The sequence below is a fragment of the Lolium perenne genome, chromosome 6 (assembly GCF_019359855.2).
Source record: "Lolium perenne isolate Kyuss_39 chromosome 6, Kyuss_2.0, whole genome shotgun sequence".
In the NCBI taxonomy this organism is placed as follows: Eukaryota; Viridiplantae; Streptophyta; class Magnoliopsida; order Poales; family Poaceae; genus Lolium; species Lolium perenne.
In genome coordinates this window covers 197,968,632-198,040,720 of record NC_067249.2, presented here as the reverse complement: position 1 = coordinate 198,040,720, position 72,089 = coordinate 197,968,632, and the positions used below count along the sequence as shown (strand labels likewise).

At 44.8% G+C, this 72,089-nt stretch overlaps 1 protein-coding gene and 1 long non-coding RNA gene across 2 annotated transcripts; both read right to left on the bottom strand.

The window, feature by feature from the left end:
• Positions 1–37,159: 37,159 nt before the first annotated feature.
• LOC127306458 (uncharacterized) lies at positions 37,160–39,283 on the bottom strand. Its single transcript, XR_011747546.1, has 3 exons — positions 38,530–39,283; positions 38,365–38,439; positions 37,160–37,929 (listed from the first exon to the last, which is right to left on the bottom strand). It is a non-coding gene; the product is annotated as an uncharacterized lncRNA (long non-coding RNA).
• A 15,714-nt stretch (positions 39,284–54,997) lies between these two features.
• Positions 54,998–57,649, bottom strand: LOC127306461 (cysteine-rich receptor-like protein kinase 44). The gene is made up of 7 exons (XM_051337096.2): positions 57,334–57,649; positions 57,122–57,232; positions 56,873–57,018; positions 56,580–56,790; positions 55,901–56,138; positions 55,671–55,821; positions 54,998–55,579 (listed from the first exon to the last, which is right to left on the bottom strand). The coding sequence occupies exons 1-7, from the start codon at positions 57,410–57,412 to the stop codon at positions 55,250–55,252; spliced, it is 1,266 nt and encodes a 421-aa protein (XP_051193056.1). The 5' UTR covers positions 57,413–57,649; the 3' UTR covers positions 54,998–55,249.
• Positions 57,650–72,089: the final 14,440 nt, after the last annotated feature.

Here is a 72,089-nt window from a genome sequence, read left to right as displayed (position 1 = left end):
CTTTATAGTACTTAAAACAATCCTCAAGCATGGTGGGCCAATAAATCCCCGATCGCCTGATCAACCATTTCATCTTATGAGCCGATTGGTGAGTTCCACAGGCGCCTTCGTGTACCTCGTGTAAGAGCCGATTTGACTCGGCTGGTCCCAGACATCTGAGAAGTAACCCTTCCAAAGTCTTATAGAACATGTCATCCCCAATAAGGACATACTTCATGGCCTTGTACCTTATCCATTTAGGTGCCCCCCGAGCCGAATCTTTCAAGTAATTGAAGATATCGGCTCTCCAGTCATCCGATTCCAGGAACTGTACCTGAACATCGGCTCCACCTGCTACGTCCTTGTAGCCTGACGCCATCTGTGCGAGATCGTTCGCCTCGGTATTTTGCGACCTCGGGATCCAGTTGAAGTTTATGTACCTAAATTGTGCCATCAGCTCAAGGCATTGCATCCATAATGGGAAGAGCGACTCGCTCTCACATTTGTATTCCTCCGTGAGTTGGGAAATCACCAATTTTGAGTCTCCAAAAAGTTCCACTGCTTCTGCTCCGGCTTCCATAAGCAACTCCATTCCCTTGCGTATTGCTTCATACTCAGCGACATTGTTGGTGCAAGGGGTATGTAGCCTGATGGAGAAGGAATATGTTGCTCCCCGGGGCGACACGAGTAGAATGCCGATGCCGCAACCATCATCACAAGCCGATCCATCAAAAAACATGGCCCATGCACGCACAGACAGTGCTGCTATATCAGTGTTGATTCGTTCAGCAATAAGATCGGCCAACGCCTGTCCCTTGACTGCTTTCGCAGGCTGATACCGGATATCAAATTCCGATAATGCAAACATCCACTTACCGAGTCGACCTTTCAACACAGGAGCCGACAGCATATGTTTGATGACATCTGATTTACATATGATGACAATTTCCGCTAACAGCAAGATGTGACGAAGCTTGGTGCAGGTAAAAAATAGGCAGAGGCACAACTTCTCGATCTCAGGGTACCTAGTCTCTGCATCCAACATCCTTCTGCTGATGTAGAAAGTGACTCTCTCTAGACCATCATAAACTTGCACCACCTCCTAGGCGATGGACGTGTTAGCTACTGACAAGTAAATATAGAATGGTCTGTCTTGCTGGGGCGGAACCAACACAGGTGGCTTCGTTAGATACTCTTTAATCTCGTCAAACGCTCGCTGTTGCTCTGCCCCCCAGCGAAACTCCTCATTAGATTTAATTTTTACCAATCCCATGAACGGCTCGATTCGCCCTGACAGATTGGAGATGAACCTTCTGACGAAGTTGATTTTGCCGATGAGACACTGGAGTTCCTTCTTCGTGGTAGGTGGCTTCATTGTTCGCACTGCCTCCTGGCTTTTCAGGCCGATCTCAATTCCGCGTTCATGAACCAAGAAACCCAAGAATTGACCGGCCGTTACACCAAAAGCACACTTCTTTGGATTCATTCTTAGCCCAAATTTTCTAGTTCGGTCCAGGATGCGTCGCAAATCCTCCAAGTGTCCTTCTACTGAAACAGACTTGACTACCATGTCATCAATGTAAATCTCCACCAACTTGCCGATCAGATCATGAAAGATGTAATTCATGGCTCTTTGGTATGTTGCGCCGGCATTTTTCAGTCCAAATGTCATGACTACACATTCAAACAAACCCACCGAACCTGGTACTCTGAATGCAGTCTTGTGTATATCTTCTGGAGCCATAAAAATTTGGTTGTAGCCGGCATTGCCATCCATGAAACTTAAAACCTTATGACCAGCAGCTTCATTGATCAATGTCTCTGCTACCGGCATTGGATACTCATCCTTTGGAGTGGCTCTATTGAGATCCCGAAAATCTATGGCGACGCGCCATCGGCCGTCCTTTTTCTGTACAGGTACGATACTAGAAATCCACTCAGCATACCTGCATGGCCTGATGAACCCGGCGTTCAACATTTTCTCGATCTCTTTCTTGACTTCTTCTAAAATTTCGGCCTTCATCTGTCGTGCTCGCTGCTGGAACGGCCGAAATCCTTTCTTAAGAGGGAGCCGATGCTCAATGATGCTCCTGTCTAACCCGGGCATCTCTGTGTAATCCCAGGCAAAGCAATCTGGGTATTCTTTCAACAAAGCTATCATCAGGCCCCTCAGATGCGGATCTAACTTTTTGCTGATAAATGTTGGTCGTGGCTTATCCCCAGGACCAATGTCAATCTCTTCTAGCTCATCAGCCGATGTAAATCCATATCCTAGCTTTCCGTCGCCTGCTAAATCGATGCTGAACAAAGGCAAAACGTATGGTGAGGATAATTTGGGCCGATTGCTGGAATCGGCCCCCTTTTTGTTTGCATTGCTCAATGAAGGTTTACAACTTATTTGTGCTCTACTACGGGAGGGAGTCTCCCTACTATGACTACGTGACATGCTTGAGGTGAGATCATTGCTTTTTATTTTTTGGGGCCGATCGCAGGGATCGGCCTTGCCACGTACGTCTATTGACTTTGCTCTTGCTACTCTGTCAGGCCGGTGGATAAGACCAGCCTCACCCCCGTTTTTTGTAGCTTCGATGCGCTCACAGCCGTCCAAACTGACTCCAGAGATCGGCTCTTGGTCTTCTGCGTCCCAAATATTCATGCCAGCTATTGAGATCTCGATCGAGTCATCTGCATGAACGACCTCCACTTCATCTCCATCCCACTGTATCAGGCATTGGTGCATTGTGGATGGAATGCACCAGTTGGCGTGAATCCAATCCCTCCCTAGCAGGACAGCATAGGTGCTTTTGCTGTCGACGATGAAGAATGATGTAGGGATGGTTTTTCGGCCCACGAGATCCACGTTCAGAACGCCTTGCGTTTCTGATGCTTGGTCGTGGAAGTCGCTTAGTGTGACGTTGGTTTTGATCAGATCTGCGTTAGAGCGTCCCAAACGCCGCAGCATGGAGTATGACATTATATTGACTGCCACTCCCGTGTCAACCAACATCTTGCTGACAGGCTGCCCGTTGATATAACCTCTTAGGTACAGGGCCTTCAAATGTTTGTAGCTCTTCTCTCGTGGCTTTTCAAAGATAACTGGCCGTGGGCCGCAGTCAAACTGTGCTACCGGCACTTCTTCGGTTCTTGGAGCACAAAACTCCGACGGAAGTATGAACACCATATTTGTGCCAGCCGATGCCTTCGCATCGGCTTTTATTTGTTTGGGGCGCCATTCTTTCTTTGGTGGACGAATCTCCGTCTCCAAAGTTTGCTGAATTTTCACGGCCAGATCGGGCCGCGCTTTCCTCAATGTGTGCAGGTATTGTGCCTCGGCTTCCTCCAAGCTACGTAGCCGCTGAACCCTACGCTTTTGGGAGTGACTGAGTCCATCAGGGCACCACCTTGGCCGGTGGTATCTATCTTCTTCTTCATCTTCTGACTCCTCGAAATCTTCCACTCGAGATGACTCAGCTCGTCTGTTCTGAGATGGGAGAGGCCCTAGACGCTTGAACACTGAAACCTCACCTGTGTCCTCCTTCTGCTGTCTACATTCCGGGCAGTTGCCGATTGTAGGCAATCGGCTCATTCCTGAATCCCAGCAGTGCTTAAAGAAAGGACAATCCCAGTGTCTGTCCATGTCTTCTTGCTCTCTTGACTTCCCCTTAGCGCGGTGCTCATATCCTTCGTCGTCTCTATCATACCGATGATATTTTCCGTTGTCTACATCAGACCGACGATATCTTTCATCATCCATGTCGTACCGTCGGCGTCGGTCGTACTGACGCTCATATTTGTTAAGGAGATGCGCGGAGAGCGGTCGTTGATACCGCACGTTTCTCACTTGTTCCTCGGTGATGTACCGTCTGTCATCCTATCGGGGCCGGTCGCGTGGGCCGGCCTCCTCCTTTTCCTTGCCACGGGAGTGACCGATTTCTTCTTTATCCCTGCCATGGTGGTATACAGGCCCTGCCATGTTAACATCGAATGAGAAATCTAGCTGACGCCTCGTGGAGTGATTATATTCCACCATGTTGACGCCAGGAAACGGTTGCGTGTCCACTTTCATGGCAAACTGACCAAGAATCAAACGGCCTTGTTCTATCGCTGTTTGGATCTGCCGACGCAACTCTTTGCAGTCATTGGTGATATGGGTGAACGAGTGATGCCACTTGCAGTACGGTCTCCCGTTCATTTCTTGCGCCGTAGGAATTTTATGGCCTTCGGGTAACTTCAGCTGTTTTTCCTTAAGCAATAAATCGAATATCTGCTTAGCTTTGTTTACATCGAAGTCAAACCCTTTCGCAGGCCCTTGTTGTTTCACCCATTTGCAGGACACGGGATCTGCCCCCCGAGCCCATTCAGCCACGGCTACTTCCTGGTCTTCTGGAGAGTCCTCAACTTCTTCTGTCTCGACCAGGCCTATCGGGCGTTTGAACTTTTCTTGGTACAATTCTGGGTGGCGCTGCTCATACAATGTTAATTTGTGGACCATGTGCGCCAGTGAATTGTATTCCACTTGGAAAGCCAGATCCTTGATCGGCGCTGCGAGGCCCAATACTGCCAGATCGACTACTTCTGTCTTAGTTAAACGAGCCGAATAACATCGGTTCTTGACAGTCCTGAAACGCTGAATGTATTCTGACACCGTTTCTCCCTGCTTCTGCCGCACCTGCGCCAGATCGGCAATGCCAGCCTCGGTAGCTTCTGAGTGATATTGAACATGAAACTGCTCTTCCAGTTGCTTCCACGTCCGGACTGAATCTGGTGGCAACGAGGTGTACCACCCAAAAGCTGGTCCTGTGAGAGATTGCGCAAAAAACCTTACACGTAACGGGTCTGATGCTGAAATCATGCCCAACTGTGCCAAATATCGGCTCACATGCTCAATTGAGCTAGACCCTTCTGATCCATTGAACTTTGAGAACTCAGGGAGCCGATACTTGGGCGGCAGCGGAATCAAATCAAATTCGTTGGGGTACGGCTTGGAATAGCCGACTGTTCTCCTCTTTGGCAGGATGCCGAACTGGTCTCTCAAGATTGTACTGATTTGTTCCACGGTATGAGCTGCAGGGGCTGAGCTTTCATGACTCGTTCCGGTGGCATATTTAGCTAGCCACGCCTGTTTATCGGCGTCCGCTCCAGAAATCCCTCCTGCTGCAATCTAGTTCGTGCGCGCCAAGTTATTGCAGTCCGGCACGTATGTGCACACGTATCCATGTGGGATTTCTTTAGGCGGCTCATGCAGGAATTGGTAATCGCCAGGATCGCCTCCAATCTTGTAGACGACGTATGCCGGTGAACCCTGTGGCTCTGGAGCTGCAAGCGTGAATGGCAGTTGTGGTCTGGTCTGGAACGGTATTTCTCCCTGGTGAGTCCCTAGGGCAGGCCCTGACGGAGAGTACTGATGCTTCATGATTTCCTGAACCACGCGAACCGCAATGCGCTCGAAAGCGTTCACCAGGCTCTCAGAATGACGGTGTAGAGAATGAGCCACCATGTAATTAACTTCCTGGCGCAGAGCTCTGGTGCGTTCCTCTGAAAGGACAGACAGATCTACTTCATCGAGAATGCCTTCGGGTGAGAACCCTTTCCACCTAATGCCATGTTTACGGGTCCTCTCGAAAGAGCCGATGAGATCGGCTTCGAAGACAGCTTTAATATCATCATATTTCTTCTTATGGTCCTCAGGCAGATCTTCGTACGTGATTGGCCCATCCGCCATCTCAGCTGCAGATGTTGACGCAGTTGCTGTAGAAGGTCCCACCGGGCGTGCTAGAATGTGTTGCCTGCCAAAACCCACCGGCGAGCAGCGACGAGCAACACGAAGAGCCGGGAGGCTCCCAGAGCTGCTGGTGGGCCCTGGTCCCTCGGGCGACGGCCCGCAAAATCCGGCACACGTCCTGGCTATTGCGAGGGCGTGCCACCTGACCTATACCTGGTCAGGAAGGTGATGGATTGCTTCAATTATTTTCCTGCATGGCAGACACGTAAACATTAAATCTGAGCCTCGATCGGCTCTCAGGTTACCCTGTGAATCGGCTCAAGAGAGCCGATTGACCCATGGTTCATATTGGATCTACGATAACATGGGGATCCTGCTTTATCAATACCAAGTTAAATCGATCTACGACAGTCTAGGGCTTTCACCGCATAATTGGAAAGTCCTACGCGTAGTTGAGCCTGGCAGATACGAAAGATAACAGAACACTAGTCCTAGAAGAGGCCTAAAAACCAACACAGAGTCGATTCCCGGAACAACCCCTCTTGGATCGGCAAACCATACCTTACACACTACTGGATCGTTCAACCCGTTTGCAAGGCCTAACCATGCGGATATCAAACTAATCCTTGGAGAACAAGGAACAACCATAACAGATCAGATCTACTAAATAAAGACCAAGCAAGATGCTGCCCTTACACCTAAGATAGGTGCAAAGGTAGCTAGATATTTAGGGGCAGCATAACTAAGCAAACATATCAGAAAAATATCGATGTTAGCCCCAAAACATCTATGATAACGGTATTACTCGCCATCAACAAGGCTTCAGTATGAGCAACACAAAACAACGAATAAACTGATACTGCCCAGATCGCAAGATGCGATCTGGGCAGCATGACGCTTACCCGGAAGAAACCCTCGAAACAAGGGGTGGCGATGCGCCTAGATTGTGTTTGTTGTGAACGTGATCGTCCTCCTTTCTCAATAACCCTAGGTACATATTTATAGTCCGTAGACTTTCTATCTTTGGAATAAACCTAACTGTGTTCGAACCAAACTCTATCTCTTAATTCTAAACTGAAATGTAATCTACCATAATGTACAGATATACGGGCAATCTAGCCCAAACTCTCGTACGAGGCCGATTCAGAAACACTTTATGTGCATATCCTCTAAGCCCATCTCAATCACGGCCCATCTCCTAATTTGGCTAAAATCCGGCGATAACACCGCCGTGCGCTGTTCGTCGTGTTCTTAAGTTCAGCGAGCCACCGCAGCTAAACCTCACCACCGGCGACTCCGACCACCGCGGAAGCCATTCCGGTAAGCCCTCAAGCTTCGTCTTTGCACCGTAGTTAGTAGGGATGAATTAGGGTTTCGACGTTGGATCCGACTAAATTAGTTTATCCGCCACTGTTTTCTCTTCAGATGTCTTCTTCGACTCCGCCCCTGCTTCCGAGCCGATCATGGCAACACCCATCTCCTCCGCCCCTCCCCCCTTCGCCCCAGTTCAACTGGAACCCTCCAAGGATTCCGGCAAGAACATCGAGGGAGCGTCTGCTAACCCGGAGGAAACCACCGGAGCAGAACAAACAGAAAAGAAGGCGGAAGAAGCGGCTGCCAAAAAAATCTAAGGCTCGCCCGCGAGACAGCGAAGCCAAGGGGAAGTGGTGGCCCTGCACCACCACAGAAATTGAGCTCAACAACCTCGAGGCGGAGGGCTTTCTAAGACCCGGGTCCTGGCGGACACTTCCGGGTGCTCTGGCTCCAGCTCCCGAAGCCGGAGAAATGGTGGTGACCAAGGCGTTTGTGGAGCGTGGCTTCTCCTTTCCGCCAAGCGATTTCTTCTTGGAAATTTTGAAGGCGTATGGACTCCAGCCTCACAACATATCTCCAAATAGCGTCCTGGCCATCAGCAACCATTTCACTCTATGTGAAGGCCACCTCCGGGTACCCCCAGAACTTTCTCTTTTTCAGTATTTCTTCTCCGTCAAAAAGGAGAAGATTCCTCAAACTTCCGAGTTGGCCACCTGCGGGTCAATCACATTCATGCTCCGCCCCGGCCGCGTCTATCCTCCCACCGACCGCCATGAATCCGCGCGATACTGGTCCGGAGGCTTCTTCTATTTGAAGGATGTTTCCGACCCGGCGAGCGAGAGGGTGTTGCCGCCCTTCAAGAATAGCCCCGCTAGTGAGACTCCAGCCTAGACACAATGTCCTCATCTCTCCAGGTCACCTCTACTGACTCGCGCAGTTAGGCGGATCTGCAAACTGACGGAAGATGGTTTGTCTGGGAAGGACCGAACAATGTCCTGGTTCACAAAGCAGATCCAACCACTTCAGCATCGGGACCGCCTGATGTTCCAGTACACAAGGCGCGACGATCCTATGCGCGCCTCCAAGGACAACCTTTCCGCCGACGCCATCGATAAGCGGATCCGACTTCTGATCAAGATTTCGCGTGATCTTCAGATTCACGTGTGTAACAAGGACATCCACACCAACGGCTCCGGGACCGCGGTATGTTTTCTTGACTCAACTGGTGACATAGGCATCCCAAATGGGCCTGCCGAAGATAGTACCCGGGGTTTACTGAAGGCCCATTACCCGAAGAATAAGAAGATTCGGAAGCCCAAGATGTTATTAAGGAAAGTTAGAGTTGTAATAGAAAGTCTTATTTGTAATCTTACGGGATGAGTTAGAAACCTTCCCGGACTCTGTAACTTGTACAGCACGAATCCCTCGGCTCCGCCTCCTATATAAGGGGGAGTCGAGGGATGCAGAGATAATCGAATCATTGTTTACAAACCCTAGTTTTCATAATCGTCGAGTACTTTTCGGCTGAAACCTTCGAGATCTACTTGCCCTCTACTTCCAACTAAACCCTAGCCTACAATCCATAGGCATTGACAAGTTGATACCTTGTCAATTGGCGCCGACCGTGGGGACTAGATGCGTAAGGATCTGATCTCGATGGCACGTTTAAGATCTTCGACATCATCAACCGCAAGCAACGCAATGGATCGAGGTAAACAGATCGCTGCTGGTTCTGTCGATTTTGTTCCTCACCCACCCTCCCGTTTGGATGCATATGCGTATCTGGCGGAGCCTATGGAGATGACGTTTGGAAGGTTTCACTTTCGCGTCGAGAAAGAAGGATCGTATCGTGTCGAAATTCCGATTTCGTCGGGATCATCGGCGGTCGATTCCGATTTTTCAAGCTATACATCGTCAACCGAATCAGGAGAAGAAGAAACTTCGTCGTCACGCTACATCAGCATCAGGGCAAGAGAGAAACTCGCCAAGATCTTCAGCGACATGTCGTTTGAGTCATCTGCGGACTCATATATAAGCGATGGCTCAAGCAGTGTCGACAGTTACGACTTCATCGATAAATCTACTATAGTGGGCAAGGTCTTCACAAATCTCAACGATGGTGTCACCAAACCCAACATAGATCTGAATACAAAATATCATCAGATTTATGTCATTGGAGAGTCAGGCAATGACCAAGAGGAAACATCCGAGGCTTTCGACGATCTGGGAAATCCATACGTCGATCCCTCCGATCTGCGATGAGGTTTGGGCAATAAATACGTCGGGCCACAGCCGCGACATAGAGTTCAGCTCCCGCAAGCAGCATGGGATAGAGCCGCGAGAGCTATGGATGGCTCAGAACCAATGGCCACCACAGCCACGCCAGAGGAATTACAAGCATATCAATATAGGCTCGCACGAGCTGCAAGAGAATTGGAAAAACAGGCAGCTGAGTTATATAGAAGAAAGGAGGCAGCTTCTGCGTCCAGCAGGAGGAGGGCAGAGTTGAGTCGACAATCTAGAACTTTGGGTGATAGCCACAGGGAAGCTCGGAACAGAGCAAGATCAAGGTTACAACATATACCCGAAGCAGAAAGAGAGCACCTGGTCCAAAACCTCGACATGTCCTTTATGTCGATAGATACAAGAGGAAACATCATCCCTAAGACACCAGAGGCTGGGTATATGGCGACACATGCTTTTATTCTCGCATCTAAACCACCTCCAGGAGATCCAAGGGAAACACTTTACAACATGGCGATAGCAGGAGTTGGTGCCATGGGGACGGCGTTTGTATCAACGCCTCCAGAAGGAACAGCAAGGCAAAATAGTCCACGACCTGCGGCAGCAGCAGCAGCTCCTGAAGGACCAAGTGGAGCAAGAGATACGGCAGCACAAGCAAGGGTTGACAGAGCGCGACAAAGTAGAAGAGAACATCGACAGTCCCCGGAGTTAAACGACGAGGATATGTGCGGTTTGCCGTGCTTCACAAGGAGAGTGCGAAAAACTCGAGTACCTTCGGGATTCAAGTTGCCTGATAATTTCAAAAAATTCGACGGCCTTCAAGATCCAGAAGATTGGCTAGTTGATTATCTCGAGACGGTGAAACTCACAGGAGGAACCAGAGCAACAGCTATGCAAAGCATCCAGGTACATTTGAGTGGAGCCGCACGGTCTTGGATAAAGAAACTTCCTCCAGGATCTATCGACAGTTGGGAAAGCTTCGAGGACGTGTTCGTCAAGAACTTCAGGTCCACGTGCAAAAAACCTGCGTCGTTAGAGGAATTGAGAGCATGTCGACAAAAGCCAGACGAGCCAATGAGAAAATATATCCAAAGGTGGAACATCATCAAAAACTCGGCAGAAAATATATCTGACGAAAAAGCGATAGATGCGTTTGTCGCAGGAATCAGGCGTGGAGATTTTGTCGAGGACTTGGGAAGGACCAACCCAAAGACAGTATCCGCGTTAATGGAAATAGCAAACAGATGGGCAGATGGAGAAGATGCTGTCCACAACAAACGACACAGGTCGCCAGAGGAGGATCGTGGTCGAAATTATCAACCGAGGCGACGATTTCCTCGGCAGTACCCGAACTATGATGCTCCAGGACAGATTTCGGCAGGTTTTCGGGCAAACACAGGAGGAAACAACAGAGATGATTATCAAAGAAGCAATGAGCAGTGAGGCGATAATAGAGACGATTCTCGAAACAACAGGCAAAATAGCGGGCCTAGGTTCCCGAGGCCTTTCGTGTCTCCTGAAGAGATGATGAATGGGCCGTGTCAGATGCACTTTTTCCTCGACAGCAACGGAAAAAGACAGTCAGGACATCTGCAGAAAGATTGTCGCAATTTCCAGGCAATGTTAAGGTGGGCAGAACACGCTAACGCTCGGGCAGCACAGAGAAATCCTCGAGAACCCAGGAGCGAAATTCACTTGCCACCTCCTCCCGCGATTACAGAAGATAATCGACATCAGCTCAGAATAGCGGCAGCACCTCCACCACCACCTTACGTTGATCCTAACTCTAATGGAGCGGTGTCGATGATTCAGAAGGGAAGGCCATCCAATAGAGCTCAGAAAGTAATCTCACGACAGGTGTTCATGGCAGAAAAAATGCCTCCACCAACGGTCGAGTACCTTAATTGGTCAGGGCAAGATATTGGTTTCACCATAGCAGATCATCCGCAGCAAGTTCCTTGACCAGGGCAGTCAGCACTTATCTTACCAGCAGTTATTGCGGGATTTGATGTCTCTCGAGTGTTCATAGATGGCGGCAGCAGCTTAAACGTTATGTATGCAGATACATTGAGGAAAATGAACATATCCCTAGCAAACTTGAAGCCAACAGACACGAGGTTCCATGGTATCACACCGGAAAAACCAAGTTATCCATTGGGGAAGATCAATCTCGATGTTCAGTTTGGAACCCGAGAAAGTTATAGAATCGAGAAGCTGGAGTTTGAAGTTGTGGATTTTCCGTCGCAGTACCACGCTCTGTTGGGACGACCAGCATATGCTAGATTTATGGCGGTACCACACTATACATACCTATTGTGGAGGATGCCTGGACCGAAGGGACCAATCACAGTCAAAGGAAGCTTCGCCTTAGCCGATAAGTGCGATAAGGATTTTCATCGGATATCCGAAACTTTCGGGATGCAAGCTGAGTATTTGGCGTCAAGGAGTATGACTGATTACGACGTGCTGCCAGACATTGGAAGGCCAAATAAAGAATCAACTTTCAATACCGAGAAAAATTCTAAGGAGGTGCAGATTCACCCGACAGACCCGAAAAAGACGACGTCCATCGCAAACGACATGGACCTCGCATAGGAAAGCGCGCTCGTCGAGTTCCTCCGTGAGAACTGGAAAATCTTCGCATGGTGTCCAGCTGACATGCCAGGAGTACCCAGGGAACTTGCCGAGCACCACCTAAAATTGGATCCACTAGCGAGACCAATCAAACAACCCTTGCGGCGTTTTTCAGAACCAAACCGCAAGGCCATGCTGTCAGAAATCGATCGACTACGAGAAGCTGGTTTTATCAAGGAGTTGCACACAGAAGCCACATGGGTAGCAAATCCTGTGTTGGTGCTGAAGAAAAACACTAAGGTCCTTCGCATGTGCGTCGACTTTACGTGTCTCAATAAACATTGTCCAAAGGATCACTTTCCCCTCCCAAGGATCGATCAAATTATCGACTCCACGGCTGGATGTGAACGTCTTTCCTTCCTGGACGCATATTCTGGTTACAACCAGATCAGATTGAAAGAAGAAGATGAAGTAAAGACAGCGTTCATCACACCTTATGGCGTGTTTTGCTACAGAACAATGCCCTTTGGTCTGAAAAACGCGGGAGCAACATATCAGAGGATGATGCAGAAGTGTTTGGCAACACAGATTGGGAAAAACGTGCAAGTATACATCGACGATGTCGTCATAACGTCAAAAAAGGGGGCAACGCTGATCGAGGATCTTAAGGAAACCTTTGAGAACCTCGACAAATTCTGCCTCAAGCTGAACCCGACGAAGTGTTCTTTTGGCATTCCAGCAGGAGAACTTCTGGGGTTTTTAGTTTCAGCAAGAGGGATTGAAGCAAATCTTGACAAAATACAGGCTATCGTAACAATGAGGAAGCCAACAAAGTTGAAAGAAATACAGCAGCTAACTGGGCGAGTCGCAGCTTTGAGCAGATTCGTCGCCAGGCTGGGAGAAAAAGCGTTACCATTTTACGCTCTGATAAAGCAAGGAGAGAAATTCCAGTGAAACGAAGAGGCCGACAAAGCTTTCGAGGATTTGAAGCGCACAATCTCGACACCACCAATCTTGGTGGCACCGAAGGAAAAGGAACCTCTCCTACTGTATATTGCAGCCACGCCCCAAGTGGTTAGCACGGTGCTAGTCGTTGAAAGAGAAGAAGAAGGAAAACTCCATGGAGTGCAGAGGCCAGTATATTTCATCAGTGAAGTTTTATCGCCTTCCAAACAGCGGTACCCGCAGTACCAGAAACTAGCATATGGAGTAATTGCAACGGCAAGGAAGTTGCGCCACTATTTTTTGGTACACCCGATAATAGTAGTCAACGAAGCACCTCTTTCAAATATACTGAACAATCCAAAAGCTACAGGGCGTGTCTCCCTTTGGGGAATAGAACTTTCCCCTCGGGACATCACGTATGAAAAAAGAAAGGCAATCAAGTCGCAAGTTCTGCCAGATTTCATTGCAGAGTGGATGGAGCTACAAAACACGGGACCCCCAGATTTGTCGAGAACTTGGACCATGAACTTCGATGGGTCCAAGAGAGCAGAAGGAGCTGGCGCAGGAGTAGTACTTATATCACCTGAAGGCGACAAATTGAAATACGTACTTCGGATGACGTTCCCTAACGCATCCAACAATGAAGCAGAATATGAAGCCCTCATACACGGGATAAAGATGGCGAAAGCTTGCGGTGCAACTCGACTAAAAATCTTTGGCGACTCACAATTGGTGGCTCAGCAAGTTATGAACCAATGTGACGCAGTCAATGATAGCATGATGGCATACAAGGAGGTGTATAATGAGCTTGAGAAGCTGTTTGATGGGTGTGAGGTAAATCACATCAGTAGATTGAGCAATGATGAAGCCGACGTTCTCGCAAACATCGGATCGCAGTGCCTCCCAATCCCGCCAGGAGTATTTTGGGAAGAAATAGCAGAAAGATCTACGAAGCCGAAAAAGGTGCAGAAAAAAGCAAAGGAAAAACTTCGGCGCCCCTCAAAGAAACTACGGAGAATGAAGAGGACCAAGAACTTGTGATGATGGTAGAAGTTCCTTGGATGCAAGTGTATATATCATATATCCTCAGGAAAGAAATACCCGATGATCCAGTTGAGGCCAGGCGAATTATTCGACGATCCAAAGCTTTCACAGTGATCAAGGGGGAGTTATACAAGCGAAGTATCTCCGGCGTTATGCAAAGGTGTGTCACACCCGAGGAAGGAAGAATAATTTTGAAGGATGTACACGAAGGAATATGTGGCCACCACGCAAGTAGTCGAGCTATGGCAGCCAAAGTTTTTCGGGCAGGATTCTATTGGTTGACAACAATCGAGGATGCCAAGGAAATAGTAAGAACTTGCGACGCGTGTCAAAGATTTGCCGCAAAACCTCACTCTCCAGCGGCGGAATTAACACCAATACCATTGTCGTGGCCCTTTGCCCAATGGGGACTTGATATGGTGGGCAAGTTGCATAAAGCTTCGCCAGGAGGGTATGAGTACTTGTTGGTCGCTGTCGACAAATTCACCAAGTGGGTAGAAGCGAAGCCAATAAATTCACCAGATGCAGTATCGGCAATAAAGTTTGTGAAAGGCCTGGTTTTTCGGTTTGGAGTTCCTCATAGCATTGTCACAGATAATGGTTCAAACTTCACATCCAAGGAATTCAAGGAATACTGCGCAGAAGTAGGCATTAAATTGCACTTTGCGTTAGTTGGGCACCCGCAAACTAACGGACAAGTCGAGAAAGCCAATGGAATCATCTGCAACGGCCTCAAAAAGCGCCTGCTAGGACCGCTGGAAAAAGCTCGACATACTTGGCCAGAGGAATTGCCAAGTGTTTTGTGGAGTATCCGAACAACACCAAATACGGCGACACAAGAAACTCCGTTTTTTCTCGTCCACGGAGCCGAAGCAGTACTACCAATTGAAATAGAGCATGATTCTCCAAGAGTAACAGAGTATGACGAAGAAACATCACAAAAAGCTCGAGAGGATGATATGGACGCACTCGATGAAGCTCGAGATGAAGTACTTTCACGAGTCACCAAATACCAGCAAGACCTCAAAAATTACCACAGTCGACGGTTAAGGCCAAGATCTTTTCAAGTTGGGGATTTGGTCTTGCGGTTAAATCAAAAAAGTACTGAGAAGCTCGAATCACCATGGTTGGGGCCTTACGTTGTCACGGAAGTCATCGACGGAGGCGCATACAGGATCAAGGACAAGAAGACAGGGGCTCCCGAGAAAAACCCCTGGAACGTAGCGCAGCTCAGGCGGTTCTATGCCTAGAGTTGAAATATAGTCCTTCTCTGTAAAGATACAATGTACTGAAACGCTCGCGAGTTTTCAGACGCACTCTTTTCCTTTTCGGGGCACCGAGTGGGGCTGGAAAGGTTTTTAATGAGGCGGGCTCGCGGTGCTGCAATATAATAAAGATAGTGGAGATATATTTCTTATTCTTCGACACGCTCGGGGGCTCAACGCCTTCAAGTCTCAAAATACGTACAATATGGACAAACTAGACTTACCGAAATATTTCGCCTTGGTACACTAATACCTCGCCAAATATAAAAATCGGAAGCTAACAATTATAAATATAGTGTACACGTCAAAAGTCTTATTGCTTTGGTCCAAGAACCTCGCAACAAAAATATAGAACTTCGACACTAAGATACTCGAGGGCTTGCAATCCATCAATGAAAAAAAACAAAGATGTCTTATTACAACAGAAGGAGAAATCTTCGAGATGGAAAAAACAGTACAAACTCTAGCCAGAAGGCTCGGGGGCTCCAACAATATAGAACACTTTGCAATATACAACAAACTTCTTCGGAAATAAAAAAGAAATCAAAAAAGATATAGACACAAGGTTTTGCAGTATGGTACAAATCAGTCAAAGCCTAAAATACTATCTATGGACAAGCCTCTGGTTGTTTTATGTTCAGCATAGGACCCCTTGACGAAGAATTCTGAGTCCATCCGAAGAAGCTCATCTATCATCGACTCGGCCACAGGAGTTACCATCTCATTGATTGTGTCAATATCATTTTTTCGCCGTGATTTCTTGGCCAGGCAATCAGCAACAATCTTCGTCAGGTCTAATTTTGGATGACAAATATTTATCATAATCATGGCGAACCTTGCTCCAGCAGTCAGTTGGGCTCGAACAAAATTATGAATGCGGGGAGCATCTCTGAATATCTCCAGCAATTCAGGAAGAGTTTTGGGAACCTCATTTCGAGGAAACAAAGTCTTGTAAACAAGGGTTAATGTTGTCGTGCAAAAATTGAGAAATTCGCGCACTTGGCAAGCACGATCTTGGAACCTGACAATTTGCTGGGTTCGTTCAGGGGTGGCCCAGAATAAACAGCCATGGTTAAGGGAAAGATTGACAAGAAGATTTGTTCTCTCGTCTACTCTTCGATCTTCGGCGGCAGCATCAAGAACCGAGCCTATTAAGCGACAAGGTAAGAAATTTGAAGGGGGGCACAGCAAAATAAAGAGGAGGCATCGTGAGGTTGGAAAAACATACCTAACATATATGTGCTAGCTTCCAGCATTAGCTCGAGCATGCTATTTTCTCGGGTAGTGGCTCCCTTTGCTTCCAATACAGCAGTATCCTTGGCAGCCATAGCCTCTTTGGCTTGTTGGAGAGCAAGTTTTTCTTGTTCGGATGCTCTCCGAGATTGTTCCATCATTGCCAGAGTTTGTTTCTTCATGGATTGAAGTTGTTGTCGAAGTTTTTGCAAATCTTCCGACAAATGTTTGCTTGAAGAACCTTCGAGGGGATTGTCATCGACTAGTATTTTCTTCGAGAAGGAAGACGCAGGTGAAGCATCGGCAGAGCAAGGGTTGGTCGAATAATTATCAAATATTAACTGGAAAAGAAAGTCCCAGGATCAATGATAGTACCAAGAGGAATTTCATTGATTTCTAGAAAGTTTACACGGACATTACAAAAGAAGTTCTCCAAAGGAACTAACAGGGTAATTGCTGCCAAGGCTAAAATGGCGACAACAGCAAAAGAAATAGAGAAAGCAAAGGAAAGAAAAAGCAAAGGCATTCAACTAGACCTCCGGCCTTGATGAGCTAGGAGTTGAAGATGGCTTGATCCCGAGATAGGCCAGGATTTTCTTCGTGTTGGGCTTGGCTGCCTTGATCAACAGCCTCCATCTTGATTGCTCTATCTGATCGGTGTCGCCAACCTTCATCCAGTCAACAGTTTGCTGACTATCAGCGACCAAGGCAATAGTGTTCTCAACAGCAACCTTCATGTTCTCCTGACGCATCTTCAATCCAAGATCCTCTGGTGGATTGAAGTCCTTGGCAAGAGCAAGGAAAGTCTTAGGCTCCTCTTTCTTCGGGAAGAAGTAGGGGAACAACTTCGACAATCCTGCGTCAGCATTCACCACGCCATCGCGAATTTCTTGGCCATGAAACTCCAGATAAGACAGTGCGTCAAGCAGAGGATCATTGGTGGGATTCTCAAGGTCAAAATCTTGGCTTGTTTGACCTGCCATAGAAATTATATGTTAGTCGACAGCAAGTAAAAACAAAAGAAAGCAAGTCTAAAGAAAAATAGAAGGGATCAACAAAGTTACCGAGGAAGCGACGATTTTGCGTGTTCAAGCGCTTGAGGATTCCCTTTTCACGGGTGTCCTGTGCGGATTTGTGCTCGTTTAAAACAGCTTCAGCATCATCAAGTTTCTTCTGCAGTTCTTCGACACTAGCAGCTTTTGCTTTGGCCTCATTAGCCTCTACTTTTGCTTGGCTAGCATCAAGTTCGGCTTTCTTGCGAGCCGTTTCACTTTGCTCCAATTTCTGAGCAAGAGTGTCGGCAAGCCTGTTGGCCTCTGCAAGTTTCTCTGCCAAAATAGAAAAGAACAGTCAAAATTGCGACAAAAATAGGAGCAAGAAGAGTAGAAACAATGACAGCAAAAAAGGTGTTACCTTCAGTCCTGCTGGCATATTCACGGTACCCAATGAATTGGGATCCAATGCGAACAAGCTCTTTGATCATGGGCTTTCAAAGAAGAACAGAGAAAGAAAATATCGGTACGAGAAAAATATAAAGGCACAAAAAGAAATAAACAGAGGAAATATAGATACTAGCAGGAAAGTCAAAAACTTACATCATCTAAGAGCAAATGAGAAGAGCTACCCAATTGAGGGGCAGGCTCGATGATCGTTTCAACCCTTGTCCTTTTTGGTGAAGGAGCAAGGGGGCTTGAAGGAGGAGTGGTGGTGACGACGTTTTGTTGAGGAGGTGAGGATTCTTCTCCTTCAATTGGCGTCTCCGAAACAAGTAAAGTACGTGACGCGCTTGTCCGAGGAGCCACGTCACGAGTTGGTATTTCTTCCTCGTCATCACTACGATTAAAGATCGACAGCATAAAAAGCAAGATGAGACGAAAAACTTCGACTACAGAAATAAGGAGAAATCAAGGTGACTTACGAGCTGACGAGGGATGCGAGATATGGATCATAAGTTGCCTTCTGACGTGAAGGATCAACTTCTTCGGCTTTGGAAGTGCCGGAATCTTCGACGTCATTCCTCTTCCTTTTGCCTTTTGGAGAAACAGCAGGAGGAGGAGATAGTGCCGACGTAGTCCCTTCGGAAGATCCCGCAGATTTTCGAGAATCCACGGGTTCATTCACAAAAGACGGAGCTTCCTGATTGTCATCAGTGACAATGGCCCTTTCTTCGACTTCTCCACCTTCAGGAAGAGGAGGAAGCGAGACAAGGTCTGGATGATTCTGTGCAAAATAAAATAGGGAGAGATGTCAGAAAAGAAGTTACAAAAAAGATAGCAAAGCAACAACAAGACAATAGACAAAGATTACCTTGGGAAGTGGATTGGCGGCGCTGAATGGCGTCACACGGCAAGAAGAAGGGATAGCATCTTTTTTGCTGAGAGATGAAATGTTTCGGACAAGTCTTTCTAAATCCTTGACCTCCAAATTCACCGACAGCCGATCTACGTCCTTGTCGCCGGCATATTTCCAGAGAGGATATTTGCGAGCCTGAAGCGGCTGCACTCTAGTCCTAAGAAAGTATGCAATGATTTGGACACCCGATAACTCTTTGCCGCGAGTATTTTGCAACTCGTGGATACGAGCCATCAAAGTTTCTGTCGACACCCTTTCTTCTTCGGTAGCCTCCACGTCCCAGGAGCGGCGGCGAAAGATTTTCTCGGCGCCATCAAAAGGAGGGATGTTGTCCTCCGCACATCCATGGTTCTCCTCCTGAATGTACAACCACTTCTTGCGCCATCCTTGAACCGAGTCAGGAAGCTTGACGTCGAAGTAGTCAGCAGTGGGCCAAACAGAAATTACAACGCCGCCTATATTATAGGCGACATTGGGCGAGCCATTACGGCGGCAGAAGAAAATGCGCTTCCATAGCGCCCAGTTAGGCTGGACGCCAAGGAAGGCCTCGCAAAGGGTGATGAAAATGGAGATGTGAAGAATGGAGTTTGGCGTGAGGTGGTGGAGTTGCAGACCGTAGATAAAAAGCAGTCCACGGAGAAAAGGATGAATGGGGGCGGACAGACCGCGGATGAGGTGATCGACAAAACTTACCCGGTACCCCATTGGAGGGGTTGGGTAGCTCTCCTCACTGGGGAAGCACAATGCCTTGGGTTTCTTGCTGATCCCCAGCTTCTTCAGCATGTTGATGTCTTGAGTGGAAATTTTCGATCTTTCCCACTCCGCCGCCCCAAGATCCACGGCGGCCATGGAGGATTCCGGCATGCTGTGCCTTGTCAATCGACGCGGTGGCATCAACAATGGCGCAGGGTTTGCAGTTTGGAGGCGTGGAGCTTAGGAGGTTGTGAATCGCAGGAGGAAATTTGCAGATGAGAGAAGGAGGACGGCGCGAGCGGAAGTGCTCAAGGAGAAAGAAGACGATCTTATATAGGGGTGCGGTGAAACGACGAACCGTTGGATAAGGAAATGTGTGACAGATGATAGCCACGTGGCAACAAGGGTAAAAAAGTAACTCAACGTTGGGGAAGTTACGGTGCGTGCGCCAGAAAAAGCGGAGGACGTGTGTCCCCCACTTGCACGACGTGTCAAGATAGTGGATCAATTGGGCCCACATGGCAGCGAGAAAAGACTTGTCGCAAATTTCTGACGAGCAATCGTGGCTATTGTCAGCAATAATGTCACCTTGTCAGAAGAAAAAATTCGACTGAACAGCTTCATAAAAGGCGACACGGAAAAATAATGCTGAGTCTTTGATCAAATACAAGTTTTTGATCAAATGCTCGGGGGCTACTTTGGAAAAAAGGAAAAGATCCAGAATGACAAGATAGAAATGGCGTGAGCCTATGACCAAATACAAATATTTGTTCATAGCCTCGGGGGCTACTCCCATCGGGAGCGCTGTTCGCGCACCCGAGAAATTATAAAACTTTGGGAGATAAAAGAAGATATAGCGGCATAAGGCATGGAGCCTACATCCAAGTACAAGTCCTTGGCTGTAGCCTCGGGGGCTACTCCCATCGGGAACGCTGTTCGCGTGCCCGATGAAATTATAAAAAAGAAAGAAAGAAAGAGAAAAAGAAAGATAGAAGAGCAAAAAAGTATATTTCGAGTTATAATTAACTCTACATATACTCCCATCGGGAGGGCAATATAAGTCATTTTTGACTCGATAAAATGTGCCATTCCAACAGCCGAAAAAGCACTCGACAATATATTCTCAGAACGCCGAAGTTGCGATCAATTTCTGAATGCCGCAAATTTGCGAAGGTAAGACCCCAGATCCATTCTGCTGGGCGTGGCATCGCCAAAGACTGCGCTCTGCTACTTTTATCCGCATCAACAGATACGAAGAAAAATCCTAACGGACGCATTAGGTACCCGATAAATTTTACTGGGACTCGACAGAATGGTAAGACCTTAAGCGGCACCTGTCGAAATTTACACCAGTATCCCGAGGTCATGTCCAGGGACGTGATCTTGAAGTAGGTTTTTGCGGATTGCCACTAGAGCAGTTAACTAGTACCTGATCCGTCAGATGAACTAGCCCCAACTACCATCATCCCTGTACAATATAGATGTTTATGAGAAGAAATATAGAAAAAGTCGAAGCTGTCGAATAAAAATAAATAGTAGAGATTTTCCTTGACCCTATGATTCAAGCAAAATCTCGGGGGCTACTGACATAGGCATCCCAAATGGGCCTGCCGAAGATAGTACCCGGGGTTTACTGAAGGCCCATTACCCGAAGAATAAGAAGATTCGGAAGCCCAAGATGTTATTAAGGAAAGTTAGAGTTGTAATAGAAAGTCTTATTTGTAATCTTACGGGATGAGTTAGAAACCTTCCCGGACTCTGTAACTTGTACAGCACGAATCCCTCGGCTCTGCCTCCTATATAAGGGGGAGTCGAGGGACGCAGAGATAATCGAATCATTGTTTACAAACCCTAGTTTTCATAATCGTCGAGTACTTTTCGGCTGAAACCTTCGAGATCTACTTGCCCTCTACTTCCAACTAAACCCTAGCCTACAATCCATAGGCATTGACAAGTTGATACCTTGTCAACTGGTGACTCCTTTTTTCAATCTTTTGTTGAATTCGTCTAAGTGTTGGCTTGGTGAGCTAGCTCGAGGCCCTCGAGGAAAACGAACTCGGAACTCTCCTCCGAGTCCCTCACACGGGCAGCACCGATCCAGAGGTTGCGTCTGAAGCAGAGGCTCCCGAAGCTCCGCGTCCTCCCAAGAGGAAAAGAGGTGCTCCCTCCAGCCCCACTACTAAACGTGCCCGCGAAGTGCTTAGCACCGCGGCTACCCGGAAGGCGGAGGCGGAGAAGAAGCGCCTCGAGCTCATCGACACCAGCAACCGAGCTCAACCCGACATGCACCAGTTTTTCAAACCATCTAGGTAAGCGCTTTGTTTCCATCTTAAAATTCCTCTGTTACCAAGAATCAGCATGTGCTAATTGCTATGCCTTTCTTTATTGTGCAAAAAAAGCTCCGGAAGCCAGCCCCCCAAGATCCCCAGGAAGAGAACGAAGCCCTCTCCGGCTTCTATGCCCGTCACACCGGAAGTGGAGGTTCCGCCCAAGGCCTCTTCTACCGCCAAGCCGGATCCTAAGGCCATCATCAACCTCGATGACCTCCCTGAAGAACCAACTGCCGAGACCGGCCACGGCGAATCCGGCAAGGGTGCATCCTCATCCGCACCTCCGCCTGAGCAACCTATCATTACCTCAGCTGAAGCTCCGGCTGATGAAGTTGAGAAGAAGTTATCACTAAGTCATGCCACCGGCACGCCCCAGACTCATCCTCACCTCTTTCCGACTTTGCAAAAGGCCCCCTCTCACAGCGCCATGCGGAGATCTCCGCCATGATGGACCAAGTGTGGGGGCCTGCGAACATGGAAATGCAGGAGCTCTCTGACCTCAAAAGTGATCTCAAGGTTTTCTTCACTAAGCACAAGAATGTGCGCCAGGTAACACTAGCCCCCAAGCATTGGGTTGGACATTTTTCCGAGTAACATGTGTGAGCCGATGCTTTTTAGATGTACACCTTAGCGGAAATTTGATTTTTTCTCAACCTCTCGCCAGCCCCCAGAATTTTGAATTTCCGGCTAACCACTGCCTGCTTCTCAGAACACGCGGAAACTGCACGAAGACCTGCGCGTCCATGTGCTGGAGCAAATAACAGAGATTGAAGGGCTGCACCAGAACGCCGAGAATAGCAAAAAGGCTGTATCGCTCTTGGAGACCCGCCTGAACGGTAAGAATTCTGAGTTGCTCACGTATCTTGTCATGAACAATGTATAACTTGTGTGATTTTCCGCCTACAGAAGAAATTGCCAAGCGCCCCGCCATTGATGCCCTGTCCACCAAGGTCCAAGTGCTAGAGGCGGAGAATGAATCCCTCAAGAACTTCCTGAAAGAATCCTCCGAGAAGGAAACTTTGGAGAAGAAGGAGCTCTTGGAGAAGCATGCGCGCGACATGGCGGAACTTGCGGACAAACTCAAAAAGAGCCAGCAAAGGGTGTCAACCTTAGCGGCTAAAAATAAGAGTCAAGAGGCGGAGGCGGAGGCTATCGACAAAATGATTTTCCGTAAGAACCTTTCCTATTTAGCTCCGACTTCCTCATACTTTGCTTTGTCCGTGGAAGAACTGATCATCATTTTCGCAGCGAGTCTGGGCTTTGAATGGACCAAAGATTCAACCCTCAAAAGGCCTGAAGCATATGATGAAGCGCGGAATTCGATTGACGACCTCTTCGAGGCATGTCGCGGAGTCGCCAAGGCATTGAGCCTGAAGAGGGCCAAGACCACGGTGATCGACACCATGTCCAAGCTCATGAGACAGGTGCCGGAGCTCACCAAGGATTGGCAAGAATCTTCTGCTCGCGGAGTCGCTTCCCTCGTTTTGGCCACCTGCAAAGCGCACTTCCCAACCATGAGGTTTGTGGATGTTGCGCGCGGAACTCCCAAGGGCACCAACATGAGAGCCATTCTTGCGGAGACCCAAGGATTCGATCGACTCTTTGTTGGACGAGTTAACCACTCGTTCTGGTACAACAAGTACGATCTCCCCAAGGGCTTCTCTGACGCGGAAGATGAGGAGGAAGGTGCTGAGGAGGGCGACGTGGAGGGCTCCGGATCGAGCGCTGATCAATCCGAGGAAGGCTCCGATGACAACTCCGGCATTGGCTCCGGCGATGGCTCCGCCTACGTAGCTTCTGATGAGGAGCAATCCTCCGAGTCAAAACCTGTTTAAACAGTCAAACTGATGTATCATTTTGGCCCTGGAGTGGGTTTGTAATATAACTTTAATTCTTAAGTAGCTAGGGACGAAACACTTATGCATGGGTGGAAAATACTTATCCTGCTATCCGTTTGAGTATTATTTGCATGTTGAAAGCAAGTGCTCGTTTTATATTTTCCGGCTTGCTCATTTGACCTTCCACGAGCCGGAGGACCATTAGCCGGAAACGCTAGCCAGCGGCGACGAAGCCCAATGGCGTCCGTCAATAACCGCGGAAACAAGCCCCCAGCGTAGGTGCCGGAAATCGCTACCAGGAATCCATGAGTTTGCAACAGAAAAGATTTCCACCAGAAAACTTAAGCTTACGTCCAGAAAAGGACGATTTTAAAAATCACAACTTTTATACACGCCTAGGCAGAAATATCCAGCTCTGCGGTTTTAGTCGGAAAACATACATGATCTAAAAATGAACAAGTAAAGGAGGTAAAAGACTCAAAGAGTGAACCAGAAGCTTCATTTCATTAATCATGCATAACTATTACAAGGTATGTAATTCTAAAATTTTGCTAGGTGTGGAAAGGACGTAGCTGTGCAATGTTCCAGGGACGTTCTGTTTCGTCATATATGTCATCCGGATCCTCCCGCTCGCGTTTCCGGTACCAATTAGCAGGTCTGTCCTTTAGCTCCCGGAAATCGACAAGGTAGTACGATCCGTTGTGAAGCACTTTGCTAACGACGAAGGGTCCTTCCCATGGAGATTGCAACTTGTGATCTTTCACCTGTCGAAGGTGGAGGACCAGGTCTCTGGCCATGAACGAGTGCTTCCGAACTCGACGGTTGTGGTAGCGTCGGAGTTTCTGCTGGTAGATGGTAGAACGTTGGTCAGCTAAATTCTGAGCTTCTTCGATCAGGTCCACAGATAGCTGTCTGGCCTCGTCAGCAGTTTCTTCATTATAGGCGGAGACTCGCGGTGAATCATGGATGATGTCGGAGGGGAGCATGGCTTCGGATCCGTATACCAGGAAGAACGGAGTAAATCCGGTTGACCTGTTAGGGGTGGTTCGCAAACTCTACAGAACAGAGTCTAACTCCTCCGCCCAAGCTCCGGCTACACGTCGCAGCGGTTCTTCAAGGCGTGGTTTAATTCCGGATAAGATGAGACCGTTGCTCTTTCGACCTGACCATTGGATTGTGGATGAGCCACGGATGCCAGGTCAAGTCGGATCCCTACGTCATGGCAATAATCCTTCAATTCTCCTTGTGCGAAGTTCGTGCCATTGTCTGTTATTATGCTGTGTGGGATGCCAAATCTCGTTACAAGGCTGCAGACGAATTTTAGTGCCGTAGCACCATCGGCTTTTCTCACTGGCTTTGCCTTGATCCACTTACTAAACTTGTCAACAGCGACCAGGAGGTATTCAAAACCGCCAGGAGATGATTTCTTTAGCTTTCCAACCATATCGAGCCCCCAGACCGCAAATGGCCATGTGATAGGGATGGTCTTCAGCTCTTGGGCTGGAGCGTTTGGTTGAGTAGCGTAGTACTGGCAACCCCGGCAGGTCTTTACCAGCTTGTCAACATCTTATTTAGCTGTGAGCCAATAAAAGCCAAGCCGAAAAGCTTTTGCAACGAGTGACCTGGGAGCGGCATGATGCTCGCAGTCCCCTGCATGGATCTTTCTGAGTATTTCAATACCATCTTGATTGGAGACGCATTTGAGAAAAACTCCTGTTGCACTTCGTTTGTAGAGCTGTCCATCAATGATTGTGTAGGATCTTGCTCGCCTAATGATCTGTCGTGTGAGGACCTCGTCCTCTGGCAACTTCTGATCGATGAGGTAGTCCAGGAAAGGCTGTGTCCAGGCCAGAATGATAGCCATCACTTCTCTAGCCGGAGATACTGCCACATCTGGGCTTTCCGGGTTAGCGCCCTTCACCGAGGGTATCCGTAGGTGCTCCGGGAAAATACCAGGCGGAATTGGTTTCCTGCCGGATCCGAGCTTGGATAGCATGTCTGCCGCTGCGTTATCGTCTCTCCTGACGTACTTGACTTCGTATCCAAGGAAGCATTTGGCGATCTCGTCAACTTCGTCTCTGTAAGCCGCCATGACGGAGTTTCTGGCGTTCCAGGTTCCGGCTACTTGTTGTGCCACCAGGTTGGAATCTCCGCAGCAAATGATGTGCTTGATCCCAATTTCCTTAGCGATGCGCAGACCGTGTAGTAGAGCCTCGTATTCCGCCATGTTGTTTGTAGCTTCGAAGTGGATCTGCAAAACGTATTGCAGTTCTTCTCCGGTAGGGGCCTTCAGGGTGACTCCGGCTCCCGAGCCTTGATGCTGCTTGGATCCATCGAAGTGCATAACCCATGTTTCTGGTTCCGGCTCCAGATTTATATCCGGAGCTTCTGTCCAATCTGCGACAAAGTCTGCCAAGATCTGGGATTTAACCGTAGTCCTGGCTTTGTAGTTGATGTCGAAGGCAGATAATTCGATGCCCCATTTTGCTGTGCGTCCTGTTGCGTTAGCGTTGTTGAGAATCGTTGACAGCGGAGCTTTGCTCACGACTGTTACTGGATGCTCCTGGAAGTAGTGCCTCAGCTTCCTGCTACCTAGGAACACTCCATAGGCTAGCTTTTGAAAGTGAGGATATCTTTGTTTGGATTACGTAAGCACTTCGCTAATGTAGTAGACTGGCCTTTGGACTCCATATTCGTGTCCTTCTTCCTGTCGCTCCACTACGATGATGAGGCTGATGACTCTGTTGGTAGCCGCCAGGTAAAGGAGCATGGGCTCTGACTCTTCTGGCGCTGCTAGGATAGGTGGGGAGGTGAGTATTTCCTTCAACCCTTGAAGTGTTGCATCCGCTGCATCGTCCCAGACAAATTTGTCTGTCTTCTTCAACAGCTTGTACAGGGGTAGCGCCTTCTCGCCAAGACGGCTAACGAACCTGCTGATTGCTGCGACACAACCAGTTAGTCGTTGCACATCTTTGAGACAAGTTGGCCTTTTGATGCACAAGATTGCCTTGATTTTCTCTGGGTTAACTTCAATGCCCCTGTTAGAGACAATGAAGCCAAGGAGTTTTCCGGCTGGAACGCCAAAGAGGCACTTCAGGGGATTCAACATCATCTTGTACCGTCGGAGATTCTCAAAGGTTTCTGTGAGATCGCTGATCAATTCGGATCCTTTCCGGATCATGACCGCGATGTCGTCGACGTAGGCGTGTACGTTCCGGCCAATTTGGTCCTTCAGGCACCGCTGCATCGTACGTTGGTAGGTGGCACCTGCGTTTTTCAAACCAAAAGGCATGGTAACATAGCAGTAATTGCCAAACAGGGTGATGAACGAGGTCGCATTTTGGTCGGACTTCTTCATCCGGATCTGGTGATACCCGGAATATGCGTCAAGAAAACATAGAAGTTCCGCCCCTGCCGTCGAATCAATGACCTGGTCAATGCGCGGCAGGGGGAACGGATCCTTCAGACAATGCTTATTCAAGCCAGAGTAATCGATGCACATTCTTAGTATTTCAGAATTTTTTTGGGTACAAGGACGGGATTTGCGACCCAATCAGTATGGATAACTTCTACTACAAAACCTTCCTCTAGTAACTTTGCTAATTCCATTCCTATGGCGCGGCGCTTCTTATCTCCAAAGCGTCGCATAGCTTTCTTCACCGGTTTAGCCCCCGGGTTTATGTTGAGGTAGTGCTCGGTGATGTCAGAAGGCTGCCATGCGAAGATGTCCATGTTAGCGTGGAGGAACTCGACGAGCATGTCTTCCTATTTGGTGTCCATGTTGGCTCCGACCGAGACCTGCTTGGTAGCATCTCCTTCCTTGAAGTTGATCTTTTTGGTCTCTATCGCGGCCTTGAATGAATTTTTCTGTTCGGAGATCTCTTTCTTGGTGGTCTGCATCTCTGTCGGATCCACCGCGGCTCTGTAGCCTTTCAGCTCCTCTCCAGATATCACAGACTCCGCGAAGGCGGCTTCGCCCAACTCGCACTCGTGAGCCTTGTTGTAGTCTACAGATACGGTAATCATACCATTGGGACCCTGAATCTTGAGCTTGTTGTAGATGTAACATGCTCTTGCGTGAAACTTGTGGTAGGTGGGCCTGCCGAAGATGACGTGGTAGGAACTCTTGAAGGGCACGACCTCAAACATGATCATCTCTCCTGCTGCCTTTTTACCCGGAACTACACCATGAAATTCAGTGGTGCTGTGTTTGAGCTGTTCCTTGGTAAGGTTCATCCGCTCCAGAGTCTCCAGGTACATGATGTTCAAGCTGGCTCCGCCATCCATGAGGCACTTGGAGAAGTCATAGCCGTCGATGCGGGGACTTACAACCAAGGCATAGCATTCTTTTGGCATGATAGTAGGATGATCCTGTCTATCAAAAGTGCACGAAACTTCCGACCACCTGACATACTGCGGCACAGCCGGAACTGTGGCGTTCAGGATCCGGAAAGCTGACTTGCTGGCGCAGACTGTTGGGGTTCCGAGGAAGGTGTGATACGCGCCTACACTCTTTTTGCCAAAGGGGTTGGACTTTGCTGCGGATCCTTCCTTGGGATCCGGCGAAGCGTCATCCTCATCCATCGCCTCGGAACTGTCCTCCTCTTTGTCCTTGTTCTTGCTCTTGCCTCCTTTGCCGCGTGGGCGGTGCTTCCGGGCTCGTTTGTATCCTGCTTCCGGGTCATTTTTTAGATCGTTGACCCACTTGCAGTTACGGTATCTACAAGAATAGAAGCGTGCGGAGATATCAAGCTCTTTTCTGGCGCTGTTGCCCGGGAGATAAGGTAAAAGATACTCACATCCTCTAGCTACTAAGTTTTCTAGTTGCTGGTGAGTGCTCGAAGTTATTTCCTTTATATTATGCAATTATATCTTTTGGTTTCTTATTTTTATTTTCACTAGTTAGGCTTAATGGAAAACAACAATAAAATTAGAGAGCTTTATAGTATTTATCTTGAGTTAGGGCATGAGGTGTAGGAAGAGAAAATTAAAAACCCTATGGAACTTTATTTACATGCTAGTAGCAATGTTATTAGTATGAATTCTTTGGATAACATAATTGCTAGTACCAAGTAAAAGTCTAAGCTTGGGGAAGCTAGTTTTTACGATATTTTTAGTTCCCAAGATTTAGCGTAAATTTTTTGCTCTGATGATATTTTATCTCCCATATGCAATAATTCTAATGATGCATGTGATATTTTAAATCAACTTACTGAAATTATTCTTTTTAAAATACCTATGAAAATTGTTGAAAGGATCATGGATGAACGTTATGCAGGGGATGGAACAGTCCATCCAAGTGGTCACTTGTTGAAACTTAAAGAACTTTGTGAGTTGTTTAAGGTTGCAGGTTTATCAAGAGAAAATGCCATAAATAAATTATTTCCATTGTCACTTAAGGACAACGCAAGGGAGTGGTATCTTTAGGGTTCATTGCATAGAAAATAAAAAAAATTCTACCACGAAGAAGAACAAAATCAAGATCCAATCTAGGAAAAACCAAGATCCAATCTATGAAGATCGGAGCAACGATATAGATGAGAAACTAACCCTCGAAGATCCAAAGCCTAAACGAGATCAAATCTCGTGGTTGATGTAGACGATCCTTCCAGTGCTGCCATCCGGTAGCACTTCCGTACTCGGTCACGGGTACGGTGTCGATGACGTCCTTCCTCTCCCCGTTCCAGCGGGAAGCAGAGGTGGTATATCCTCCTCGGAATCCCAATAGCACGACGGCGTGGTGGTGGTGGTGGAGGAGAATTCCTACAGGGCTTCGCCTAAGCCTGAACAGGAGAAACTAGGAGGGGGGAGAGAGGCAGACTTAGGATTTTAGGGTGGGGCTTTGGCCGACCACCCCTCCCCTCTATCTACAGGGGGAGGGTCGGCTAGGGTTGCCCCCTGCCCAAAACCCATCTAGGGCCATCGCAAGGGGGAGGGGGAACTTTCCTTCCCCCCAAGCTTTCCATATTTAGGGGTTTTTTCCCTAAACCCTAGGGGGCTGGCCGGCCTGGGCCTTGAGGGCTAGTGCGCCTGGACCATTAGGGCTAGGCTGCATCCCCTCAGCTCAGGTGGCCCCTCCTGGGCTCGTGGGCCCATGGGTGGAACCTCCGGAACCTTCTAGAAGTTTCCCAGTCTTCCACCGAAAAAATCCCAAACTTTTCCGAACCCCGAAAAATAACTTTCCTTAGATGAATCTTATTCTCTGGACCATTCCGGACCTCCTCGTGATGTCTTGGATTCCATCCGATACTCCGAACAACATTCGGTCTCCAACTCATATTCCATATCTACTACACGGCATTGAACCAAAAGTGTGTTACCCTACGGTTCGTGAACTATGCAGACATGATCGAGACTCCTCTCCGATCAATAACCAACATTGGAACCTGGAGATTCATAGTGGCTCCCACATATTCAACGATAACTTAGTGATTGAAAGAACCATTTACATACGATACCGATTCCATTTGTCACGCGATACTTTACTTATCCGAGGTTCGATCATCAGTATCTCTATACCTTGTTGAACCTCGTTACCGATAAGTACTCCTTGCTCGTACTGTGGAATGTCATCCCTTGTGACGTTGTCACATGCTTGCAAGCTAATTATATGAAATTCCACCGAGAGGGCCCAGAGCATATCTATCCGTCATCAGGATGGAAAATCTCACTCTTGATCCATATGCCTCAACTCATACTTTCCGAATACTTCATCTCATCTTTATAACCACCCATTTACGAAGTGGCGTTTGATATAATCAAAGTACCCATCCGGTATAAGTGATTTACATGATCTCATGGTCGAAGGATTAGGTTACTATGTATCGAAAGCTTATAGAAGTTGAACTTAATGACTTGATCTTATGCTATGTTAACTATGGGTGTGTGTCCATCACATCATTCACCTAATGATATGATCTTGTTATTAATAACATCCAATGTTCATGATCAGGAAACTATGATCATCAATTAATCAACAAGCTAGTTAACCGAGAGACTTACTAGGGACTCTGGTTGTTACACAACATGTATCAATGTTTCCACTCAATACAATTATAGCATAGGATGTAAACATTTATCATGAACATTAAGATATAATAATAACGACTTTATTATTGCCTCCCAGGCATAGCTCCTATAGTCTCCCACTTGCACTAGAGTCAATAATCTTGTTTACATTAGTAAAGATTTAACACAGTGGCCTTCTGGTGCTTAGCATGTTTACTCATGGGAGAGCTTTCAGTCAACGAATCTCACACGCTAAAAAACGTATGTATTTTGCAATTCATTCACGTCTCCACGCATCACTCATTTTTCAAATGAGTCGACATTAATCGTATATGTTTGGTCTTCTAGTGGAACCTTAATTCCGCGGTCTGAAATATGTCACTAATATTGTCACACACAATATAGCTTCGAAGTTCTGATACTACCAAAACTACACCAAGTTCTCAAAGAACTCCTAGACTCAAACACCATCGGTCATTGCCAAAACAATGACATACTCTGCCTTCGTTTGTAGAATCCGTCACAATATTTAGAACTCATCTAACTCTAGCATAGACTTCTTCTAGCCCATTGTGCTACCTTTTAATGAACACCTCCTAATTGAGATTTGAAATTGATTTTTATATGTGACCAAACTAATATCAATGCAACATCTCACATCGATTTGTTTGTCATTTCCCCATACAAAACTATATATATATATCCTTGGTTCTTCTAAAGCACTCAGTGATATTCTTACTGTTGTCCAATGATCATCAAATGAATCATTCTGGTATATGCTCGTAACACTTTAGAGCATATGACATCTGATTGTGTACATATTATTTGTGATCTACACTTCATGTGTTTTTACTCATTAAGTGTCAAAAACACTCAAGTCTTGTTCAAACCTCCACATGGAAAAGAACACCTTCTTGATGTTTTTATATTGAACTACTTCAATATTCATTCTATGTACTTTGACTTAAACTTATTATGCGTTTCAATCTATCTTCATAGATCTTGATGAAAAATATGTTTTTAGTCCATATCCATTCATTGAAGTTAACGTTCAATGAAATCTTCTAATCACATCAAGTACATGATTACACTATTTATAATCAACGATATGTCATCTACATAAAGCATTATAAATATGTCTTAGTGCCCCCACTTAATTTCTTGCAAATGCAATCACCTTCATCGCTTCTGATGAAATCAAAACTCTTTGATTATTTCATCCGGTGAAGATTTCAACTCCGAGATACTCACTTCATTAAGTGAAGTTTGTATACCTATCTAGTATTTCACGGACTAGCAAAACTCTTGGTTGTATCTAGTATACATTTTAATACACATTTCTGGTAAGGAATGTATTTCTGCCATCCTACTATCACATCTCATAAAAGAAATATGTAGCGATTACTAGAATAATCCGCATAGACTATAATCATCACGACGGAAGATCTAATCTTATCGTAGTCAACTCTTTGAACTTTGTCGTAACAACTTTTCAACAATTCGAGCTTTTTCAAGAATATTGCATCCATGTCCATCAACTTTATAGATCCATTTACTTTCAAAAAGTATATATTCCTTCAGAAGGTCTACCAAGCTCCAAGCTTGATTATAGATACTATCGTGGATTTCATGGCAGTAGCCATTTTAACGGAGTCAGGACCCATCATAGTTTCTTTGCATGTAGTTGGTTTATCATTGTTCAAAATTAATCATTTGTTCACAAATTATTTATTTGATCACAAAGTAAACCATAACCTACAAGGTTCAATAGGTACTTCGATCTCCATGACTATAACACTTTGTAGACATGGGAGCCATGATCGTCGTGGACGCTTCCGGAACCATTTCTGATGCTGCGCTACTTTGATCATCATGCTCAGGTTCATCAACCTTATCAAGTTTCATTGTTCTCCCACTCAAATACTTCGCTAGAAGAAATTTCTTGGAAATAAGCAAGTAACATCGACAAACACTTTGTCTTTGACTTCATAGTGGAAAGAATTCCCAATTTATTCTCTGGGATAATCAACAAAGACATTCATCCAATTTTGGTTGTAAACTCAATTACTTATACCCATGCCATAACTCGTATGGTGTCATTTCAACGGATTATGATGACGCACTATTTAGTGTAAAAGTGGTAGTCTCTAAAGTATAATCCACAAAAATATAATGGCATCATTTTATTTTTATCTCATCATTAATCCAACAAAGTTTGGACACGTCTCTCGAATACTCCGTCATAACTATGGTGTTAGAAGCAAGACATGAAGATTGCGTTGGAGAGGGAGAAGGTGGAGGCGGTGAAGGCTCACGCCTCCGCCATGAAGGCCACGAACGAAGTGACGCAGACTTTGTTGGCCAAGATGTGTCAAGAATCAAAGATCTTGATGGCCGACATGGAGAAAATGGACCCATTGGCGAGGGCGTGGCACAAGATGTACCACGAGCACATCGGCCAAGAGGTGCTGGCGGCGCGAGCTGCGTCGGCGTCCATGACTCCCCCGGCGCCGTCGACGTTCATGCCTCCCCCGGCGATCATGGATCCGGTTGCAGCGATGGAGCTACCGCCGGGGCTCATCGATGATGAGGACGTCGTCGAGGTTGAGCCGCCTATGACCCCGTTCATATGATCATTGGGCCTGGAAGCCGAAGTTGTTTTTTTGCAGCCGAACTATGACGGCGATTTGGTGACCGTATGTTGGCCCAAACTTCATATTTGAAAACCTATTCGAATTTGATAGTTGTGTGTTAGTCCAAACTTTATATTCGAAAACTTATTCAGATTTATATGCTTTTGTTTAACTTTTTAATTCAAATGATCTATCGGGGCTGCCGTATGGAGACGCTGGTGCGGGAGAAACTCCCCCAAATGCAGGATGTTGTGTCGGCGCCACCAATACGACAGTGTTGACGCCCCTGCCGGTAACTATTTAGGGCGTTGGTAGAGATACTCTTATAAGAGTGATACATGGGATAGGAGCAGACAACTGTAGCGCCCACAACAAGCTGCATGCGGGCTGTAGCTAATCGATTCTTGTGCTGTAGCGGGGCTATATGTGAAGCACGATCTTTCTTCTCTCTTGTCCCTTCTCTCACTCTAGATGGGATTTTGCTAATGCCGAATTAGTTTGCAGGGGTAATAGCACTTTGATCCCAAGATGATATAGCTCTATATACAGAGCTGTTTGGTTGTGGGCAAGGCCAATTTTCTATTCGCTATTTGGGTATTCCGATTCATTATTGGAGACTTACGATTGCTGAATGGAAAATAGTGGAAGAAAGACTACAGAAGCGCCTTAATAGTTGGAAAGGTAAATTGTTGTTCCTTGAAGGAAGATTGGTACCCATTAATTCGGTACTGACAAATATGGTACTGTATATGTTATCATTCTTCGTATTGCCAAAATGAATTCGGCATAAACTCGATTATTATCGATCCAGATTCTTTTGGCAAGGGGACAGCGAGAAAAAGAAATATCGACTGGTTAAATGAAGTATTGTTTGTAGTCCTAAAGATCAAAGCGGGATTGGAGGTCAAGAATTCAGCCCTGCTGGGTAAATGGCTTTTTAAGCTCCTTACCGAGGATGAGATTTGGCAAACTATTCTTCGGAGAAAGTATATCGGCTCCAAGACGTTATCCCAAGTGGTTTGGAAACCCGGGGATTCTCACTTCTGGGCTGGTCTAATGGCGACAAAAAATGTCTTTTTTCGTCATGGAACTTTCTTAATTAAGAATGGAGCACATATACGGTTCTGGGAAGACGCTTGGTTAGACAATGCACCCCTATATGAACAGTATCCTGCGTTGTATAGTATCGTTCATCGCAAAGGAGATACCATTGCCTCAGTAATGGCTACCTCTCCACCGAATGTGACGTTCAGACGGGTTTTGCTAGGACAAAGGTTATTAGCATGGAATACCTTAATTCATAGGCTGGGGGATATTAATCTATCACCCGAGCCAGATGAATTTAGATGGAATTTACATGTAGATGACTCTTTCTCGGTCAAATCTTTATACAACGCCATACTTTCGTCTGATCTACCAGTTGATAATAATAAGAAAATTTGGAAGATGAAGATACCATTAAAAATAAAAAAATTGGATGGTATCTTCGTCGAGGTGTCATCCTCACCAAAGACAATCTTGTTAAGCGGAATTGGCACGGAAGTACTAGATGTGTTTTTTGTCACCACGATGAAACTATTAAACACCTTTACCTTCCAGTGTCAATTCGCGAGATCTATTTGGTCTGTCATTCAAGTAGCGTCTACCTTGTATCCTCCGACTAGTGTGGCCAATATCTTTGGTAATTGATTTCATGGTATAGATTCAAGGTTCAAGTTGCTTCTTAGGGTGGGGGCGCTTGCAGTTATCTGGGCGCTTTGGCTGAGTAGAAATGACAAGATTTTTAATAATAAATCTTGCTCTTTGTTGCAGGTCATCTACAGCAGGTATTCTCCGTTTGTGGTTTCCTCTTCAGCGCATGGAGAATCGAGACCTGTTTACGGAGGTCCGTACACGGTTGGAGGCTACGGCGAGGGATACTTTTCCCTACATGGGTGGCAGCATAGTCTACGGATTGAAACATCATCCACACCTTAGGCGCTATATGATTCATCGTTCCGATATGTATTCCGCCTGTATCTTTTTTTAGTTTGGCACCTTCTTGGACATGAGACTTATAAACGGCTGTGTGCATCCTGGTTATGCAGAGGCTGAATGTAATTGCTTATCAAAAGTAATAAAGCATCCTTTATCGAAAAAATAGTACTTTGATTTGTGAGAATCAATTAAGATCACACTAGCTGAAGTGAGAAAGTTTCTGATATAATTGGCGTGACAGTGAACATGCACGGTGCATGAAAGAATACTCAAACACAATCATTACCTCAAAAATTTCAAATAAAATTTGTTCTAATAGAGTATCCTGGCTCAACGATGAGAGACTTGTGAACACTCACAACATACACTCCACACTGACGCTAGGCAAAATGGCAGACCTTGGTTTTATTGTACTGTCCCACGTGAAGGAGAGATGATCCTGACACATGGATTTAGTAGCCCTGATAGAGTTTAATACTGTATATAATCCCCAAAATATTCCATTAACTACTGACCAATCACTAACTAGTTTCCAGAATGTGCACTTTGCTTTATGGGAATTAATTAGCACCACGCATGCAATTTGTTAATTAATTCATAAGAATATAAAAATCACACATCCAACCATGAATTTGTGTTGAGATATTTGTCTTCAGTGTGCAGATTATACACTCATGGACCACATCCGTTCTTTATTTTGTTAGTGTTTTAGTTAACACCCGACACAGAAGAAGCTATTTATCTTTCTTTTTTGAAACGGGTGAAGAATAAGCTATTTATCATGGCCTGTGATCGGTTGGCGCGAGCAACAAGAGAGGTGTTTACTCTATACTAGATTTAGATGTGCGCCTTGGCGCACAACCCCGTGGAATTCGAATTGAATCAGAACATGTGTTAGCGGTGGTACAAAAGACAACAGACAATAAGTAGGGGACTAACTCATCTTAATCGTAGTAATGACTTTGGTTTCGCAGTGATAGAATTTTATGGTGAACACCAATAATATAGCAACTAATTAAGCAGATGCTCAAATTCTAAGTTGTGGCTTGCCGAGGAGGCCCCTTCTTTCGTATTGTTAAATAGTCCATAAAACCCTTATATCAACCACCATGACACTTACTCGTGATATGGAGCCAACAAAGAGACAGCCTTGGAAAACGAAGAGAAATATATTACATATTAGTAGTCTAAATTTGCAATTATGGTGTAAATATGTTTTGTGTTTCATACATCAAACGGAAGAAAAAGCATCGTGATACAACATAATATACGCGCTAGTGGTGTTTACTTCTTGGTGTATATATTTACTTTACGATCAACAAAATAAGATATGATACGATCAATAAAAGAAGAGGAGATGAATAGTGGAGTACGCCCATATAGTGATCATGAAGTGATTAAAAAGAGAACGTAGTAATATTTTCTTCCCAAATAAAAGAGGTGAGGTGATCAATAAAAAAGGTCATAATATCTTTTTGTGAGTAAAAGGGGTAACACATAACAGAGTACACCCTAGGATGACCATACGGCGATTATAAAAGAAGGTATGAGGCAATCAATAAAAGTGGTATGAGCAGATCAATAAAAAAAGATAGTATGTGTATAATCCTTAAGCCTTAATATAATGTATGTATAATGTGGTATATAGAGTACAAAAGAGGTGGTAAATAATGAGGTATTTACAATTAATGAAAACATTTTAAAAAAATTGTGGAAACAGAACTGTCATGAGAAATCAATAGAAGAACATAGCGGTATTTTTTCTCAAATAAAAGAGGCCCTAAATAGCTGAGTATTTGTTTTCTCGAAGTCACAGTAGGAATATCCTGAGGTTACGGTAGAGGAAGGCAATCACCACTGAAGAAAGCTGCCGAATAATTACTACCGTAGAATCATCATTAGTGCACCGTGGAAAATTATTGTAGAATAGCTGCAGAAATTACCGTCACTAAGGAGTAGTATTTGTTCTTGAATAAAAAAGTTGGAAGTACTTTGTTTTTCAAAGTTATTGTAGGAAAACGCCAACAGTAATTTCTATATTTAAATAAGTAAAGAAATAGTAATAACATACACAATTTACACAGAAGTGATAGGACAGCCCTGACCGCTTATTCCTGATACTCCCATGGGCATGCACGAAGCAACACCCCCACACCGAATAGTCACAGGCATTCTGTCAGATCCCCTTCTAGCTTTTTCTTTCTCTCCCGTGACACTACTTGCCACTATCTTTCCCCAATTCAAGCAGATCGAGTACAATTGAAGCAGATCGAGTACACTACAATGCTCCCCATGGCCTGCGCCACCGATTCATCACATCTAGCATGTCCTTCTGCCCAGGTCGCGTAGCATACATACACAACTTACTATGTGAGCCTTGTCCGACCTGCAACCATTTATTGGGGAAGCGCTCACGCATCTGAGAGCCACGAACCAGTAGATGCTGAGAGTGCATCCTGCCACCGCTGCTCGGGCGAAGAGGGGATGAATATCCGCGGGGCGGCAATGAACCTCCGGAACCAGAGCTGGATGCGCCACCACGGTATTCTTGAGGATGGCAGCCGACACTGCCTGTCATGTGGGCTGCTCGACGAATCCAACCACTATTCGCTCTAGGGATCATTCCGACAGTTCCACTATTGATGTGCTGCCTCTCCTTTTTTGACAACACAGCAAGGTTTTTTTCTTGACTTGTACCTATCTCCCTCTAATTTTAATTGTTTGCTTTGTGCCAAGTTTCTTCTCTCTTCTGCATGTGATTTGTTGAGATGATGAGACCTGAGAACAATCACTCCAACATGATGAAGCAGCCAACAATGCTAAGACAGATTCTGCATGTCAATAAACAACCAAACTTCGTGATAATATAACAAATCGTTGTTGAAAGCAAATTCGAGAAAACATAAATATTGGTTTCAAGATTCAAAGATAGTAACAGAACATAATAGTGTCTATAACCTGTTTACGTAATGATTTCTTGTTATTGTACCCTTAAGATAGCTTAAGCTATGACTGAAAGTTAGTTCAATTCAAGAAATTGTTCAAAAAAATTGTTTCTTGATTATACATCTAAGTTACCGAGGATGCGGAAGAAGTTGGGTATGTTTGATTCTTCAAAACTATACATCTTTATTCTACAAAATAGTAAAGATGTTTTAACAAATTTGTACTTTTCTTTTTGGCAAAGCTAGCATAGAATGTTAGCTAACTTACTAATTTGTGTTCTAGGCAGTTGTTGTTTTGCGAAAATTACCGGAGCACGGGCGAGGCAGTGGCCGCAGGGAACACCTAATAAAAAGTGAAAGAAGGGAAGTTCTGCTGGTAGGAACCCGTAGAGAAGCAAAAACGAGGCACCAGGACACATGAGAGAAGCCCTACCTGGAAGTAAGTCATGACAAATTTCAAGTGCACACCTTCCTATTGATCTACTGATGGCTTGATTGTAGCATGTAGATCAAAACTTTTTAGTCTTTTATCTTCACTCAATTAGACCATCAACCATTATTTTAGCACTCTTGTACATTTCCATCGCCTATACCAAGAAAACTGTGCGTACAAATTATATCAGAAAAAATAAATGTCTAGTGCTGACATTCAACTTGTGCCAACCATATTACAACATAAGAGAAAACATACCCGATTTTCGAGTCATTGTTCTAGCCTTCTTGTGTCAGTATGCAGTCACCCCGATATTCCTCCACAAGCATCTCTTGTCAGAACAACTATCCAACATAAAGATACTTGTAATTTTGTATTTAAGATGGTACCAATTAATTAATCGGGCAGTGAGCAGAATGCCTAATCCTTCAGCATGAATGTTTAAATATAATTGCCACATAAGTTAGAAGCCAATTTCTGAAAATACGAAAACATATAGCCTAACTGTATATTTGTATTGGATAAATTTGCAAAACATTATAGCTTCTAATCTAAAGATTTCAAAGACCGGCCCTAGCCAGCCAGATTGGATCACCTTCTATTTCTACTTATGTATACTTCTCGTAGTTGTTTTGCTTTTTCTGGTGCCTATATTGTAGCAGATATATACTTCAACCTTGGTTCAGTTCTCGCACTGAAACTTATCAATAAATTGAGCAATGCCTGCTATATGAATGATTCATGCATGAAAATGAGTGGCGGCAAGGTTATCCTTCACCAACCTGTTGCATAATTAAATGACTTCTCGCTCGATAGACAAGCTTTGATGACCAAGACTAAGGAAAGCCGACATCCCCATGCTCGATCGATGACCTCCACATGATGCTCCACACGTCTGTTTTGGTTCCAGCGTTGCGTGCTGGTGACAGCAGCGATGGCCGCAACATGCTTCTTGACTACCTACTCTGCAGCAACGCTCGCGCATCGGTCACCTTCCAAGAGGATTTTCAAACTGATTTCCTGACACGACCAGTGATTTCCTAGCCTGGCAAAACTGAAAGGACAAATAAAATAAGCAAAGGGAAAGAGAAGAAAAATTGAGGGGAAGCATGAAAGGTGAGGAAAGATGGAGAAATACATTTGATAATGGTTTTGTAAGAAGCCGATTGGTTAAACTATGAGCTCACTGGTAAACATTCAATCATACATTTGTTGTCGGAAATGAACTTGGGGTTCCCGAAGACAACACTTGCATATGCCTTTCCAAGCTAACACCTGATAATTAATTTCTCACACGCCTTACCGCCACCTTCGATGATCAGGTCCTTGATTAGTCCCACGGCAATACATGAAGAGAGGAGCTAATTTCAGAACTGAGAAGCGACTGAAAATATTTCCTATCTGCACACATCAGAGATGATTCAAATTAAAAGGCATACAATCTAAATACCAGATGGGAAGAGAGCACATACTTGGAAATGAACCAATTAACTTATATTCAGCGATTTTAGTTTGGAAGTGAAATGGCCAAATGATATTATCATACAACGGGCAAATGATATTGACTGTCAAAATGACCAACTACAGGTTTAACCACCATAACATAGGATGACGTGAAAGCTAAATGAGGCATCAGAGCTGGGTGCTCACAAACATCTTGAGAAACTGAAGAACACAAGTCTCCTCTCAGGAGCTACGCCAAAGAACGAGTAGCTTTGCAATATACCACAATTGACATAGAATGAAAGAACAGAGCAACACTCGACACCATATCATATTTTGCAGTGATGTAAGATGCATCTAAGAAAAAGAAGAGGTTAACATGCTTAACTGTGCTTACTTTCTATAAAATTAAACTGCACTAAAAGCAGTAGAAAGCACAACAAAATATAATTAGAACAAATGTATGCTGATACAAACAAAAGAAGCATGCCCAGATCTTGATTTTGAAGAATATATTTAATTACTTTCGTAACCTGCCAAGTATTTGCAGCTAAATAAATGAGCACTCCAAACTACCACAGTTGAAATGCACAACATAAAGAGAAAACATCCATACATGCATAACAACCCAAATGCTCTGAAATCTAAAGCATCTGGAATAGTTGCATTGCAAAATATGAACAATGTCGTTACATAGCAGGTTTCACTTCAGTTTTCAAACACCTAGACTGCATCCTGGACACAGATAATCAGATACCTAAGAGATGATGTATTCCATTTATGAATCTTTGTGCAGCAAAAACTTCCCTTTATCTTTCTGGGGTGACAAAATAGGAGGAATAATAGTACAACAACTAAAAATAATACAAAAATGCAGTTCGATATCTATGTTAAGCATTTTAAACTAAAGTGTGTGTGATAGTATAAGATTGCATATTTGCATACAAATTTAACTAACAATCTCTAAAGTGTGGCATGAGATTGTCAATCAAGGGAACAATAGTCACATCACATGGGAAGGTGTAATCCAGAAACAATAGACACGCCATGAGATTCTCAATCAGGAGTGTTATTACCTTGTTCCTATTCTGGAGTTACAAACAAAATAAGTCTAATCCAGGACCAATCATGGTATATCACGCGGAAGTTTTTTTTCAAAAATCACCTTGAATGAGAAAGTTGCAAGTTTATTTTAAATGAAAGAACGACGCCAAGAAAGGGTCATACACAAGAGAGATCAAGATCAGGAACACTACGTAGTGAGATCAATAGTTTTGTGCATTATTTATTGTAGTTTTTGTGATTGCATACTCCATTTCATTTGGATCATTTTTATTTGTAGAAATAAACACGGGGACCTACATACACAATCGACCACTCTGTTGGCCGGCAACAATGCCACCATGCTTCAAGACAGGTCATACACCAAATCAAAGTAGAAGAATGAATGTAAAAGTTTCATGCATACCTCATACATGTTACATATCTTATCTTCTTAACCTCTTGTAAAATCCAAAGTCAGTAAATCGTGGATTAGCAAGCAGTTATCTCATGATATGGATATAGCTAATATAAATTGCACATGGAACTCATATATGGGTACTAAATAACAACAGAGTTGTCGAACAAGTGGTAGGAAGTTGCTCACCCTGGCTCAATGTGGAAGCAGACAAGCAGCACATGATCCTCCTATTGAAAGTCGAAGAGGATGCAGAGGCAGAGCAGCAGCGAAGTGAGTGTTGCCCATGTACCTCCCTAACAGAATATATTGTAAAATCTAGTCACATAACTGAGAGAGGGGTAACACAACTCCAGCTAAATTTCAGAAAAGAGAAGCTATTAGTAGACTGGATACTACAGAGAATCAACACTAATATGATGAGCTGTGTATTTTTCCATATCAGGTCCAGAAATTATAAAACTAAGAAAGGAAATAGTACATGTATATATTGTAAATATCATGAGAAGAGAAATACATTTTGGGTTGCTTTGCTCCCGTTGAGTGTATAATTATCCGGAAGAGTTATCAGTTGACGAAAAGGAAAAGAATACAGCATATCATGTGTCTTGCATCAGTCTATCGCTTCCCTGGGCGGTCATCAATACTGCCGGCCTCCCGTTGTACCCCGGCGCAGCAGAAGCGAGATTTCGGAGAGGGGGCAGCTGGCAGACGTGAACTGTAGATAAATAAAAGAGACATATATTAAAATGTAGTATTAAAGCCTGAAGCAAGGGACATCCTGGCAACAAACATAAATGCAAAGTACATGATCAGGCGAGAGGAAAGGCTGCACCTCATTAGCAAGAGATCCTAGTCAGGTATCTTGAAAGCAAGTCTGCATTTTCATACATAAGGAAATGAGAGTCCTTTAGAAATACTCCCTCCGTTAATTATGAAGAGAACACAAATGGCGTATTGTATACATTCGATCAGCTCATCATAAAACAAAAGAATAAGCAAATGAGGTGCAGAAACACAAAAGGCGGAGTTTGGTACCTTACCTAGATACCATCGTTGGGTTCAGGCTCAATTGAGCAACTCCTATGAGGGAATCGCCGGTGCCTCAACCTCCTTGAGCCTTGAGCGAGGAACCCGATTTTTTCCGAGGAAACTCCAAACCTAGGGGAGAGCAGATTGTAAGACATGGAACAGATCAAGAGAAATAAAGGAGAAAAATCATACCATAAGTTGTACTATAAGATTTCTACAAAATCAGACAGGAGATGCTAACTTTGTTCCTTTAAATGGACGGAAATAATCCATATAATCAAGACCATTAACTCGAACTTGAAGCATGGAGGGAAAATACCTGGCCCTATATAATTATAAAATTGTGAAAATACATATCATTCTAACCAAGAAGAATATAGTAGTGTGGCGCTAAGAGAAACAGATCTAAGACACATGCCGATCAGGGGGCTAGGAAAGGGGAGTTGCGCTATAAAGAGCCACATGAAATGCCCGAGAGCTTCCATGTCTAAATATAATCATCTAAAAGGTTAGCTCAACCAACTAAATAATTTGTGCATAGGAAAGGGAAAATATTCAGGTCACATAAAACTGAAAGCATGACGTAGTAAACCAGATATGATTCTTTAGATCAAAAGACAACAAAAAGATACCTCAAATAATAGACAAGAAAAATCCGAAGAAACACTTACCATATATTGATCAAAACAGGCAGGATATAGCCATTGTGCTGGTACAATATAACGGGCATCACTAAAAATGCCAAGAAATAATGACCATGATGTATGCTGCGTGAAAGGGGCAAATTTCGTGAGCGGAGGATCTGAACCTGGCAGTAAACCTATCAACCTGTAGACAAAAAGAATTAGATGAAAATTTATTTTTAGACTACGTGCTGCAAAATATACATGCTTACAAGTAGCTTCTGGTCCTCTTAATTTTCACAAAAAAATCAATATGCTAATAGGAAAAAATCTGGGAGAAGACTAATGCTCAAGTAACAACCCTTAGCGGTCTGCTTCCTGGCATTTGTTTGCCCTCTACGCATTGCAAACTACTAGATTTAGATGTGCGCCTTGGCGCACGATCCCGTGAAACTCGTATTGATCCACACTTTGCAATGCAAAAATTAGGTGAAAATGATAATTTGTTTATTAGGTTTCAAAAAATGAAATCGATATGATGATCTTACGATAAATCACACGAAGTTACACACGAAATAGGAGTCTCGCTTAATAAAGTTTTCCATGGTAATCATTGTTGGAAAATAAGGCCTTTTCCGTCGAAGTATCACCTTGTCACTGGATGACAGAGTTTCAGCCTTGTCAGTCTCATACTGAATATATCTAGCTGAGATCCATTGTCCTGTAAAGAAAATAAAGCCCGACTTTATAACATGCACATGTAAGCTAGCAAGCCGGAGTACTTCCTCTAGCTGAGACAACAACACAAGCTCCAATTGGATTAGTTCCAGGCAGAGGGGGGCTAGCAAGCTACAGATTCGTTAAGTGCTTGAAGTCGTAAAATTGATTCTTGTAAACTAACTGTTGGCTTAGCCTTCGAAGAAGTGTCACCATGGTTTTAAAAAACATTAAATGAAGTGGCAGCATACTTGAGACAATATATTATGTTCAAACATATAATAAGAATTGCAAAATACAAACAACTACATGGAGCACTCGACATGTTTCATTGATTTGAGATTAATCTTCCCCTGCAACTTGCTTGGATGGTTCCGAAGAGAAATCCAAATATATTGCCTTCTAAGTGAAGGCGGAGAAGGAACTGTAAAGTGAATATACTGTTTGAGTTCGAACCTGTTGAGCAGCCTCATAACCAACCAGGTTTTCTTCAGCTGAGCACCGCTTCATCTCGTGATTGCTCTCTCAGATCTCCTGAACTATCATAAAGTTTCAGCTCGCGTGAGACCAACAATCAACCACTTACCATGCTAATAAAATATTAGACGTTGAGCTGTCAATAATATATTAAAACAGAGGAGGTGCTAATGAGTAATGACCTAAAAAGTAAACATATGCAAATGCAACTAAGGTTGAAACTCTTATGACCACTTACCTCGGGAATTTACTCAAACACCTTCGGTGCACACCTCCAACCTCAGTGTACATAATTGAGCACATCTGAATCCTTCATTTGACCTTGAACACGGCAATAATAGAGACCACCAATATCCAGGAAATCACATCCTGACAGAGAGTAAATAGAGTCAACTGCCTCGCTGAGAATGATCGGTTAATGTACAACCATGGAAACAATTTTTTTTGGCATAAACACCAACAAGCCATTCCAGAATCTAGGCTAGCGTGGGCAAATAAACAAATGATGCAAGACAACACACACCCAAGCAAGAAAAACATCAACACTGTCATCTTTCCGCTTAATTGCCATTCATGCACCAATTCATAGTAATCGACAAATCTCATCTGGAAGCAATCACAGGAGGCCTGGAAAATCAAATCATATCGAAAACTGCCATAGGCACTTGGAGTTGGCCACATTGGTTGAATTAGCAGGTACGAGGTTACAATCTTTTATTTTATCAGAGAGCAAATTACCGATAACTATCATATTACATTACTCAGTCCATGCCAATGCGTATTTATTTAGTTTTGTAACAACTTATGTGTAGTACATGAATAAAAATAGTAGTACACAATCAAGCAATGCATGATTTTTGAGAGTGATAGCAAGATGCAAATAGGTAATATATGCATATAAATAGGAGAAAAGATGCACACATATTCAGTACAAGGTTATAATTTTCTTTTATTCTGCACAGTGCAACCAGTATCCAACATAATGAGATTAAGTGAATACCTATCAGAGAAAACTAAAGAGACAACGTTCCAAAGATATCCTTTTCAGAATTAGTCATACTGAAAGGTAGACCATGGCCTGGAATAATACAGAAGTATCATTAGGAAAAACCAACAGAGATCATATTCGAATTTAAGAGGTGAAATTTTTAAGTGGGTAGAATTAACTAATCTATACTATAACTACCAGAAAGTAAGGTTTTACTCCCAATGTACACTATTTTAGAGTTGAAATCATGTATAGATTCAGCCACAAAGACAATAGTGGAAGGGAAACGTCTCTACACAGCAAAAAAAGCAAAAATGCCAACACAGAGGTGTAAAATGATAAGAACACAGCTTAACTGATACTGTTCTTATTGATTGAAAACTGGAAAAACATGCCATTGTCTAGTTCTTCCGGAATCCAAAGAACAACCATTTTCCATCTCTTGTAACACAAACCAACCAAAGAATTGGAATATGTACTGAAATAATAAAAGTTTTTTCAGAAAAGCAGTAGAAACAGCTCAAAACATTGTCTATCCCTGGCTTATCAGAGCAAGTAATTTAAGGGGTAGATATAATAAAATGATTAGATGAAACAAAATGCCACAAGAAGGGAATGAAGCAATAGTCTAGGTGTGAGTTGTAAGACAAACAATATTACTTAGATATTGGGGGGAACTACACTGAATAATCCTACATGTCTTTAATCTACAACCCTCTCCTCTAATTCGGTGTTCTATTTTTGATGACAGGCAAACGTTGCTATATATATAACGCATTTCTGTAAGGTTGATCTATGGACACTCTGGACAACACAGATTCTGAGCCCTAAAGAACAAAAAATTATTAGCTCACTTACTTGACATGCACCCAGCAAAAGTATTTGAAAAAAAGTCAGGGTTGTAGGGAATAACATCACCTGCATTTCTTTGTTCAGTTAATTCTTGATAGAACAACATAAGTATATATAGCTTGATTAGAGCTCCCGCATCGGACAAGAGACCAATGATATTTTATCGACACCACCCATTCATCTAGGTAACTCATCTGCATGATAGTGTCATTATAACAAACAACGCTAATGTAAGGTCAAACTTGATTATAAAGCAGTACAAGGTAACTCATCTGCATGATAGTGTCATTACAACGAACAACTCTATTGTAAGGTCAAACTTGATTATAAAGCAGTACAAGGTAACTCATCTGCATGATAGTGTCATTACAACGAACAACTCTATTGTAAGGTCAAACTTGATTATAAAGCAGCACAAGCCTTCAAATAATACCTTAAACTGGTTCTAAAAATTACCAACTACAGTGTAAATCATTGACAAAGAAAATGGAGATAAAATATGGACATACAAAATAACTACATATCTCACGACCTATTCCAGTATACATTATACTATACTGCATAGAGCAAATAAGAGTAGAGAGCATGAGAATCACTCACACAAAAACTTCCATAACCCGATGATGACCAAGCATTGCAGAATCAAATGGAAATACCTTATGTTGCATACACTGATGGATTGACAAGCCAGAACCAAGAGCTTAATATTCAATTAATTTCTGGATCATACTATTGGCATGCACCACAAACAATAATTTTAATTCATGACCTATGAGGCCATGTGCACGAGGAGAAGGGCATAGTGGAGGATGACCTCAAATAAATAATGACCTAAATATACAAGACACCAAAAACCAGTTGATAGAATCAGCACCTGCAGGAAAAACCATTTTAAAATTTACAGCAAGATATTTATACAATGCAACCAATCAACTTCCTGAACCAAAATATTATATATTTCAGTCATCAGAAATTATATATACCAGTAACTCTAGAATTGCATTTTATAACACAAATTATTTTCCCTAAAAAGCTGCAATGGTCTTGTATATGATTCACTTTGCGTTTCCACCATAAATAGAAAATTTTAAAAATCTGACCTTTGCCATCAATTCAATAGCCCATCCAATACAATATTTTTCTGGTAGTTAAAATTTAGGGAAACTTAAAGCTAAACATGCCACCATAACTGAACAGATTTTTGTCTGAACATTTAATTATACCTCTTCTGTAGCTTATATTAGTCACTGAATTCATTTGCACACTTTTGTTCCATTCACCCTCAAGAACTGAAAGAGGAACCTGTTGCACGGTTATGCAAGCATCTTACTGCATATGGTAAGATCCTCCTCAATATAACCTTATATCCATCAAGCTTTCCTTCTGCTTGTTTCCTGCAGTGGACCTCAATAAACCAATAGTAGTAGAAGGCATTGGCTCAAAGCATCTGACAGCACCGTGTACCGGCATTAGAAAGAGAAGGCCAGCCATCAATCATGCAGCCACTAAATTACAATGCATTGCGAAGTAAATCATTCGAGGAGCAGCAAAAATCTATTACTTTATCAACACGTTGTGAACAGGCAAGACAAAACTTCCACTCTAAAACTCAAATGAGAAAGTTTTTATTCAAAGAGACATATATCTCGCTTATCTTTGAAAACTAAAATACGTGTTAAACTAAACACAGATCTGTTCTTATCTTTCTCCATGAAAAATAAAATACACACCTCATCCTTATCACTACATGGCCCAGAAACATGCAGCAAAAATGTTCAGGTACAATCATCATCAGCTCAAAATACATGGATATTGGTTTGCAGCTTAGAGAAATTGCATGAGCTGTAATATTAAGTATTAAGACTCAAAGATCATGAAAAACTAAATGATGTATGAATCAAACAACCAATCAAAAGAAACCCTTTTCTTGTCTTCTATCATCCAGTATTTTAGTGTAAGAAACCATACACTTGATCAGTAGGGAGAGGATCATGAGAGCTGGAGTGGCGACGACCATGCCCCGCTGCACCCGTCCGTCTCAGCGGCACGCACTGCACTACGGTTACGATGGTAATGCCACAAGATCCGTGTCGAGTAGCATGCACTCCACCGTGACAAGTACAACGCACCGCCCCATTGACACATTGCTTGACATGTACAATAAATTCTTCTCAAAGCAACTTAATAGCATAGGTGAAAACATCCGACCACAAAATACAGTATCCAAATCCTTCTTCTACACTATGACAGTAATAGCCAATAGATAGGTCGATGAACACAACATCTAGTTTGCATTTTTATATCATTATTATATGTGAATATGGCATACAAATTGATATGGTAAAATAATGAAGAAAAAAAATCAAGTTCGATGGACTATATACCGGACGAACAATGTCCTTGTAAATGATCCAGACCAATCCCCACAGCAAGACAGAGGGTCAGATTGGAAGCAATGCCATGGATGATATCTCTAGCAGCCCTCGATCGCTGATGTGTGCCGCCCCCACAAACTTAGTGAACTCCAAGAACGCCCTGTGCAAGTGAGAATATCCACCTCATTAACAAAATGCATATAGCATCAAAAGGAAGTAATAAGATCATGATTATCAAACAACAATTAGAATCTAACATAGGAAAAAATCTAATCTAATAATCTAAAAGAGGTAAATGATATATTGGCAGTTACAACAATATTAAGGAGCTGCCATTCCATGAAGAAAATCAGTGCAAGTGAGAATATCCACCTAGAAGATAAAGCATCTAGCAAGAGTATAAACAAATTACTACACATCAACCTGCATAAATGTTTACTTTGGTAGAGGTAAATGATATATTGGCAGTTACAACAATATTAAGGAGCTGCCATTCCATGAAGAAAATCAGTGCAAGTGAGAATATCCACCTAGAAGATAAAGCATCTAGCAAGAGTATAAACAAATTACTACACATCAACCTGCATAAATGTTTACTTTGGTAGAGAAAAGATGAAGATGACTCGTGACCTGGGATAAAGATAAATAAGTACAAGCTCACATTTGCCTTCTTCTCCTCCACCAACCAGTGATGCTAGTCCGCCGAGCCCTATGACTGCACTTCCGTGAGCATCCCTGCAACAGCCGGTCCTCACCACATTGATTTGCATCCTCCCTGACCTGCTCCTCTCTTCAGCACTGCAACAAAACCAGAAGGTTTTGAAGTAAAGTAATCACAACTCACTGACCAAAACAAACCATGAAATTTTCAACTAAAAAATATGTCAATGACCCCATATGCAAACCAATGCCCATAATCCAAAGGATTGCCTCAACCTCTCGCATGTACATAGATCAAACTAATCCCAGTGCACCAAGTGGAAGACATTAGGCCCTCGGATCTCAGTTAGAAATCAAACAGACAATACAAGGAGGTGATTTTGGGTACAAACCTGAACCGTCGAGGCCAGCCATGTTAAATCTCCCATCGATCCCCAGATATATTCTTGTGTTCATAAGCATTATAATTTTATAATTTTTAACAGTTTGCTAGGATTCCGGAGAAGCCTAACTTTTTATGTTTACCTGCGTTATGCAAATTTCAAATTAGCAAGAAGGATCCATAAATCAGCAAGTGGCTACAACTAAACAGTGTGCTACTTGTATTGCATCCTTTCATATCTTTACGAAGAGAAGATGATGGTTGCAAGAGGAGTACCTCAGATCCTCACCGCAGCACCACCATTATCAGCATGTGTAGCTCACCCTCAACAAATCTAGTACTGAAATACAACCCATAAATATTCAGATACGAAGTTGCAATATGAAAGAAACTGAATCAATCTTGTCATGGGGAAGAAGAGGCGGGGAAGGGACATCATGGAAGTGAAGAAAGAGGCATTACCTTCAGCTTGGAGACGCCGACGCGCATCTTCTCGCCGGCGCAGACTCCATGTCGAACAGCTCGCGAGTGACGGCGACCACCATGGCAGGGAGAGGCGTAGAGGTGCCTCACCGCTGCAACTCCTGGGTCGCCGCCTCCAGCACCGGCGGACCTCTGGAGGGCTTCCTGCTCGGCCTCCTTGCCCATATCGAGAAGCTTGTGGGTGACGGCGGCCACCATGGCCGGGAGAGGCGCACGAGGACGGCGGCCACCATGGCCGGGAGAGGCGCACGAGGTACCTCAAGGCTGCAACTCCTTGGTGCTCACCTCGCGGGACGCTCCTCCTCCTCCTCTCTTGGGCGGCGCGCGGCGCGCTGCTCCCGCAAACTCACGCCCCTTCTGCTTCTCTTCCCAGAGAGCGGTGGAGGGGATCTCGCCATCCGCCCTCCGGTCGTGCTCTGCCCGTGAACCGCTGGTGCTGCTGTTCCAATCGGCGGCCACCACTGCTCCCGGCAATGTTGAGGATGGAGGAGGACGGAGCTAGGCACAACGGAGAGGAGGACGGGCGAGGCGGCGGGGGCGCGAGGCGGCGGCTCGAGGCGTGGCGGCGGGGGACGAGAACGGGGCCGGAGCGGGGGTGGGGGCGCGAGCCGGCGGCGGCGGCGGGCGACGAGACGAGAGCGCGGCAGGGGCTGGAAGAGAGGCGATGCGGGGATTGGGGAGAACCACCCCACGTCCTGTCCTGGGATTGGTGGAGCGCTAGCGAAGTCGGGCCGATAGGGCTTTTAGTGACCCATGGATAAAAAGTGGGTCTGCGGGAGGGCCTCAGTGCCCTGGACGAACGGCTGGCCGAGATCGCGCCACGTCAGCTCGATCTGACGGCCAAAAATTCAAAGCGCTGTGAGGCCCCCTATGGGGGCATCATATACACCTTTAGATGCAGGAATCAGTATGCACTAAGCTGTGCCTAATTCCTGGCAAAGTGACTGAATATGATATATACAAATTACAAAATACCCAGCACATCAGCCCGTGAGATTAGGTATATGTACAGGTTACAAAATACGGTTGCTTCAACCAATATATGTTCAGGGAACAATCATTGAGGAAAGACGATCCACATCGGCCCGTGAGAGAGGAAGAGGCCAGAGATTCGGAACCACGTACCTCTAGCTGCACTGCAATCGCTTGGCGTCGGGATGTACGTTGGTGTGTCAGGGACCGTGTGTGTGCGATTCAGATGGCCGTTCGAGGTCGGGTCGATCGGCAGCCTCGCTTCTTGTCGTCGGGAGTGAGGCGGGCAGGGGTGAGGCCGGAGATGGACGGATGGGCCACTCGCCGCCGGCCGATGGGCGGGGCACAGGGGCGGCGCAACCCTAGCCAGCCGCCAGACCTTTTCTTGATGGAGAAAACTTGGCCCGGCGTGTGCTTGATGGAGATTGGAGAGGAGCCCTGGATGGAGACGATGGAGCTTGGCACGCCAAGGTTCAGGACGACAGCGACGTCACGAACGGATCCCAGCGGGCCGGTCACCCGGGGACGAGGACGCGGGCTGGTCGCCCGGGGAAGAGGATGCGGGCCTCCTCCTCTGCCCCTGTGCCTCCTGCGTGCCGATGGATGCCCCGGCCGCCGGGGGACGAGGACGGCGCGGCGACGTCTCCTTCCAGCGCGGCGGCGCACAGACCTGCTCCTCCTTTGTTCCATACCATGGCGTGCTGCTGCTCGAGTGGCGAGGCGGCTGTTGGCCATGACTGCCGCTCGGCGATGTCGACAAGAAGACGAGGCGGCGGCGGCTCGATGGAGGCAGAGACAAGGAAGAGGATTGGAGGAGAGAGACGCACAGGTATTGGGGCAGAGTCGTCACGCGAGGATTGGGGGAAGAGGTGAGAGGCGGCTAGGGTTTTCACCTTGGAAACCCTTTTTATATAGTGCGGTGAAAGCAAAGGAACGAAAATGAATGGCCAAGATGCACTGAAGGATCCCGATCCGATGGTCAGTAGCTCAGATCGCTGTGAGGCCCCCTATGGGGGGCATCGTTTATACCTTTAGATGATACCGTATAGTCTCGAATCGGACGATCTCCAGCACCTTAGTTGCTTTATTTTCTTTTTTAAATATACGTTCTTCTGTTTACTATTTCTTCGAATGTATGTATCCGATGGAATCCGCCGCGTGAAGACAACGTTCATATCAATGTTGATGCAGGAGTTGGCGTCGTAATTCGGAACCACCTCTCGATACGTGCTTAGCTAGCTGCAGCGAGCTTCTTGATGGGGTTATGGCGCCTGAGTTAGCAGAAGCGTTAGCGGTGCGCTGCGTTATCTCCTTAGCTTCCGATGAAGGTTTCAACAAGATTCGGGTAGTTTTAGACTGACTTTCGTTGGTCCAACGCATTAATTCTCAGGTGCATGACAGGAGCTATGTGGGCGTGGTCGTGCAAGACATCAAGACCATCACTACTGGATTTAACGAGTTCTCTGTTTCTCATGTTCATCATCAGTGTAATGAGTCGGCACACATTTTAGCACGCTCTCTAGAGCTTTTTATTACTTCAGAAACTTTACGCCTTGATGTGACCAATAAAGTGCCAATTTTTTTTCAAATTTTTTTTTATGCAAAGGCCATCTCTACATATTATCTTGGTGTAGCGTTTAAGTCAATAGAAGCTCACGTTATTATAAAAAAAATGGTAGTTGCACAACCTAGCTTTTTTATAAAGAAAATATATTAATATCAGAAGATACCAATTACATCTAGCCTCTGCAACAGCGCATCACCTTAATGGCAATACGGATGCACACAGCTAAGAAAAAAAGAAACTAAAAAAAGAGTCCCTCACATCATTCTAGCCCTAGCAACAACAATACAACTAATACCATGACAACACCTGAACTTCAGTCTCTTCAAAAGCGACGACTCCAAGAAGGGAACAACGCACCAGCGCCGTCGTCGCTCGATCAAAGATCTTAGGTTTTTATCCTGAAGATAGTCTGCGCTTTCGAAACAATGCCTTCAACAAGGTTATTGCCAGACACATCCAATTAAGATTAGATCTTGAATTTTCATCTTGAAAGGCAGGACTCTGAACTCCGCATGTGCCGCTCCCTCTTTCATATTGCTGCTGCAAGCCCAGAACACCAAGCAAGTATCTCACCAGCGCATAGATTAGTACTCCAAATCCGACTATTATGATATTCTCCGCCTCTGACTTCACCTAGAACCAAAATATCGCTTTATCGAAAAATCAGTAGCTCCTTTTATCGAAAATCAGCAGGGGCCGCATGACCCTACCTTTGAGAAAATAAACTTGATAAAAGGATCCCTGACCAAAGGTAAAACCATTTTGAAGGCGAAAGCAGAATTGGGCCGAAGACATGCATGAGTCTACACGATTCGGCCTAACTAACACGAACCTGGGCCTCGTTTGATGTCCAAGTCTGAACTGGATTAACAGGCTGCTACTGATCTGCTACCTCAACAAGAACAAAGGCTCATCTAAAAGAGCAAGAAGTTCTCCACAAAAAAAAAGAGCATGAACAAGCGGCGTCACACTATTACATTAAAAATCTACCGCTACCATCACGGCCGTAGACATCAGAGTTACCGCGGTGCGTTCTCATTTCTGAATTCTGATCGCTGCAGAGCGAAGAACGGAAAAGCATCCGCTGAGCCGTCTCCTCCGGCCTCGTGCGCGCGGTGGAAAGGCGCCCACGCCGGGATACTCACCTTCTGGAAAGCGAAGACGAAGGACGAGGAAAAATCGTCACCACGTGAGAATAGGAAAAGTTTAGCAGACGAGATTGCAGCGGCCGTCAATCGCGGCCTCATCCAGGCATCCAGCCAAACCACACGGTCAGCCCGGTAGGTTTCATCAAGTTCAACAAACCAACAATCATGTGGTTGCTCTGGGAGCCTGTAGCAAGGAGTTACCTCTACTTTTTGACATTCTCGCCTGGTCACCCCGCTTTTCCACTACTCGATCGCTTCAAATGTTTCCCTGGTCCTCGTGAATTGCATCGGTGTAAAACTGTCAGTCTGATGCATGACATGTAGACTGGATGCAGTGGAGAACTTGTGCAATTGTATGGTTTCACTGTGAACGCAATACTGTAAATTTGTAAAAGCATACCACTGTCAACGGAACACGAGTTCTTCTTTGAAACAAGCTTTCACCTCGCTTTATGAATAAATTCACATGCCCGAATCGATACAAAGTGATGAGGGAACCAGAGTTCTTGGCATTGATCCAGCCAGAAAACCAGCATGGTGAATCTGTCATCAGCGAGACATGAGACATGTGTCTAATTAACTAAATGACCTTGCAAGTCAGTGCAAATGATGGCGCTCATGACTGGGGTCGCTGTTAGCCGCCTGAGTTAAAGTTAAAATATACTAGCACTGATGGTGCTGGCCATGATATCTTCCACTTACCTTTAGCATATATTTGTTCGATGGTGGATAACTGGTAGTTGGAGTGGCCGGGTAGGTGTGGTCTGTGTACGTCGACACCATGGCGTCATGAGGTCGCTAATTAGACGTAGGTTAGCTCAACACAAAGGAGAGTGATACGGTGCTAGTGGCTCCTGATGGGTGCGTGCGCTTGGTTGCTTGCGGAATTTCCTTGACCTTGGGACAAGTAGTTTGGAAGCATATTCTTAACTGGATGTCTATGTCACGGTGAGAAACTTCCCAACATAAGAGTTTCTCTTGTTTTCTTAAGATGCTAGTACTAAAGCAGTGTTTACACAGCGCTCGGTCCTGTTTGGTAATCTCTTGCTGAAAGAAAGGAAACAACTAATCTTGCCTACTGTCGACCGATGGACATATCTGTATGCCAGATGCGCTCCTTTCAACCTCCTGCAGGTCCTATTTTATCAGGCCTCAGAAACATCAACCACATATATATGACCCATCTTGAACTTTAGACAAAGACCAGTCTTCAGTTCACCTTTACACCTTAATTAGGACAAGTAATTTCGAAGCATCTTCCTGGTGTCTATGTCATGGTGCGAAGCTTCCGAACGCAAAAGCTCCTCTCATTTTCTTTAAGCAAGAAGCAAGATGCTACTGAAACAATATTTACAGAGTGCTGGTTGGTAGCTAGCTCTTGCTGAAAGAACTGAAAAACTAATCTTGCCTACTGGTCGATGGACATTTCTGCATGTCGATGCTAGCAATATATTTCTCTCCCACTCATCATCGTGTGCGTACGTAGTGTTGTGGACGTCTCACCCGTCAGCACGTAAAAACCAAAAAAATAAAACATTTCCTTTATCGTGGCTGGATCATGGTGATGGACACGTCGTTGACAGACTGCGTCTTGGACGTCGTCTCGGTTCCGAACGAGTACCCCGACGGCGAGACGGCCTTCTTCGTCCTCGCGAAGAGCGGCGGCCGCTGGGGCGACGGCAGTGACGTGGTCTGGTCGCTGATGAGCATGAGCAGGGCGCTGGACATGGTGGGCCGGAGCTCGGGGCTCTCCTGCACGCAGAGCAGGCCGGCGTGGTAGCACCGCCACGCCTCGTCCTTGGAGTAGGCGCCGTCTTCCAGCGACGCGTCCATGAACTCCGCCGCCCTATCCTCGTTCCAGAACTTCCACGCCTGCACACACACACACACACCATTGATGTTCAGTAAAAACTCTGCAATTGTGACCGAATGGTTCAGTTAACGGATGGTGTGAAGGACGTACGTCTTGGATGAGTGTGTGCTGGTGCTCCTGCATGTACATTGCGCCGTTGCGCTGGCCGCTGAGGATCTCCAGCACCAGCACCCCGAAGCTGAACACGTCCGACTTCACCGAGAAGACGCCCTCCATCGCGTACTCTGGCGCCATGTAGCCGCTGCAATTTTGCAGATTAACACCTACTCAACTGACACGTCATGAAGATCATACATTGGAATGTCGCATTGCACACTTACTATGTTCCGACCACGTGGCCAGTGTTGACCTCGATCACCTCGTCCTCGAAGATCTTAGCCATGCCGAAGTCGGAGATCTTGGGGTTCATCTTGTTGTCGAGGAGCACATTGCTGGCCTTGAGGTCCCGGTGCACGATCTTCAGGTAGGAGTCCTCATGGAGGTAGAGCAGGCCGCGAGCGATGCCCAGGATGATGCTCTGCCTCATTCTCCAGTCCAGGTGTGCAGTCCTTGCAGTACCTGATGGCAAGAGGGTTCATCACTTCAGTAAAATTCATGACAACTTTTCCTTGTCTGCAGAGTTGTAATTTTGGACTTCCGAGCAAGGCTCACATGGACGCTACACAAATTTCCAAGCTACTTAGGCTTCCCATTGACCTATTTGGCATCGATCTGGTAGCCTCATTAGACCTAATTGACTCAAAATCAGTAAACTAGGGGGTGATTGCACAACCCAAGATCGAGCTGTAATTTGGTTCAGCCATGTGCAGGCACGCTCTCTCCATGTGTCGCCAAATCAAACCCGATATTCACACCTAATTCCTACCGCGCAAAAATGGCCAATTAATCGGACCGATCTCAGACACTGGCGTGTTGCACGATCGAGGAGATAATTCTACACGAGGACTGCTGCTTCCAGAGTTAACGGAGGGGAAGGGAAAAAGAAAAAAGCAAACGAACCGAAGAGGAATGCGTCGAGGCTGCGGTTGGGGAGGTACTCGTAGACGAGCATCTTCTCGTCATTCTCCACGCAGCACCCCAGCAGCCGCACCAGGTTCCTATGCTGCAGCTTGGCGATCAGCTCCACCTCGTTCCGGAACTCCTCGGCACCCTGCCGCGACCTCGCCGACAGCCGCTTCACGGCGATCTCCGAGCCGCCATCCAGGACGCCCTGAAATAAATCCATCACTCAAGATTCAAACGTCTAGTCAATGACAACTAGCTTCGATTTTGCAGTGCTAGCTCGTACGTACCCTGTAAACAGGCCCGAAACCGCCTTCGCCGAGCTTGTTATCCTTGGAGAAGTTGTTGGTGGCGGCCTGGATTAAGGAGAGGTCCATCACAGGCAAGTCCGAGTTGGACAGTGGCCTCAGCCTCTCTATCTCAGTCCTCTTCACAGCTGCAAAATTAAGAACCAAACAATTCTCCAGTTAGCTAGTTAGTACTACTTAATACTTGACTAATTAACCAGCAAGATGAGTTTACTAGTAATTGTAACTCACCGTTGCGTTTCCTCCATCTCCAGCAGTAGACGCAGTAGCAAAGAGTGCAGATGATGACGACCACCAGGATGGAGACCATGATAGGCATCCCACCATTGGAGCCTGAATGTCCTGGCAACACACACACCCAACAACTCGATCACCTTCCTGAACTGAAGAGCACTAAAATACCAAATCATCTCTGCAACTGCTAAAGCAAGAACCGGGTGTACCTGAATCACTGCTGATCGCCGCTGCAGGTGCGGTGTCCATCAACCGGCGATGTCGAAGACGGTACGGCGATTCAACCATGTGTTCTACTTCCGGGCCGTCCCTCCGCCTTGGAGCCGTGAGGATCGCAGCGTTTTGTGGGATTTTCTTATTGCTGTTGGGTCGTTGGAGTCTCGGAGATTCGAATTTTGTAGCTTAGCATCTGGAGACGCACTCGGTTCGTGCTACTGTTGTGCTGCTGGACTAATGTGTACATGACATATACTTGCACAGCTCGGCTGGGAGAATAAGATCACCGGGACCGGGATACGGGGCAGCTCTGTAGGTGTGGGGATATGGAGAGGGAGGGGCCGCTGCCTACCAAATGAATTTTCACAAAGTCTTCGTGCCAATTTGTTTCATGTTTGTCCTTTTGGAATTCCCAAATTCGGCGTTTGTCGAAGCTACAACATCCATAACGTCCAAGAAAACCCTTTTCTATTTGGATGTATATATACTTGCTCTTGCTTCTTATGTTTCCTCTGTCATCTACTCTAGCTTGGGCTTTCAATTAAAAAAACAATACAAAAGCTTTGCTTATTATATCGATTAAACAATACTATATTATAATTTTTTTCCAACATGGAAGGCAATGTGAACTGCTGATTGGCCCTCATTCGTCTTAGTCGTGTTTTCTTACATTGTTAAACATTTTGTGAGAATTTTCTTCTTTACTTGGTTTGTAATAACTGGATCTTCACGGCTATGTGCATCCTAGTTATGCAGAGGCTGGGTGTAATGCTTATTATGAGTAATAAAGCACCCGTTATCAATTTTTTATTGATTAAACAATACTATAATTTTTTTCAAAACCCAATCAAAATCACAACTAGACACACTAGCTTTTGTGAGGTTGCCATCACCCTGGAATCAAACCCGAACCGTGGAACCATACGAAAGTGACGGTCACTATCTCCCGGGGACGTCGCTTCGACATCCCTTCCAAAGCCGGTGTGCCATTGTACGTCTTCGGATCAACTTAATTCCGAATCTGCAAGTCGGTAATATATTCGGGGTAAGAAACTACAAATTACGGGAATCACAAAAGGCTGAATTATAAATGATTGCCAACTTACCTTCAGACATTTCCCTTTCTCAAACATTTCCTTGGAGACACCTGGGACATTTTCTGTAATTTTGTCGCGACCTCTCACCAAGAGCTTCATTTGAGATTGGAATGTCTCATGCTCCCAACTAGGTTGAACGAACCCGGGAGGAGCAAAACGATGAGTGTGGCGAGAACTTTGTTGATAGCGTCGCGAGATTTCGTGCTTCGTGATGTATCCTCCAGGCGCTTGTGAACGAGGAGTGTCTGGCATGCACCAGATCCAGAAACATTGTTATGCCTTTTGTGAATAGCTCCTTCCGGTTGAACACCCTCACCTTGTCCCATAGACTGAATTGGACGTAGGGTTTTAAACGCATATGACATCGCTCACAGCATTTTGCATCCCATCTATCGCATGATTAAGTTGGTCTTGTTTTGGAAAAGTCCGGTTTGAACCTGGGTGCATGTGAATCCTAGTTGGAAATGCATTTTCTAAATGTTAAAAAATTCTGAAATAAAAATATCCAGGTACGTACGCATGTTCCATGTGTGCGTAGAAAGTTTTCGTGGAGAAACCACTCTTTTATTTCAGAATCTAAAAAAGACAAAATACATCACATATATACTGCTATATAGCCCTGCAAAATTTCACTTTTTTACCGAGACAAAATAAAAGATTTTTTCGTCACGAAACTCATGTCCAGGGCACATATTTGAGATCATCTGGGAAATCATTTTGTGTTTCGATTTTTAAAACATGTTGTGAGATCACAAACGAAACTTTTCGAAAAATGGGTTCACATGCCCCATGTTCCATATATGCATTCTCGTCTTGTTTTGCACTTACATCGCTGAGCTCTACACATATTATTGAGAGTTTGTTCTGATTCTCTTGCAGATTTTGCTGCCTCTTGAAATTACGCAAGGGCTCATCTCTATCCGCTGAAGCATATGATTTATGGATGATTGATCAGGTGGACGGTACAAAAGAGAGATTTTACACCGAAATAGCCCGCCTGGTTGGTCAGAAATTGAGATAAATTGAAATAGATGCTTAATTATACATAATCGTGTGTGTGTGGGGGGGGGGGGGGTAGCGCCCCCCTACTCCCATAGCATCTAATAAGCTTTTGGCGTCTTGTCAACCGGGTCAATTGGTATGCCTCCGCAGGGTCACTGCTGCACTGCTAGAAGCAATGACCTTGGCTTATCTATGGAGTCACCGTGAAGCTTCATAGCATGCATCCACAGAACCCGTCAGGCGGACATTGTCCGGTATGTACTCCAACAAGCCGAGGTTTCTTATTTCCTTTTTTTGTTTTTTTCAAATGTGAAAGAAGCATTAGCCTCTATCTCAGTCCATGCACATATCCTTATTTATTTCAAAGGGTCGCGCCAACATGTTATTCTTGCACAAATTATACAATTGCATGACCTAATGATGCACATTTTTATGATGCCAATCCACATCCCTCCATATCATCAAAAGTAGAAGAAACTGTCTATTTCTGTTGAAAGATCACTGCAAAGTATTCCATCTGCCCAATTTAGTGCAACTAAGAGGGTCATTTTGCAATATGACAGGAAACAACATATTATCCTTTTTCTCTTGTTTGGGACGTTAGGACGTGCCCGTGTGAACCGAGGACGCTGGATGCAGCAAGGCACGGCTTCTCTGTCAGCTGCCATAAGATGGGAGAGCCTGTTTTGTTCTTTTGTTCACTTTTGACAAACGGAGACGCCACGGGAATCATTGGAGAGAGCACTGCGCGGCGTAAACAAAATAAAGGAAGGTGTGGACGGTGGTGCATGATGAGAGCCGTCCATGCGTCAAAATGGTCAAACAATCTCACATTTTTCTGTATCAGTGGGATACGATTCATGGGAATTTTTGGCAAAAGAGACCACCCTCCCCAATTTATTGATAAAAAGGACCACATGTGAGTGCAATTGACAAAAAAGACCACCTTCTCAGTGGCGGCAGCGCCCCCAGGCGACACGTGGCACATGCCGCCGCAGGCTATGGCGGCATGAACTTGCCGTCCGCGCGCCGTCCGTCACCGTCAGCTATGGCGGGCCATGCCGCTAGGCAGCGGCGGCAGGGTGACGTGGAGGATGCCTCCACTGAGCGTGGCGGCAGGCCCCGCCCCTTGCCAAAAAATTCCCGTCACGGAGGAGGAGACCGAATCGATTAGTTTTGCAAAATGTTCTAGCTCATGTCAATTTTTGAAAATTCATATCCTTAGATCCGGAGCTCGCTTTTAGATGAGACTTCTTGCGTTAAGTTTGTAATTAGATTCTGTATAACTTTCTTGTAGAAAGTTTTTCCATCCGAGAAACTTTTTCTGGCAACTTTTCGAGCGAAATTATTAAAAGACCGCGAAACGTTTAATCTTGTAACAATTATAGAAAAACAATTACACGTACAAAATTAGGAAATACTATACCCCTGGATTCATAAAAATGAGTAGAACACAATTATGAAATAAAAATTGACTTTGATAAAGTTTCAAAATATTGAAATTTGAATACGAGAATTTGAGTATTTTTTACCTAATCCAAATTCTAGAAATCTAAATGAAATGATTCTTTTTGCAAATGGATCATATCGATGTCCTACATCCAATAACATCACTGCCCAAAAATATTTGAAGGACACCGATGCCAAGGCTGTCAGTAAGTTTGCCGCTCTCTTGCTTATAAGCTTTTGAGTTTTCACCGATTTGTTTCCAAGTTTCCAACGTCTTGTTCTTACTGGTTTGTTCTCACACTTATTTTCCTAAGCCTTTGACTAGGGCTCTTTCCGGAGTCGCAGATACGCGCCGAGGCCACCGTCAACAAGCTTCGGGTCGAGCAGGTGGTGGATGCCAATCTCCCCCGGACCGCCAAGGACTATCTCACCGCGCTATTCTGCACGATTACCCATATGCGCGCGGTTGACCGGACACTTGGCTTGTTGCCGAGCGCTGCCACTACCATTTTCAAGTGCCTCTGGCCCGGCGAAACTGTTCCGGAAAGCACTGACCTCGTCGCTGAGCGCCTCCTGCATGAAACAAGCCAGCGGCTAAGCGAGTGGCGTCACTCTTCTGCCCGTGCCGGAGCTGACATTGCACTTCGCTTTGTGTGCTCCTGGTACAAGGGCCTGGATCTGGACGCGCTGCACAGCATGCGCGACGATGCTCCTCGTACAAGTTTCAAAATATTGAAATTTGAATATAGGAATTTGAGTATTTGAGTATTTTTGACCTAATCCAAATTCTAGAAATCTAAATGAAATAATTCTTTTTGCAAATGGATCATATCGATGTCCTACATCCAATAACATCACTGCCCAAGTGTTCGGTCAACCGCGCGCATATGGGTAATCGTGCAGAATAGCGCGGTGAGATAGTCCTTGGCGGTCCGGGGGAGATTGGCATCCACCACCTGCTCGACTCGAAGCTTGTTGACGGTGGCCTCGGCGCGTATCTGCGACTCCGGAAAGAGCCCTAGGCAAAGGTTTAGGAAAATAAGTGTGAGAACAAACCAGTAAGAACAAGACGGTGGAAACTTGGAAACAAATCGGTGAAAACTCAAAAGCTTATAAGCAAGAGAGCGGCAAACTTACTGACAGCCTTGGCGTCGGTGTCCTTCAAATATTTTTGGGCAGTGATGTTATTGGATGTAGGACATCGATATGATCCATTTGCAAAAAGAATCATTTCATTTAGATTTCTAGAATTTGGATTAGGTCAAAAATACTCAAATTCTCATATTCAAATTTCAATATTTTGAAACTTTATCAAAGTCAATTTTTATTTCATAATTGTGTTCTACTCATTTTTATGAATCCAGGGGTATAGTATTTCCTAATTTTGTACGTGTAATTGTTTTTCTATAATTGTTACAAGATTAAACGTTTCGCGGTCTTTTAATAATTTCGCTCGAAAAGTTGCCAGAAAAAGTTTCTCGGATGGAAAAACTTTCTACAAGAAAGTTATACAGAATCTAATTACAAACTTAACGTAAGAAGTCTCATCTAAAAGCGAGCTCCGGATCTAAGGATATGAATTTTCAAAAATTGACATGAGCTAGAACATTTTGCAAAACTAATCGATTCGGTCTCCTCCGTGACAGGGAATTTTTTGGCAAGGGGCGGGGCCTGCCGCCACACTCAGTGGAGGCATCCTCCACGTCACCCTGCCGCCGCTGCCTCTGGCGGCATGGCCCGCCACAGCTGACGGCGATGGACGGCGCGTGGACGGCAAGTTCCTGCCGCCACGGCCTGCGGCGGCATGTGCCATGTGTCGCCTGGGGGCGCTGCCGCCACTGAGAAGGTGATCTTTTTTGTCAATTGTACTCACAAGTAGTCATTTTTGTCAATAAATTTGGGAGAGTGGTCTCTTTTGCCAAAAATTCGATTCATGGTGCTTGTTTGGATTTGCCTTTTGTAAGATAACGTTGCATAGAAAACAAAAATTTTCCTACAGCGAACACGCAATCCAAGCCAAGATGCAATCTAGAAGACGGTAGCAACGAGGGGGTATCGAGTCTCACCCTTGAAGAGATTCCAAAGCCTACAAGATGAGGCTCTTGTTGCTGCGGTAGACGATCACTTGCCGCTTGCAAAAGCGCGTAGAAGATCTTGATCACGATCGGTTCCGGCGCCACGAACGGGCAGCACCTCCGTACTCGGTCACACGTTCGGTTGTTGATGAAGACGACGTCCACCTCCCCGTTCCAGCGGGCAGCGGAAGTAGTAGCTCCTCTTGAATCCGACAGCACGACGGCGTGGTGTCGGTGGTGGTGTAGAAGTCCGGCGGAGCTTCGCTAAGCTATGCGGGCAATATGGAGTGGAGGAGCAAAGCTAGGGTTTGGGAGGGGGTGGCCGGCCACTCAAGGGGGGGCGGCCAGCTTATGGTCTTGGGGTGGCCGGCCCCCTCCCTTGGCCCCTCATTATATAGGTGGATCCCAAGTGTTGGTGTCCAAGTCTTCGAATAAGACCCGAAACCAAAACCTTCCATAGGAGGGGGCAAACCTAGCCCAACTAGGACTCCCACCCAAAGGTGGGATTCCCACCTCCCATGTGGGGGGTGGCCGGCCCCCTATGGTGGAGTCCACTTGGGACTCCACCCCCACTAGGGCTGGCCAGCCATGGAGGTGGAGTCCCTTGTGGACTCCACCTTCCTTGGTGGTTTCTTCCGGACTTTTCTAGAACCTTCTAGAACCTTCCATAGAACCTTCCGCGACATTTTATTTCACATAAAATGACATCCTATATATGAATCTTATTCTCCGGACCATTCCGGAACTCCTCGTGATGTCCGGGATCTCATCCGGGACTCCGAACAAATATTCGAACTCCATTCCATAATTCAAGTGCTACCATTTCAACATCCAACTTTAAGTGTGTCACCCTACGGTTCGAGAACTATGCGGACATGGTTGAGTACTCACTCCGACCAATAACCAATAGCGGGATCTGGAGATCCATAATGGCTCCCACATATTCAACGATGACTTTAGTGATCGAATGAACCATACACATATATTACCAATTCCCTTTGTCTCGCGATATTTTACTTGTCCGAGGTTTGATCTTCGGTATCACTCTATACCTTGTTCAACCTCGTCTCCTGACAAGTACTCTTTACTCGTACCGTGGTATGTGGTCTCTTATGAACTCATTCATATGCTTGCAAGACATTAGACGACATTCCACCGAGAGGGCCCAGAGTATATCTATCCGTCATCGGGATGGACAAATCCCACTGTTGATCCATATGCCTCAACTCATACTTTCCGGATACTTAATCCCACCTTTATAGCCACCCATTTACGCAGTGGTGTTTGGTGTAATCAAAGTACCTTTCCGGTATAAGTGATTTACATGATCTCATGGTCATAAGGACTAGGTAACTATGTATCAAAAGCTTATAGCAAATAACTTAATGACGAGATCTTATGCTACGCTTAATTGGGTGTGTCCATTATATCATTCACACAATGACATAACCTTGTTATTAATAACATCCAATGTTCATGATTATGAAACTAATCATCCATTAATCAACAAGCTAGTTTAAGAGGCATACTAGGGACTTCTTGTTTTCTACATATCACACATGTACTAATGTTTCGGTTAATACAATTATAGCATGATATATAAACATTTATCATAAACATAAAGATATAAATAATAACCACTTTATTATTGCCTCTAGGGCATATCTCCTTCACCTTTCGCCGGTGGGATCCGGCCGGACCGGAGAGCGAACGTGTGGCCCGCCTGGCCGCCTCGTTTACACAGCCGGAGTCCAAGAAATTAATAGGGTTCGCTGTAATCGACAAGTTAATAATGTGGCGAAGACCATAATTACGGCCATGCAGATGGCCTGATCACGGGTGTGATTACTTTATTATTTTGCTTGCATTGCATGTATTTGAAGCAAAGCATTTGAATAAGCTCGGGTACACTGGATTTCAGCATGACAGGGTGGAGTGGACACTGGACAGGGAGCCCAGTGTCCAGGCCAAAAGTGCAAGATTAATTGTGTAAATAGTGTGTAAGTAGTTAGTGTCACGCATAATCATATAGGACATGATACCATGGCATTGGATTGCATTATCTAATCGGAAACTCAATTCGACTCCTGGATGCATATGCTTCTTCTACTAAAAAAATTATATTTTAAAGTGTCAGTTTTTTTTATATTCTACACGTGCATCTCCATAATATATGTGTGTGTTTTTTAAGTTTCACGAAGAAACGATAATTTTTGTGCTCTATGTAAAAAAGAGAAAACAATGCTTGTGAAAAACCTTATTTTTAGCACCGAAATTAGTCTTTTTTACACACGCCACACAACAAGTCGATTTTTCATGAAACGACTTTGCAACTGTGTAGCATGTGAAGATGTTTGTGCGAATTTTTGTTTCATTTTTTAATATTTCAAAATGTTTCTAAGATGCATTTTAAAATAATGGGTGCATATGCTCCCATGTGACAAAACATCACTCTATCTAAGATTCTTTTTTTAACTCAAATTATTTTTAGAAGAATATCTGAATATTTTTTAGTGAACTAAGAACTAAGTTAGTATACGACATGATATCCATTGGATTGCATTATCTAAAGTCCCTTTTTAACTCAAACTATTTTCAGAAGAATTTCTGAGTAGTTATTAGTCGAATGAGAACTAAGTTAGTGGTCGGTGACATTATTGAATCTAAGTTGCAACCCATATTAAAACTCACCATTAACATAAACCAAGAAAGAAACAAATCTAAAGGTTCAAAGACATTTGTCCTAAGCACAACCTCACTTGTAACTGAATTTTTTTAGTTGCAACCCAACTTAACTCAATTTGCAACTCAAATGTATGAATTACAATGTAAATCTGATGCCGTAAAAATAATTACAATGTAAATCTGATGCCGTAAGAATGAATGACAACTAAATACATTTTCTTTCTGAAATCATTTTTTGAGTGGATAGTCTAACTCATGTTTCTAATTGCTTGGTGGTGATATTTCTGTATACTTACATTAATCTTAATACTTAGCTTCGATGGTTCGTACATGTTTTTTTTTCTCAGTGTGAGTTATAGCTGGGCCGAAGGCCATAATTAATTGGACCTATACATCTGGTGGGCCTGGCACGTTTCGGCAGGATAACTACATTAGTTTTACTTTTCAAGGTAGCAATATTTGCTGCAATTGGGGGCCAGGGGAATCTAAAAAACTTTAGCTGGGACCAAAAGTCCTGTTAATCATACACAAAAGTAAACCTAGGCAGGAGCTGCCAACCCTCTCTTATTGTCGACAAACAGTCTATCAAGTCATCGGAAGGGTGCTATGCACGAAAAATGTATTAGAGTAGAGAGATTTATGCCAACTAAATCAGGCGGTTTTAAGCACAATCAATCCTTGTCTTGCGTGATTCAATCCCAACCACCAGTTTTAAGACCATCTACAATGTCGACGAAACTCTTCTTGATGTCTTTCCAGTTGGCATGGACCCGGAATATAATAGAGACATCGAGCACACCGAACATAGCGGCACTGGGGTGGGTATCCTTCCAGCTTTTGTGAGTCCCCCCCCCCCCCCCCCCACCCCCCCATACAAGCAAAACTAATGGATCAGCTTCGTCCAACTAAAGGGACTGGAAGATTTTTAATAAGACGGCTTGCTGATTTAATATATTATAGTTTAAAAAAAAAGCTTCGCCCAACTAATTATTAGTTAGCTAATGTGGGACTCTGCTCCCCTATTTCCTATATACTCACCACTCTCACAATTCTTGGCCGGTAAAAGCAAACGGATGTCCGATCTTCTGTAGGAACCATCTGATCAGTTTTGCCTGCTTGGGATGGCTGGCTAGCTCGTCCTAAGTCGAACCGTGTGCAAGCAAATCAGATATCAGTTTAATTTCGACCCGAAAAAATTAGTTACGACTTGCAAGCAAGTGATATATATCCCTCGTCCATATGAGTTACGAGATAGACAAATACCTTGATGCCCTCCTTGGTGCTGAGCTGACGGCCTGACCCAGATGAACTCCGGTAGGCCCTGATGCCCTACACCCCAGAACCATTATCAATTTATTATCAGTCAAATTGAGCTGCATCTATCCAGCCTACCATGTCTCGCCAGAAAGGGTAGTACGTGTGGCAGCAGAAGGATGAGAGATTGCTGGTCGCGGAAGGCGCCGCGCGGCACTCGTGCGAAATGCAGATGCAAGCGGCGGTCCAGATAGAAATCGGCCGGCGAAGGGGCTCGGAGAGGCCGCCGGAGAGCGGCCAAGGGCCATCCAGAAAACCCGATCGGTTCATCGCCATCCGTGTCGATAAATCGCTCGCTTGCGTGGTGGGGCCACCGGGGTAAGGTAGAGCTCTAGGGGCATGTTTGGTAGCATGTGCTCCTCTTTTTTTGCATGGGCTGGTACGAAAAATGGACCGAACTCTTCCATGTTGTTTCATGAACCGGATATTAAAGCACCTCCGGTCCAGGCCCAAAACGAACGCCCAAATCGGCCGTTGCTGCCCGTTGTCTTCACACGGTTGCACGCGCCAGGAAGGGATGGAAACGCCGCGTCCCTTCGGGAACATGCGCCATAACACGCCTCACCGCTCCATCTTCTTCCTCTCACTCGCTTCTTCCACGCTCACCCCCCCCCCCCCCCCAAAACTATCACATCAAGAGGGTTGTTGGTCTACCGCCGAAAAATCCGCCGTACCGCCGCAAGGAGGAGTCGGACCGGAGCAGGAGAAGACGGCGACAACAACGGCGACCTCGTCCGCAACCTGCACGGCGCGCGGGATCTGCATCTGGAGTTCGGGCGCGACCTCGAGCTCATCGTCGACCTGCACAATGGCAGCAAGCGCCTCTTCCTCCTATCTTCTTCGTCGACCTGCACAATGGCAGTGTGCCCAACGGCATGCAGATTAGATCTGCTAGGGTTTCCATTAGGATTTGGTGCATGGTTGCTTGTTGTTCGTGTAGATTGCTCGATTGCTTGTTGTTCGTGTAGATTGCTCGATTGCTTGCTGTTCATGTAGATTGCTTGATGTTTATGGTTGCGATTTTGCTTAGATCTGTTAGTGTACTTTGCTATCGCGGTAGATCCATTCAATATTAGATCTATTACTGTAAATGCAAAGAGAGGTCGGGTTTTTTATGGTGCAATCACTAGGGGTTTTGCATGTTGCGATTTTTGTGTAAAGATTAAGTTGAGTAGCCCTCTAGTTTGTTCAGAACCGAGCGCAAGACGAGCTGAATGAGTTGAAAAATGAGGTTGCTTTGCTGAAGAATATGCAGAGAACTCAAACACAAATTGTTATGAGGTCTAAGAAACATAAATGGGAGGTAATAAGAAAGGCGTTGGTGGCCGAAAAGAAAATGTTAGAGTATAACATATATGATCTGCTCCAACTGAATTTTGAAAACAAGGAAAAACTCAAGAGAATCAGGACTATTTATGATGAGTGATGAATGTGTTGGAGATGCAGTGTAGGAGATTCTGCTAATGGTTGAATTAAGTAGCATTTGTAATATACACTCAGTAGCATATTTGTAATGTACACTAAGTAGCATTTGTAATGTACAATTAATATTGGAAGATTCTGCTAATGTTTGAGCTAAGTAACCCTCTATATGTACTGGTACTTGTGTGTAGGCCAATGATTATATCCAAAGATCATACTAAGGATGAGATGATTGATCAGAACCTATGGCGCGAGTGAACATGAACATGCCATAAGTTCTGATCAAACATCTCTTCCATATGTACTCATATTATGAGGCCTAGATTACCTTGCTTTGCACGTTTCCGCTTCTTCAATGGTGATATCCAACCGTGTGCATCAATTGTGCATTGGCTAATGATTAAAATATGGCACTATGGAAGCAAGGTGTTGCCTCAAACTTAGTCGTGTGTATCATATTCCTTACATACTAGACTAAGTTTGCGGACAGTTCATTTGCCAGCCGTATGACCCAATATATGAGGCCTGTTTTGGTTTTCCTTCTGCATTCGCCAATAATTCAAATATGACAGTATGGAAGGCAAGGTGCTGCCCTCAAACTTAGTCGTGTGTACCACATTTCTTGCACACTAGACTTAGTTTAGGGACAGTCTCTTTGCCTGCCGTATGACCCAATGTATGAGACCTCGCTAATGTTTTTGATGTCTTCGTTCATCTATTGTGCACTTTCTTGCTGTGAGCAGCCACCTCTAATGGCTTGTGTTTTGTGTGCAGAGTGAGCAGATCCACCAAGGGGCATCTGCAGAGGCTCCCGGCGATGGTCCGTCCAAGAAGCTTCGAGGAAGGAAGGCTACCATCGGCCACTTGCATGACGATGTAGGGCCGGAACACTTCCTGAGGATCATCTTCAAGCCGACCTTTGGGCAGCTCGTAATCCCTTCCGAGTTCATCAAGTGGTTCGGACCCATCCCTTCCAACATCATCGTCCGCCTGATTGCAGCTAGAGGATGACTACCAAGAAAGTCGGTGCCAATGCATTCATCGACTAGGGGTGGGCAGCCTTCGCCATCACCCATCAACTGAAGATAGGCCAGTTTCATGCTGCAAAACACCTAGATATAATTGTTGATTTTGAAGCTAAGAAAAACCGAGCATTTCTCTAGCAAGTTTTTATATGCAGTCTTTTCTTTGGAGCATTCAAAATTACTGTCCATAATGCTTAGGTATATTCTAACCTATTATATCTGAAGTATTTGCTAGAACAAGACCCTATATATCATCATGACATTGCCATATAGTAGTATATATAAGATATGTTCTATAACTTGCCCAATTTTTTTATGCTTGTTTGATGTTTTCTATTGAGTTGGCCCCCTCTTGTATTTTGTTCACGCTCCGCCACTGCTCGGCGGACGGAGTTGAGCACCTGCGCGAATTTCAGATGATGCAGCAAGATCTACAAGACAATTGACATGCACCAATTAGTGATCACATCCAATGTTGAAATGAATTGATGTTTCTGAAAGTAAGAGAGCCCTAAAAAAATAGGACATGCATGAGGCTACAAGGAAATCATCGACATGCAGAAATGTCCATCGATCAATAGTAGGCGAGATTGGTTGTTTCATTCATTTACCAAGTGCTTTCCATGGCATTAGATCAGATTATTATTTTTGGGTCTTCTTGACTCAAATGATTTTCTTAAGAAGAACCTCAGAGGATTGGTATTTTTTGGAAGTGATAATTATGTGGTTGTTTCGCTTGTACTAGGTTTTAATCCTATGGAAACTTTTCATATGGTTTTCTTTTATTTGAATGGGTGTCATGCGGATTTCTTTGCTCTATATCCTAAATTCAATTGTACATCCACTTAAAACTCTTTGAGATTTTTTTTTTCAAACGCACAATGGAAAATAGTTTGGTACACAAATTTACCGCACATGATTTGAGTGGTCATGACAGTGCAATGATGTCTTTTCCTATTCCGTGGATCGAAAAGACCCGTAAAGTTGATAAAAGACACCTGAAAAATATGGACCAATTTTGCCCATGTTTCTGTTTGTGCATGATACATTTTTTTTTTGGTGGAAGTTACTTTTTTTTGAAGTGGATAATCTAACACATGTTCTTTGTTTGGAATATTGGTCTGGAACAACTATTTCTCAGGCGACATTCATAGTCGCTAGCTGAAGATATTTCTGTAGACTTACACTAATTTTAGCATTTAGATTCGATGGTTCTTATATGTTATTTTATCAGTAAAGTCATAAATATTTTTGGAGGGGAAGTAGTGTGAGAAATATCAAAACCTAATTCAGTGTGAGTTAGAGCTGGGCCGAAAACCCAAGATAATTATTTGGACCTAACCACGAGGCTTGTGGGCCTGGCACGTCCCCAAAACAGCTCTCAAATTCACTTCAGCGGCGTAACAGCATTGGCTTTTCTTTTCAAGGCAGGAGGATTACTAGAGTTGTTTGCTAAAAATATAAAACATGTACTCCCTCCGTTCTTTTTTAATTGACTCAGATTTAGTACAAAGTTGTACTAAATTCGAGTCAATTAAAAGAGACCGGAGGGAGTACTAAAAAGATCAGAAGTGTAGGTTGGGGACATCCACAAAAGCTAGGACCAAAATTTCTGCTTAAATCATACACAAATATAAACCTAGGCAGAAGTTGCCAAACCTCCTATTGCGAAGAGTGCTGACCAATGCATTAGAGTATAGAGATTCATGCCAACGTAGGCCTGAATCAGGCGGTTTTTAAGCACAATCAATCCTTGTCTTGTGTAGTTCGATCCCGACCGCCAGTTTTAAGACCACCTACAAAGTCAGCAAATCTCTGTTTGATGTACTTCCATTCGTCATTGACCCATACTACAACACATGCACCGCTGATCATAGTGGTCACAGCGAAGGGAATAGGGTCGGTATCCTTCCAGGCTTTCTGATTCCTCCCCCTGTACAAGCAAAACAAAGGGATTATGAGCTTCGTCTAATTAACTACAGTAACTGTTATATAGCTAACGTGGGACTCTGGTCGCCTATATTTCCAGGTGATACATATACTCACCACTCTCGCAGTTCTTGGCCGGTAAATGCAGACGGATGTCCGACCTTCCGTAGGAACCATCTGATCAGTTTTGCCAGCTTGTCAGGATCGTCGGTTACCTTGTCCTAAGTTCAACCGTGTGCAAGCAAATCATATTTGAGTTTCAGCCCGGACAAATTATGACATGCGATGCACGCATGCAATGTGGACCGACGTGATATGAATGTTTTTCAGTTCCAAGACAAACCAGACCTAACCAAATTCCAGTTTGAGATGGAACAAAATTCCAAGAAGTTTGAACAATTAATACCTTGATGTCCTTCTTCATGTCCTTCTTAATGCTCAGTTGACGACAGGAACCAGACGAACTCCCGTAGGACCTGACGCCCTGCACCCAAAACCATTATCGGTTTACCTGCTATCATCGTTATAACAAAAATAGAGTGAGCTGCAAACAAACCATTGCGAGAGAGAGCCCCGTTCTCGTCAGCTGCCAGCAAGGATCGCGCGGCGGCAGGTGTGGGCTCGAAGAGGCCGCCGGAGAAGGTAGCAGGGGCCTCAAGGAACGGCGCAGCACCGTCCCCAAGAGAGCCTAGAGCGTAAAGAGTTCTTCTGAGAAGAACAAAAGGCCCAGAGAACTATACGATTGTCCTGC

What these genes read in the sequence shown, in the direction of transcription:
- LOC127306461 (XM_051337096.2), bottom strand. Translation starts at nt 57,412, where the DNA reads ATGGTTGAATCGCCGTACCGTCTTCGACATCGCCGGTTGATGGACACC. An exon ending in GGCCACGTGGTCGGAACATA is followed by an intron (nt 55,822 to 55,900) that starts GTAAGTGTGCAA and finishes GCAAAATTGCAG; the next exon opens with CGGCTACATGGCGCCAGAGT. An exon ending in AGCACACACTCATCCAAGAC is followed by an intron (nt 55,580 to 55,670) that starts GTACGTCCTTCA and finishes GTGTGTGTGCAG; the next exon opens with GCGTGGAAGTTCTGGAACGA.